Raw genomic sequence first — 72,089 nt, forward strand, 5'->3', positions numbered from 1 at the left:
TTCGCCATGACGTATCTTGGCGACCTTCACCACTTCCTCGGCATCTCCGTGATGCGCGACAGCTCGGGGCTATTCTTGTCGCAGCGTTAGTACACCGTCGACCTTCTCCGATAGGCTGGCATGTCTGAATGCCTTCCCACTGCCACGCCCGTGGACGTGCCAAACAAGTTGTCCACCAACACAGGTGCCCCAGTGGCTGACCCCTCCGAGTACCAGAGTCTCGCAGGCGCCCTCTAGTACCTCACTTTGACGTGTCCTGATTTGGCATATGTTGTTCAGCAGGTGTGCTTGTTCATGCATGATCCCCACGAGCCTCACCTTGCGCTGATTAAGCGCATTCTCTGGTACATCAAGGGCTCCCTCTCCGCCGGTCTTCACCTAGGCACTGGACCCATCGGCCAGCTCACCGCCTACTCCGACGCTGACTGGGCAGGTTGCCCGACACACGCCGCTCCACCTCCGGCTTCTGCGTCTTCCTCGGCGACAATATGGTGTCCTGGTCCTCCAAGCGCCAGACTACGGTGTCCCGCTCCAGTGCCAAGGCGGAGTACCGCGTTGTGGCCCATGTGGTGGCCGAGCTGCTGGCTGCGGCAACTCCTCCAGGAGTTGCACGTCTCAGTTCCCTTGGCGACGATCGTCTATTATGGTAATGTCAGCGCTGTATATATGACTGCCAACCACATCCATCATCGTCGTACCAAGCATATCAAGATCGACATCCACTTCGTCCATGAGAAGATTGCTCTGGGACAAGTTCACGTTCTCCATGTCCTCTCAGCACACCAGTTCGCAGACATCATGACCAAGGGTCTCCCCGTACAGTTGTTTTCAGATTTTCGGATCAGTCATTGCGTTCGTGATCCTCCCGCTACGACTGTGGACGGGTATTAGGCTTATTGTACAGCTAGCGTATTATACGCATTGTACATGTACATGGCCCTATATATATATGAAGGCACACCCTCACAATGGGTGTGTGGTGATTCTCCCCAAGCCTTTCCATCTTTCTACACCTCGGTTCTTGATCTTGGCTTCCGAATCTGTTTGACGGGCCGTGAGGATTATGCATCGTACTTTGACATGGTAGCATATTCTATGCAGACTTTGCAGTTTTGCATATATTGATCAAAGAGGATATCAGAATTACCTGAAGGGTCATCATATCTTCATCCAACTCAACAGCGATGCATTGTATCTCCCATATAGCTCCAGTTGCAGTCTACGAGGAGAGAAAAAAGTCAAAAACCAAACAGTGGAGCGAGATGACAAAATGACTCAACGCTAAGTGCCTAGACATGTTAGCAAGGTCTCTCCTTGTCAAATGTGTTCTTTTACAGAAACAACCTCTCAAATAGCGGAACCAACGGACTTCACTTTCAAAGACTTGCCCGGCCTGGATGGTTGGTAAGTAGCTCGATTCAGTGGACACAACAAACTCTCTGACTTACAACACGGAGTTCCTTAACTCAACAAGCTCTGACTTTATTGCCACGCAGAGTCACTAAGGGCGTGTTTGGTTTGAGGAATGAGGTGATCCATCATCTTCTCACTTTTTTATTTGGTTTATGGAATAGAATGAGTTGATCCATCATCACCTCATTCCTCATAAGCTAATAACTAGTATATGCATGAGGAATGAGTTGATTATTCCACCAAAATTCGTGGGATGAACTCATGATGCATCACCTCATGAAGCATGGGGTGACACGGATCAAATGATCAACCGCATCAGAGGCGGCAATCACACAGCCGCAGCATGGCAGTGGCACAAGGTGCAAAATGAGATCGACGCCATGGTGCAGGAGATTCACATCAAGGCCGTGGTCCAACACACACTTGTGTGGTCATACGCAATTCGCCTTCTAGCCTTTGCGGACGAGATCACCAAGCTACAATTGTCACCTGACAAGCTCTTTGTTGTGCTGCGTCTGCATAAGGTACTCAATGCTGAATTCTTTGCCTTATTGCAACAGGATCCCAAAGATTTTCGAAGCACAACATATAAGCTGAGGGAAGCTGCGTTTCAAATGCTTTGCGAGCTAAAAGTTTTGATTCAGAGGCGTGCTTCCAGGAGCATGCCAAAAGGTGGAGCTGTCGATGAAGTGACTCGGTATGTCATGAATTACATCAGGTCATTGTTGCATCACCATATCTCTGTCAGTGCTATCCTTGCTCAAATCGATGGTAAGGACACGAGCATGGACTCGATGGACCATATTGTGCAAAATCTGATTACCTGCTTAGAATCCATGCTCCTCAGAGCAGCTCAGGCCTATGACTCTGGAGATTTACAGTGCTTCTTCCTGATGAACAATCTTCATTTCATTGACAAACAAATGGAGAGTTTGCAGCTGAGTGAGCTATGAGGGCACTCATGGGTATATATGGAGACATATGTGGACTTGTCATGGGGACCTGTGGTTTCATGCCTAAGCACAAGGACAGGCATGCTTGGCTGTTGCTTCAGCCATTCTTCCAACAGTGCCAAGTTTTGCTGCCAGTTCGACACAACTTACTTTAACCAGAAGCACTGGAGAGGTGATGAGGCGAGCGGTGTGCAAAAGGGTTATCACAGCTTATCAGGTGCACTTTGAGAGATCCAGGAAGGTTCGGTGACAGCATGAGTGGCACACTCCTGAGGTGCTGGAGGCGCAGTTGATGGAGATTCTTGAAGGGTGCACCGGGTAGGAGCAGTAAACAGGTTACAAAGCATCTTTCCAGCACCTGTGATGTTAGAAACACTTTCTGTATGTTCTTCGCTTCCCATTTTGGCTCTTAAATGGCCTCTGCATGTAAATGAATACAATGATGCATCATGTAAGGACTAATTTATATATGAAAGGTATATGATCAGTTTATAAATGAAAGGTATATGATCTTTTGAGAATATGTTTAAAAGCCAAAACTTGGGTACTCCCAGCAAAAACATCTTAGTTTTTCATACTTTTGCAAATGCAAGAGCCTTGAACTCTCATTGTGTGTATAGAGTTCCAGTGAGAACACTCCCCTGTCGTCCCATTTGTTGGGAACAAAGAGTTACATTTATTTGGAACGAAAAAGAGTTACATTTACAGCACCCAACATTCAGTGCTTGAACAGAAAACTGAACTCTCGTCACTGTTATTGCTATTATATGTTTTCATGCATCAACTACTCTCTCAGTCCCAAAAAGAACATAATTCTCGTTTTTCAATGAGTCAAACAATTTTAAGTTATCCAAATTTATATAAAAAAGTAACTAACATTTATATACCGAATAAATATTATTCGATCAATCATAGAATTTATTTTTATAGTAAATCTATCTAGAGATATAAATGTTGATATCATTTTTTTTTTCATAAAGTTTGACTTGGTTCAAACATGTAATTATTGTAATCTTTTTGGGACACAGAGAGTACCTTTTTTGCAATAAAATCAGCCACATCAATTAACAAGTAAAATGGCAAGACACTGTTTCCCCTTCTAGAGAGTGGTCATGTAGATGCACGCGAAATCAGTAAGATAGGGTAAAGAGAAATTCACCGTGAAACTGTAATTTCCAGGAATCCAGTGTACCTTACAAAGCCGAATGCTTCATCAGGAATTCAGGACGTGGCCTGCAACCCTGCTTGAACGCGTACGCGCACTCGGGCACTCGGCCACTCAGGTGCGAGAGTGCGGCGGCGAGCACGCCGAGAACGCCAGCAGCCCGCTCCGTCGCCTCCAAGAGTAGCGTGCGCACGGTCACGCGCGCGGACATCGAAGGGAAAGGAACGGCGCGGCACAAGCCCCGCCACACGGCCAGGCCTCTCGCCCTCGTATGCGCTGGCAGCAGTCCGTGCCTCCGTGGTCAAGCGGCGGTGCCGACTAGCGACGGGACCCTCAGCGGCGAGCAGCCGCAGCCGGATTCGGGACCGGAGGCGGTTTGAGGTTTCCCTCCCCTGGCGGGCCATCCACACTTGGCCTGCGGATTCATTCGGCCCGCCTACTAACTGGATCGGAATCGGCCCGATCTATCTCCTAGTTGGATCGAGATTACTCTCCACAAGCCGTCCGGCCCACGGGGCCACGATTGGAATGGCCGTCCTCCCAGTTCCGTCGCCGGAGACGGAGAGCGGCGTCGTCCTCTTCTGGCCGTCCCACTCCGTCGTGCTTGCCGGCGTGCCCCCACGCCGAAGGCCACAGCCCGCAGCTAATGGGCTCCATCACTCTACTAGGGTTCTCGTAGCCGCCCCCGCTCCGCCTCCTCGTGCTGCCAGGCGCATCGCATCAACTAAGAGGAGATTCCAACGAAGTCCAGTCCACTAGCTCGGACTGCACTTCTCCATCTGCCGTTGCGTTCATCAGGTATCCATAGTGTTTTTTTTAAGAAGTATCCATAGTTAGTTAATTGGATGCAGTTGTGTTGTGCACTTCTCCATCTGTTAGAGCATCGCCATTACTACTATGGATGCAGTTGTTTTGTTCATTACGGTTTTCGTCTGGTACAGATGTATTTCTTCACCCCTCAAACAATTCATTGAGTTTGCTCTTCAGGTCCGGCTCCAAATCCTTGAGATCGCTTCTCTCCGAGTCTTCCAGGCCTTCCCAGTACGTGCGATATGCTTGGACAACATACTCTATGACGTGTATGCGAAGCTCGATGCGAAGAACCGGGCTAGGCACCTTCCATTGCATCTAGGATTTCCAGGTTTTGTTCAGAGCCGATTCAAAACTCTTGAGGGGACTGGGAGTGGAGTAGAAGATCTTGAGGAAGTTGTTCATGCGCCTTTTGGGAGGTGAAGTGCTTGTTGCAGTCTCCAAATGATGCACAACCTGTTTCCATGATGAGGACAGGTAATCCGTCTTGTACTGTTTGATGTGGTAGCAGCGCTTTTTGATCCACTCGGCTCCTACCATCAGGCGTACATCCGATTCTTCGACTTCTTGCAGTATGAAATGCGCATTGTTCATCAGAAAGAGAGACTGTAGTCCTGGTTCAGATGCATAGATGCTAGATTTTTCCTTGAGAACTGATTCCAGGTCAGCAATGAGCCCAGTCGCTAGACGACCTGTCATATTCACGCCTTCGATGGTCAACGGACCATTAGCCTGGCTTCTGCATAGAATCATATCAAGTGATCCAATGTGATTTACCAGTAATCTGATGTATTTCATGAGGTATCCAGTTATCGTGAGAATGCTGCCTTCCATTGGTACCTTCTTCGGGCTGTAAGTCTGAACCAACACCTTCAGCTCACGAATTATTTCCAGTGAAGAGTCCTTCAGTGCTGCAAAAACCCCCTCTGTCTCTTTCTTCACAAATTCTTCACCAAACACTCTTGAAAGAGTAGGGAAGGCATCATACAGTGCTATGTGCATGTACAATACATAGAAGACCTTATCAGGTGATTTCTTCACCTTAGCAACTTGGGAGGCAAGATTGAGCAGCAGACGAACCGGCTCCTTAGCTGCCTCTGAAACATTGTTGGTTGTGAAACATACTGCAAGCACGTCTATTCTGCTTAAGTAGCTGCAGCTGCAATGTGTTGAGAACCTTTGCAGTACGATTTTGCTTGGGCTGCATAAGGGCTGCGTTGAGGACTCTGACAATATATTCTAGTGCTGCAGGCCAGCTCTTAATTATCCTCCACTGTTCCCCTTCTAAACCCTTGCAGTCTACTCCGAGAACTGAGTCGGTACCTCCAGCAAACCGACACCTTGTCAAGACCTCGATGCACTTGGTGTGAAATGCCTGGTGCAGTTCTTGTGATTGGTCAGCCAGATTCGGGTGGCTAGCTGCTACCTCCTTGAAAGCACCAATTGACACATGTCCAAAGATGTCACTGAACCTGGTATCATCAAATACGGAGGCAGTGTTCTCCAGAGCAGTGTCATCTAGCCTTGTGATATCAAGTCCACTGCCTGTGCTACATGAGTCCCTGAAGAATGAAGACAAGATACTGCTGGTGTAGGTGCTGCCACTTGAGAGATGGTGGAAGCTTCCGAAAGAAGGTAAGTCGTATGTTCCAATCATATAGGCACTGTCATCCTCATCTCTGTGTTTGCACACAAAAACTATTTGAGAGACATTATTTGCGTGATTTTTTAAGATCCCCAAACATAGATAAACAACTAATATTTAGACAATTTGCTATTTTAACAAAACTAAAATTATTACCTACTAGAAATGAGGTTTCCGTTCTGTAGAAATAAAATGTTGCATGATGGATCAGCTTGTCTCTCCAAAGTTGTTGATAGTTTGCTCTTCAAACCATTTATTCTGCCTCATACATTTTAAATCACATGACATATCCAAAGAAAAGGGTATACACACTATAACATGCTACTTGTGTTGTTTTTCACTTTATGTTTGGACATTGACATTGTCGTTTCTAACATGTCTGTGGCCATTATTTTTTCTTAGCACTGGATATTAGCTCAACTAGTCGGTTGGGAGGTGTGGTCATGCACCGAACCACCTTAGGTTTGAGTCCTCTTCAAGTCGAATTTGGGTGCCTATCCTCTTCTTAATGATAACTGCTTATGTCCTATGTTGGTCACGTTTTATAATCATTGATTGAAGTATCTTTCATGACAATATACTAGTACCATCGTTATATGACAAACCTTAACAATTTTGCATGGAATTGGGGTCAAATTTTTGTAAAATTTGAAACGTGAGGGAGCATATGACAGAAATAGTTGTGATCAACATACCTATTTCTTACTGATCCCATGACGAGGATGGTAATCTGGTGCTGTTCAATGAGATCCAACAGCCCGGCTGCAACATCATCATTCTCAGCTATGAGTTTCTCTGCCTGAACCTGTATGAAAACTAGAATATTAATACCTGCCCCAGCAATACCACTAAAGGCTCATCATTCCGGATCCAGAATTATTAACCTTCTCATGTGTGCAGATCTTGATGTACATCTCTAAGTAAGTGTCAATATTTTCCCTCTCTTGTGTTCTGTATGCACTCACAACCTGTTCGCTGAGCATGCTTACAGGCATCAAAGCTCCAACTGAGATAAAAAAAAACAGCTAAATAAGAACAGGAAGGAGCCAATCACAGCCTTAGCGGCTAGTAGTAACACTTGACTGCCTGTTCTTTGGTGTTTTCAGGACATGGCTTACATCTTGTGGGGATCCTGGTGGCCTGGCGGTAGACATGGACAAGAACCAGCGTGAAGTTCCGTGGGACGTTGCGCAGTGCCCAGCGAAGGGAGAGCAAGCACTGCTGGACATCGCCCCCCATCGCCAGGTGAACCTTGTTCTTGTTGTCGTCTGCCACGGGCGTTTGCATCTGGGGCAGCGCCTGCTCCTGCTCTGCTTCCATGGTGGTGGATGGATGGATGGCCACCTGACCAGCGTGCTTCTGTTCTTGTCTTCCAATGATGACAGGCAAGGCAAAGGAGACCAGCTCTGGTCTGCCGATCTTGTTAGCTGCCATTGATTTTTGGGAAGCAGGGAAGGAACGCCCTGTTCGGCTTGTATGAAACGGCTGGCTGGGCTGGTTTTCAGCCGGCTGATCAGCCTAGCCGTTCGGCGGCCCAGTCCAGCCGAACGGCTGACCTAGAAGCCTACTGCCCGCGCCGTGTTCAGCTCCCCTCCCTCAGTCCCTTACCCGTCGCGCGGCAAAGGTCTGTGTGACAGAACCGCCCAATTTATACAAGATCAAGTACGGTTGTCCCCGCTAACACGTTGACACACCCATACTTTCACTCATATAAACCCGGTAGTCCGCTGAGTGTCCCGAAAGACCTCGGTAAATCAACATCACAACCAAGATCGCGTGATTAAGCAAATACACATCACATACACAGGGTTGCAGCGGAAATAATATTACAAATGGGTTCACAAATAAAAGTACCAGTTTGGGTTTCAAAACCGCTTAGTGAAAACAATATAGCTTTCAAATGATTACATTAATATAAGTTCCAAATATATTGCTAGCATAAGTGACATCATCCGACAAAAGCATATAGATGAGAAGTAAGTATAGAATCACCGAGCCCACCGGCGGTTAGCCACCATCTTCAACAGGTCGAGAACATCACCTGCAACAAGGTGGGATAAACCCTGAGTACTCGAATGTACTCAGCCAGACTTACCCGTCTTAAACAAAAATAAAGCGACACCAAGGATTATGCATGGCTTTCTTTAGTGGGCTAGCTTACTTGTTTGCGAAAAGCATAAGCTATAATGAAGAAACCATTTTAAGTACTTTGCATCATCTTTATTATGACCTATCCATCTAGGTAAGCATCTGTACTATAGCAATCACTTGATTAACCAATAACATCCAGTTACCAATTTAGATTTAGCATATCCCATACCATCCAGATAACCATCATTGTTCCATAATAATTACTACGATGCCGTAACTCGAGTCAAGTGCTCACTATCCAGGAGCGATGGCGATTCGAATCGATTTCTAACCAGCTGGTGATTTATTCCTTACACAAACCTCACTCACCCGCTAAAGTGAGATATTGATCACCGAGTCAACTATCCAGGAATCTCGAGTTTGCCAGGAACCACATGTACCCGGGGGCCGACCGACTGCACTTTGGTCTTATCATCTCGCTCCCGTGTCCTACCACACCTGCTCCGGCACAGTGCGCTGCGGGCAATCTACTCGGCCCGAATAATCTCACAGCTTCGCGGTCGGAAGGTACTTTATCCGGCCAGCTAAATGTAAGGCATGCATTCAACATGACTCGAGGGCCAACAACGGTCGGTCCTTAATCGACACCGACGGAAACTAACAGCACCCCAGAACCCTGTCTGGTTGCCTCCAACTTTTCCGTCCGGTCTCCAATTATCCATCACACATGGTTAATTCTAGGATATTATTCTTTTCATAGCTAAATTCTTCCAGTAACCACCTATAAATGTAGATGACCGGATATCACCGATCGCTACCGGTCTAAGCAAGGTTAAGCAGTTATTCGATCCCGACCTAATAGGGTAATAAGGTAATAAGGTAATAAGGTAAGCAAGGATAATACTAAATGCATCAACGGTTTCAATCAACTCCTACAACTTAACGCAACAATATATAACTCATATATAGAAAGAATTGCTTTTATAAAGTAGGAGACTTAGAATGCTCCGGGGCTTGCCTGGGATCCGACACAAGTCAGTTCAGTTAGCTTGCACCATCCTGGTGATATCACAAGTCCTAACACTTGCTTAGCCCTTCTACCTTCGGGATAGATCCATCAAACACTGTCTTCGGGTTTGGCTCCAACATCACGTCCTTCACGTGGTTCATCTAGCGTACCTAGATGAGATGCAATATGCAAGTGCATAAATATGAAGAATAGTACCATGAGACACATCACAAATTAGCAAGCAAGACAAGCATAGTTTACACTAACACACTTAAGTACTTTGCGATGCTTAACTTAAACATCACACAATCTATCATGCTAAGATGGCAAAGAAGACGACAACATCAAGCATGACACAAGTTTCCCAAGATCTCAAGTGCTCTAACTCAGTCATCATTCAAGGCATACGTCACGCTTAATAATATACAAGCAAGCACTATAATTGGAATCTGCCAATTTCTGGACATGCAAACAGCAGCTACAAGATTTAGCTATAACTGGAGTTACACAAATCCAAATGACTTACAAGAAGACATTATGGAAAGCTTATGAAATTTTCTACAATTCATCTTTAATCATCTTAGCATGATTCTCAAGTTAACTAAGTCAAATATATCCATTTACAGAAACTGGTCCACAATTGACAGAAAGCAGCCATTTCTGAAACCCAACTTTAAACAGCTGTAACTCTTAAACTACTTGGCCAAATAACACCAAATTTTAATAGAAGCTAGATACATGAATTATCTACAACTTTTGTATAAACAAGTTTCACAACAAAGCACATTATCATGAAGAACTTTGCTAAGTTCCCAGATCTGTCCATAAACCATATCGGCAAGAAAATAATTATTAACTTATGTTGCAAATACATAATTGGGCAAAACCAACTTTACCAACATTTCACACATGACTAAAGAACACCAGAAAACTTAGTTTCTATGACCAAATAAATTCTTTTACTGCATTTCTTAATTTATTTTAGATAACAAGGTGACTTAATGAACATATATCAAAAGTGCACAATAACTTCTACAAAAATTACAGTGGCTCATATATACTCTCAATAGTCTAATGTACAAATTTTACTCCATTTGAATATGTATAGCAACCTCTATGAAAAAGATAAGTTGCTAAAGCAAGAAATCATGTGAGAGTGAGATAAACCAATAACTCACTCATACTTCACCCAATACTCATGAAATTTTTACCACACATCAACTATCACATGAGTAGCATGCCACAAAAATTTCACTTCATTTGGAGCCCTAGATCTACAGTTATGAAAAATAACAAATTCAACTAGCATTACAACCTTACTGCACAAATCTATTTTTACCGCAAAATATTTAAACTAAAACATGCCATATTATAGATCCACTGCATAGACAATTTCACAAGGATTCCAAAAAGTCCTCATTTACTATTTTACGAATTTTCTACGATTTACTATGAATTTCCAAAGTTCCTGCAAAATAATTACAAACCAGTCCTTATGGCACTATTCACATGAGTCACAGGTTATGCACTTAGGCCCTCCCCTTTACTCGAATTCTTGCGCGACGTCCCTGGTTGGAAACCAGAGCAGAGGATGGCCGGGAACGGCGACTCTAGCCGGTGGGGCTCCTCCCCAGCGGCGAGCGGCGGTGCCACGGCCAAAGGGGGCCTGCGCTAACCCATAGAGGGGCACAGCACCGATGGAGAGGGCCCATAGACGGCCGGCCACAGAAGCCAGTGGCTCGAGCCCGCCGGAACTGGCGGCGACGGCGCTCCGGCGGCCGCGGTGACCGAAAAAGGGGCGCAGGAGGGGTGTCGTGATGCGACGGATGCGTAGCGACGCTCGGTGTAGGCGCAGGAGGGCTGTAGGCGAGGGAGCAGCGGTGGCACGGGAGCTCGGCGGCGGCGGCCATGGTGGGGCGAGCTCTGGCGCGAATGCACGGCACCGAGAGCGAGCGAGAGCGCAGAGGAAGGGCCGAGGGAGTGAGGGCGAGTCGCTCTGGTGCTCCATTACATCGAGTGAAGCGCGGGGCACGCGACAGAGAGCAACGGCGCATGGCGTCCACGTCCACAACACGCGTCGCTCACTGAGACAAAACTCCGAACAGGTGGCGGGCGACGGTGAGGGCGGCGTGGGGAGCCGACTTCGACCATCTCAGGTGCGAATTGGACATTGGGCCTAAAACGAAGTTTGAAGCCCGCGAACTGCTCTTCATTTTTCATTTAGAGACCAAGGTCATTAGAGCTCTTCAACAGCGGGTAATAAGGCCACAAACTGTCAGTGTCAGCGCCTTGATAACGGTCACATAAATTCACTTTCGGAGGTCAAAACTCGGTCAAACTCAGTGCAACTTTTTGCATGCTCTTCTCCATAATATAACCTTCAACTTTTATTTTTGGACCAACTCAAGTTGCTTAACGAATTTCGGAGAACGCGGAATGCCAACGTCGTTGCTTAGCGAAACTCCAGACTTAGAATATTTCTAAGTGCTGAAAACAACAGCAAATTTGATCTTGTGACCTCGATTTGACTTACTTTCAAGCTGATCTAGCTCTTAGTCCAAAAACAAAGTTTGTTCTACATGATATGGACTACAACTTTCATTTAATGTCCAACCTCAAAACTGGTATAGATCCTGGTGTTCTACTTTGACCAAAGTAGGATCACGATGAAGCTTAAATTATCCTTTTTGATCCATTGGAGCATTTTCTTAGCATTTGCCCAACGTGAACCTTTCATGACTTTTGTTGTAGAGTTCATCTAGAGTCATTTGGGCATGGTTGAAAGATTTGGTTGACATCTCATGTTCTCATTCACTTAATAGTGCAATTTAAGCACTTAGCAAAGTCATTCCAATAAGGATATAACTTATCATTTCATGTGACTTTTTGATTCCAAACTTCCTGAAACTTTTTCAGTGATCAATATAGATGGATATTGATGTGAGACACATGAAAGAAGCACCTTCAACATTACTTAGGTATATATATATGAAAAGGGCCAATATACAAGCAAAGGTGTAATATCCAAGTTTAGGTTGGGGCTCAATTCCATAGGTTGACCTTGACATCTTCATCATCACTTAATATGCCATGTTTGAGTTCAAACCCATTGCTTAACTGGTGGCAAACACCTGGGGTGTTACAGCCCCCCCCCCCTTAAAAGAATCGCGTCCCGAGATTTAGGACGAAAGACTTTTATGGAAGAGAGACATGCTACCAGTTTCCAATATCAGCCATAGCTTTAGGCTACCTAGCTTCAAGCATAAGAGAGGCTAATTTGGTCAAGACACTTTCTGATACTTGTCCTTTGTAGTAAGTTTTGTCTGAAGAATTTCCTTCGTTGGCCTTCATGAAGTATTGTTACTTTGGGAGGAATCCAAGATATCAATGTCCTATGTACTTCGTCCTCGATGTACGAAGAGCGATACAAACGTAGACTAAATACTTGCAGCATCTACTTCCCAAGTGGATATAGCACAGACCTTATGGACTTTGCACTAGACCGCAGTTGGTTGATGGATATTCCTTGCAACGGTGCTATATTTGCTCCCAAGGTTTGAAAAGCAGTTCTCTATTAAAGTGGCTTGAGCACAACTTCTCGTAAAGGATGTGATCATAAACGGGTAAACATCCTTTGAGGGTATGAGAAGGTAGTTAACCAATATCCAAACTGGTTGTAGCGGTGCAATCACTCAAATGTCAACTGATGGAAAGCTACATAATATTCCATGTGCGCAATGCTCTTTCTTTGATAACAATATTGTATGGTCTGAGTCTGCTGAGTGAGTGGTAAACATAGTAGCTGACTCTATCGGCTCAACATTCTCGATGATCATTCCTTAGGGAGCCTTTGGATCCAGGTTGCAACAGGGATCTGGGTGGAATCTGATGCAACCTCTTGGGTAAAAACACATATAAGGTACCAAAGGCATGTCAGCAATGGAGAACCATTGACGTAGAAGGATGTTAGCGAGGCTTGGAGGACAACACAAGTTGCAAGTAATCACAAAACTAGGGACTAGTTCACTACCAAGCAGGTTAAGTACAATTTGCCTTCGTGGTGCAGTTGCACAGCAAGTTGGGTTGACTTGCATCGTCGCAAAACCAGCTTTCTTACTACATTTGTCGTCGAGGCTTCCATTCTAAGGCCAATCAATATCTCAAAACCCATAATCCAAAAATCTACGGTTTGACACCCTTCCAATCTATTTTTGACTTGCAACGGCACAAGTTGACTTGTAGAACATCTTGACTGCTCAACTATTATCGATACGAGAGGACAAAGGTACGGCACAAACATGGGTGCAAGGAGTCTTCTCTAGGGCATGGAGGGTTGTCTAACAGCGATACACCTACAAGTTGTAATTTCTTGGCATGAATTACAAACACAACCGTCTAATGCAAAGGATGATAGCAGTCACAGCGAAATTGCAGATTCTGTACCCTTTTGTTTTCTATTCATATCTCACAAACTACTGCTCCAATATACACAAAATTTGGTGGGCTTGTAGATCCATGGGTCTTCTAACTACTCACCAAAAATCAACTCAAACGGACACCGTTTGACCATCCAAATAATTCCTCTACCAAAACTGTTGTGTTCTGAAATGGCAGCAACCGAGCCGACAAGGTATCTCTCAAATCCGATGTTTTACTCAGCCAATACTCAAACCAACTTAGGACATTGAAGGGTCCTAAGCAAAGAATGAGATCACCAAGTTTGGGGTCAATTCAACTTCGTTTGAGTCACTAATCGTCGGCTTGAAGATAACCGGTTTAGTGCACAAAATCTGGACAGATTTCGTGTCCTCCCTTTTCTTCGCTCCACACGTTGAGGTGTGTGTTTGGCACTCTCTAATCTTTCTCATAGTAGCAGCAGCTTTTCTCTAGCCAAGGATGGAGGCTATAGTCTTCCTGCCATGCTTCTTAGGTAACAATTTCCACCGTTGATCTAGATACCAACTTGACGATGCACAAGCATTGGACTTGTGGCTGTTTTCACAGGGCACAAAACATTATTCCACATGTAGGGCATTTCTACATTGACAAGGAACCATTCCTATATATCCTTCGGCACTTCATCCAATAGAGTCCGGGCATATGTGTAATTGTCACCTTGGGGCATAAAGATGCTGACTAAAATCAGGGACGTGCTTTCACTAGCTCCTACCTAGCCGATACAACGTCTTGTACTATATACGTGATTGTCAAAGATGGAATTGACTTGATAGCACATTTGGAGAAGAAGTAGCACTTGCATTGCGGGGCCAGGTTTAATGTTTCCTTGATCAACATTGTTCTGTGAGATCTGGCCTTCATAGTTACCAAATAGTCATTACCTAACTGAAGACTAACTTTCCTACTGGTAACAAATCAGTTGTCCCTCAACACTTAAAAAGGTTCCAAATCTTCACTCTTGATAATAAAAATTTTGGTCGAAGCCTACAGATGGTCGCCATTGAAGTCAGCAAAAAGGGGTCACACCAAAGAAGGTCGGTTCGTCTACGTCATCCTTATGCACCTAAAGATTGAGAACTTGGACAGGAATCTCATATATACCAGGTGACCTATTACAGCACATAATCTCCTGGTCCATTTATCATCCGACTGATAACTTGTTCAACCTTAAGTGTGGTGCACCTTTCTGATCCAATGAAAATGACATAAGTTGCTCACTAGATGATCGACGTCATTACAGGGACAGTCACGTCGAGTAGAGTCACTTGTCTACCCTCTTGCAGTCTGTTTATGTTCCTATTAGTGACCTGTTCTTCAAACGTTAACCGTTGGACTACTCCAGAAGGAAGTCCTATTGCATCTAGTTCGACATATAGATCTCTTGACATGATAAGGAGAGATAACCAAGGAAGAGCTCAAGTGAGAATAACATATCGGTGTAGTTCTGTAATGGATCATGACTAGAAACCTCGATACCAGCACGTGCCGAGCAGCACAGCCTTGTGTGTGCACCCACAGGAGGCTCTCGGTTTCGTCGCGGCACCATAGATCGCTAATTGTGGCACCATTACTGAACTAACAACCAAAGTGACATTTCCAGTGGCACCAATTAGATTATAAGAAACAAGCATTGTGCAAAAGAGGGATAGCAAACAAGGATAGTCACAAGGTTAGGAATCAACAAGGAGGCGATCTAAAGATCAAAACACATCGCAAGAGAACATAGCTTAATTGCCAAAGACAACTAAGTATGAGATTCTTGATTAAATTCCACGCACGCCTCGCGTCTACCAAGGTGATTACCAGATGAAAGATTATCATAAGATCTAGTCATGTTGAGCAACAACATGAGACCAAGACTGATAGACATCCCGAGACGTGGGAAGGTTGGAGACAAAATAAACAAGATTCAAGGGACAAAGCCAAGGCACTGACTAAGGATTTGGTTGATAAGGCAACGACATGATCTGCGAGGAAAAGGTTCCAAAGCAGGGTAGATAGCGATTAGCATTGCACCAGCTCATCAGTAGAAGAAGGAGCAATGAGATCTAACAAGGATTTTTGAGCAAGGTCCTCCCACACAGGAGCGGGACAACCACGATACATGCAAGCATTCAAGGGAATCAAGCTTGGGCCTAAGGTCAAGCAAAGGCATGGATAAAGGTCTTCGTAGTGCAATGTTCAAGGCTAGCAACCACATGTACAGGCTTAGGCTCCTAAGAGAAAACTTAATTGGAGACGACAACCATGAGATTACCAAAACTTGGACGCGGTTCTAGGATAGCGCTCTTCAACACTCGTATGCTTACCGAGGACAAAAGGGGTGATAACTATGGCACTAATTAGATAACAAGCATACATACCCACCACTTGGCTAAACTAGAGGACAATATAGGTTAAGCATGCAACCACAATTATTTCTAGCAAGGCTAAGCACACACTTTTCTCAAGCACTTCCTATTCAAGAAACATGGAACAATGCATTCTTGTTTAACTCCACACAAGGAAGATAGTGTAATACATCGATCATAAGTTACTTAGTACTTAGAACAAAGGAAGGGAAGCATATTTATGTACAAGCACAATCATGATGCATGTTCGTCCTATTCGTCCTCACAAAATTGCCAGCCTAAGGTGACAATCATGTTCTATGTCGGTGGTATAACACGTACTCTCTTGATATATAGCTAGTCGTCAGCTACATTCAATCTACGCATTCGTGGTTAGCGTACCTGCAGGCAAATTCATTGCAGCCCATCCCCACAAAGAGATAAATAAGCACACAATGAAAGCAGTAAACTAAGATACTCTTCATATATACATCCCCAGATGTATATACTTCGATATCCATAGCTACCCGATACATATACCCGCAATTAAGTACCTTCATATATACATGTGTATAACATTTAAATATTCTAGTAGCCACAACTAACTCTCCCCTAGACCGATAGTTGGACGGTCATGCTCTCACAACTCACACTTACCTGGACGTAGAGGCAATTGATCCATACATTACCATTCAAGCGAATGGCATCCATACAATAGCACGCCGTATGGACGACGAAAGAAAAATTGTAATAAAGTACATCCCTTAAAGTTAGTACTTAGATAGACACCTAATAGTCCTTAACTGGGCATAAAGGAAGATGTCGCTAGCATAGTTTTACAAATAAGTTTTGACAAATTTGCCTGTAGCTAAAGTTTTAGTTAAAATAGACTTTTTAAAACTAAAACTTGGCTTTTAAAACTATGTACCTGACAGTATTATGCTTAATCTCGCTCTGATACCAGCTGTGACAGAACCGCCCAATTTATACAAGATCAAGTACGGTTGTCCCCGCTAACACGTTGACACACCCATACTTTCACTCATATAAACCCGGTAGTCCGCCGAGTGTCCCGAAAGACCTCGGTAAATCAACATCACAACCAAGATCGCGTGATTAAGCAAATAACATCCAGTTACCAATTTAGATTTAGCATATCCCATACCATCCAGATAACCATCATTGTTCCATAATAATTACTACGATGCCGTAACTCGAGTCAAGTGCTCACTATCCAGGAGCGATGGCGATTCGAATCGATTCCTAACCAGCTGGTGATTTATTCCTTACACAAACCTCACTCACCTGCTAAAGTGAGATATTGATCACCGAGTCAACTATCCAGGAATCTCGAGTTTGCTAGGAACCACATGTACCCGGGGGCCGACCGACTGCACTTTGGTCTTATCATCTCGCCCCCGTGTCCTACCACACCTGCTCCGGCACAGTGCGCTACGGGCAATCTACTCGGCCCGAATAATCTCCCAGCTTCGCGGTCGGAAGGTACTTTATCCGGCCAGCTAAATGTAAGGCATGCGTTCAACATGACTCGAGGGCCAACAACGGTCGGTCCTTAATCGACACAGACGGAAACTAACAGCACCCCAGAACCCAGTCTGGTTGCCTCCAACTTTTCCGTCCGATCTCCAATTATCCATCACACATGGTTAATTCTAGAATATCATTCTTTTCATAGCTAAATTCTTCCAGTAACCACCTATAAATGTAGGTGACCGGATATCACCGATCGCTATCGGTCTAAGCAAGGCTAAGCAGTTATTCGATCCCGACCTAATAGGGTAATAAGGTAATAAGGTAATAAGGTAAGCAAGGATAATACTAAATGCATCAACGGTTTCAATCAACTCCTACAATTTAACGCAACAATATATAACTCATATATAGAAAGAATTGCTTTTATAAAGTAGGAGACTTAGAATGCTCCGGGGCTTGCCTGGGATCCGACACAAGTCAGTTCAGTTAGCTTGCACCATCCTGGTGATATCATAGGTCCTAACACTTGCTTAGCCCTTCCACCTTCGGGATAGATCCATCAAACACTGTCTTCGGGTTTGGCTCCAACATCACGTCCTTCACGTGGTTCATCTAGCGTACCTAGATGAGATGCAATATGCAAGTGCATAAATATGAAAAATAGTACCATGAGACACATCACAAATTAGCAAGCAAGACAAGCATAGTTTATACTAACACACTTAAGTACTTTGCGATGCTTAACTTAAACATCACACAATCTATCATGCTAAGATGGCAAAGAAGACGACAACATCAAGCATGACACAAGTTTCCCAAGATCTCAAGTGCTCTAACTCAGTCATCATTCAAGGCATACGTCACACTTAACAATATACAAGCAAGCACTATAATTGGAATCTGCCAATTTCTAGACATGCAAACAGCAGCTACAAGATTTAGCTATAACTGGAGTTACACAAATCCAAATGACTTGCAAGAAGACATTATGAAAAGCTTATGAAATTTTCTACAATTCATCTTTAATCATCTTAGCATGATTCTCAAGTTAACTAAGTCAAATATATCCAATTACAGAAACTGGTCCATAATTGACAGAAAGCAGCCATTTCTGAAACCCAACTTTAAACAGCTGTAACTCTTAAACTACTTGGCCAAATAACACCAAATTTTAATAGAAGCTAGATACATGAATTATCTACAACTTTTGTATAAACAAGTTTCACAACAAAGCACATTATCATGAAGAACTTTGCTAAGTTCACAGATCTGTCCATAAACCACATCGGCAAGAAAATAATTATTAACTTATGTTGCAAATACATAATTGGGCAAAACCAACTTTACCAACATTTCACACATGACTAAAGAACACCAGAAAACCTAGTTTCCATGACCAAATAAATTCTTTTACTGTATTTCTTAATTTATTTTAGATAACAAGGTGACTTAATGAACATATACCAAAAGTGCACAATAACTTCTACAAAAATTACAGTGGCTCACATATACTCTCAATAGTCTAATGTATAAATTTTACTCCATTTGAATATGTATAGCAACCTCTATGAAAAAGACAAGTTGCTAAAGCAAGAAATCATGTGAGAGTGAGATAAACCAATAACTCACTCATACTTCACCCAATACTCATGAAATTTTTACCACACATCAACTATCATATGAGTAGCATGCCACAAAAATTTCACTTCATTTGGAGCCCTAGATCTACAGTTATGAAAAATAACAAATTCAACTAGCATTACAACCTTACTGCACAAATCTATTTTTACCGCAAAATATTTAAACTAAAACATGCCATATTATAGATCCACTGCATAGACAATTTCACAAGGATTCCAAAAAGTCTCCATTTACTATTTTACGAATTTTCTACGATTTACTATGAATTTCCAAAGTTCCTGCAAAATAATTACAAACCAGTCCTTATGGTACTATTCACATGAGTCACAGGTTATGCACTTAGGCCCTCCCCTTTACTCGAATTCTTGCGCGATGTCCCTGGTCGGAAACTAGAGCAGAGGATGGCCGGGAACGGCGACTCTAGCCGGTGGGGCTCCTCCCCGGCGGCGAGCGGCGGTGCCACGGCCAAAGGGGGCCTGCGCTAACCCATAGAGGGGCACAGCACCGATGGAGAGGGCCCATAGACGGCCGTCCACAGAAGCCAGTGGCTCGAGCCCGTCGGAACTGGCGGCGACGGCGCTCCGGTGGCCGCGGTGACCGAAAAAGGGGCGCAGGAGGGGCGTCGTGATGCGACGGATGCGTTGCGACGCTCGGTGCAGGCGCAGGAGGGCTGTAGGCGAGGGAGCAGCGGTGGCACGGGAGCTCGGCGGCGGCGGCCATGGTGGGGCGAGCTCTGGCGCGAACGCATGGCTCCGAGAGCGAGCGAGAGCGCAGAGGAAGGGCCGAGGGAGTGAGGGCGAGTCGCTCTGGTGCTCCATTACATCGAGTGAAGCGTGGGGCACGCGGCAGAGAGCAACGGCGCATGGCGTCCACGTCCACAACACGCGTCACTCACTGAGACAAAACTCCGAACAGGTGGCGGGCGACGGTGAGGGCGGCGTGGGGAGCCGACTTCGGCCATCTCGGGTGTGAATTGAACATTGGGCCTAAAACGAAGTTTGAAGCCCGCGAACTGCTCTTCATTTTTCATTTAGAGACCAAGGTCATTAGAGCTCTTCAACAGCGGGTAATTAGGCCACAAACTGTCAGTGTCAGCGCCTTGATAACGGTCACGAAAATTCACTTTCGGAGGTCAAAACTCGGTCAAACTCAGTGTAACTTTTTGCATGCTCTTCTCCATAATATAACCTTCAACTTTTATTTTTGGACCAACTCAAGTTGCTTAACGAATTTCGGAGAACGCGGAATGCCAACGTCGTTGCTTAGCGAAACTCCAGACTTAGAATATTTCTAAGTGCTGAAAACAACAGCAAATTCGATCTTGTGACCTCGATTTGACTTACTTTCAAGCTGATCTAGCTCTTAGTCCAAAAACAAAGTTTGTTCTACATGATATGGACTACAACTTTCATTTAATGTCCAACCTCAAAACTGGTATAGATCCTGCTGTTCTACTTTGACCAAAGTAGGATCACGATGAAGCTTAAATTATCCTTTTTGATCCATTGGAGCATTTTCTTGGCATTTGCCCAACGTGAACCTTTCATGACTTTTGTTGTAGAGTTCATCTAGAGTCATTTGGGCATGGTTGCAAGATTTGGTTGACATCTCATGTTCTCATTCACTTAATAGTGCAATTTAAGCACTTAGCAAAGTCATTCCAATAAGGATATAACTTATCATTTCATGTGACTTTTTGATTCCAAACTTCCTGAAACTTTTCCAGTGATCAATATAGATGGATATTGATGTGAGACACATGAAAGAAGCACCTTCAACATTACTTAGGTATATATATATATGAAAAGGGCCAATATACAAGCAAAGGTGTAATATCCAAGTTTAGGTTGGGGTTCAATTCCATAGGTTGACCTTGACATCTTCATCATCACTTAATATGCCATGTTTGAGTTCAAACCCATTGCTTAACTGGTGGCAAACACCTGGGGTGTTACAGTCTGCGCTTGCTCGCCCCTCCTCTTTCCTCCGCGCGCGCCGCGGCAGTCGTCAGCTCCACTTCGTCGTGCCTGCCCCCGCAACTGTCAACGCCTCCATCCCCTCCCACCTCTCTCCGCCGTGGGTGGCCCCCTCGCCCTCGACAGCCTCTGCGACGAACGTGAGGTCCGCATCTCTCCCAGAACTCACCGCCATCGATGCTCGTCTGCCGGCAACAAGGTACCCCTGGATACGCCGCCGCCGTCCTCCCCCCTCCGGATCTGCCACCTCCGTCGCCCCCTCCGGTTCTGAGGCCGCCGTATTCCCCCCCTTCAGATCTATCGCCTCCGTCGTCCACCCCTCCGGCTCTGAGGTCGCCATCCCCCCCTCCGGATCTGCCGCCTCCGTCGTCCCTTCCCCCTCTGGCTCCAAGGACGTCGTCCCCCCCCTCCGGATCTTACCCCCACGTGCTCGGTTTGCAGGTATTTCCCGAGCGCCACCCACGGATCCGCATCTCACCTCGTCGGAATCGCCTACCGCTTCGTCGGATTCGAGGACACTAGGTTCATTCTCGTGCAAGTCCTCTGGAATATTATAACTTTTGTGTGAATTTTTAGGATCCATATTTATTTTTCTTATAGGAGTGTCTGCACATACACCTGTCGTTTCATTTCAGTTTCTTTCTTTGTCTATGTTCTTTATGGACGAGGCATTCGAGCGTAGACAGACCGTGCAAAAAGGCATGCATAAGACAAGACAGAATTCTAGTTGTATTGCTTGCCTATTATCTCTGCTCAAGTGCTAACAAATCCACATAACACCACCTTGGTTGGAACTTGGAAGAACAAAAACAACAGGGCTGCACAGCATCTTCCTGCAGTCCACATAGTGTAGTCAGAACTTCACTGGCTCCTCCAGTGCTCCATGCAAAATACTGCTAACAGGATCAACAAAAAAAAACTTATTTAAAGTAACTGTTTTTATACTACCACAAAAATATCTAGGACAACTATCACATAGCTAAGCCGAACATGATCCACTTCTGTGTCTTTGAATTTTTGGACCTAGAACTACTACTGCTTTTTCTTGTTGCTTCTATGTCTATGATTTTTTGGGCCTGCTTTTGTATCTACGATTCCCCATTGTGCACACTTATTTTCATTGACATTGTGGATGGAAGTCAATCTGCGAAACGAAAGGAAGTGCATGGACAACTTGCGTATGCCTCCTGATAACTTGCTGCATTTGCATGACATTTTACTTGGGTTTGGCATGAAGAGTACACGAGAGACCGGATCCCTAGAATGTTTAGGTATTTATGTGCGGACTTGTGCGCACAACCAGGCAACTAGAAGGAGCAGGGATAGATTCGAACGGTCTTTGGATACAGTTAGTAGGAAGATGAGTCATGTCGCCGAGGTTATGTGTAGGTGGGCACACTCCGTTCTTGTTCCAGCAGACAACACTTATACTGGAGTGAAATGACAACTTGGAACAATGCACCATTCTTTGATGGATGCATCGGGGCTTTGGATGGGACTCACGTCAAAGTTAAGGTGAACAAGGAGACCAAAATTGACCATATAAATAGGAAAGGAGATGTGTCTATGAATGTTTGTGCCATTGTCGACATGGATGTGCGCTTCACATATGTCGATGTGGGGATGACGGGTTTGGTGCATGACATGTCGGTTCTCAAAGAATGTTGGGAGGAACCAAACTTCCCGCATCCACCAACCGGTGAGTGAGTACTGCCAATGAATCATGTTTTACATTGTTTCTGTAGCTTGTGCAGTCCATAAAACCTAATTGTGCAATTGGTTTACGTGTTGCAGGCTGCTACTATCTGGTGGACGCTGGTTACGCACTGGAGTCAGGATACATGGGTCCTTTTAGAAATACAAGGTACCATCTGGATGATTTTAGGGGTGTACCTGTAGAGACTATGTCTCAACAGGAGAAATTTAATTTGACTCATTCTAGGCTACGCAATGTTGTAGAACGGTTATTTGGGGTTCTAAAAAACCGGTGGCAGATTCTTGATGGGGTACCGTACTACCATAGGACCAAGCAAAAGATGATTATAATTTCTTGCTTTGCACTCCACAATTACTTATTCATTAGGGAGCATGGATTAGGATCCGCAACCTACCCACCGTCTCCCTGAGTTCAGCTCAATGCTAGTAACAGTATGTCTGCGGTTAGGGAGTTCATATCTTTAGGACTGTGGGAACAATGATTGTGGAGAGGTGATGTACCCATTGATGGTTGGGTAAGTGGCTTTTGCATGGGAACTGCCTTCATGCTCATTCTTATGTGCCTAGAAAAGGGTACAAATTTTGTACAGATACCACTTAGGTCATTTGGTAGTGGAGGAGATTGGGTCTAAGGGGAGCAGCCGATGGCATAAAAGGAGAGGGTTCAAGTTTGTATGTGCATTTTCACCATTTGGGCTTCATCTGCTCACTGTGTAGTACCTTAAAGGAGGTACAACTTGTGTATTGTTGTTCCACGTAAGCACCCAATTAGATGTAGATGATTATTGTGATTTAAAAACAATTGTTTATGACCTGCTGTAATGGGCAAATGAGTAGGAGAAGTCTGATTTTGTGACACTTCTTCTACCAGTTAATTAAGTGGCTTCTAGGGGCTGCAAGTTTTGTAAATGTGCCCACCACTAATTCTCTATCAAGGAGGTAAGAGTTGCTTGTTTTGGATGCCTCATCCTGCTGTTGTAGTGACATGTGTGTAACTGTGTAGAAGAAGAGAGACCATGGGAAACTTCTTCTATCAGTTTGTTGCTCCAAGGGGCTACCGGTTTTTAAAATTGCCCACTGATTCAATTTCAATTGTAAGGAGTGCATATTTAAGTAGGGACTTGAGAACTGCTATAATGCTGGTGTTGTATTGAAATGTTTTTCATTGAACTGGGCCATTTGATATGAACATGTGATTGATGTAAGAGCTGTCCATGCCTATTGTTTGTTGCTGGGTGTTTGAATTGATTTGAATTATGTAAGGGGTTCCCATGCCTGATGGCTGGTGTTTTAGTTGGCGTCATTTTTTTATTTGAATTGCACCCTGGTACGTGTATGTGGCCCCACTTGTTTGATTGGTCTAGCTGATTCTAGTAACTGTAGCAGAATCAGCCAACAGCCGAAGAATAGCAGCCGAACGGAGCCTAAGGGCACGTACAACACCCGTCTCCAAAACGCGAATTATGCAAAACAGTCCTCAGCTTCGCTCAGAGACGCTCGCCCCGTCGCCTCGCGAGACGACGGCAAGGGCTCCTGCTCCTAGGTGGAATCGACGAGGGCAGCAGCGTTGTATGGCTTCGTTTCCACGAGTCGACCCTGCGCTCGGATACCGTGCAGGCGTTCGCGTGCTCTAGTTTTGGTGCTCGCAGGATTTCTTTGGTAGACGGTGACCGTGCTCTAGTTTTGGTGCTCGCGAGATCCAGCACCTTCCTTGCGCTGCCGCCACCGCTGCCCACTGCCGGAGATGCCAAGCCCGACGATCCTTAGCGCCACCGACGGTGCCCGAGCCTTCATCGCGAGATCCACAGCGCCGTCGTCGTGCCGCCGCCGCCCCTGCCGGAGATGCGAAGCCCGACGATCCCGAGGTTGGACGCAACCTCGCCAGTGCCGGTGGACACTGACATCGCGGCGAGCTCGGCCTCTGGCCCAAGCACTAGGACCTCTACGGCAAGAATACGTTCTTAATTCAGTAGCAAGAATAAGTTCTTAATTCAGTAGTCTGATGAAGGAAACCTTAGTATTGCGTAGACTCCATTGCCAACACTGATGAGTTCTTGAAGGAGGTAACTAATGATTCCTGTAGCAGTTGCCTGCGCTATAGAAAGAAAAAAAATTAGACAAAGATGTTTCAATTATATATAATATGATATATTGATGATTTAAAAAAAATTATAATAATGTTCATCTTATTTAAGCTTAATCCATTTTTATCAATTAGCAACACAATAGTGTATAAAATAGTGTTCACAATTCATCTAGGCCACATGCGTAGCATTAAATAGTGCGTAGAGTAAAACAGACAGCCTATTGTACGACCTGTCTTTTTAGCTGTCTTTATGTTGGATTCGAGGTCCATGGAGACGACCCGTGTCTATGGGTTGAACGTCTGATCTCGATGGCAGATTCCATGTAAGAAGGGAATGATTCCGTACCGAAAGAGACTAGCGGCAGTTCCAAATGCTAGGATAGTGCAACGGCAGTACGATGCAGAGGCCAATCCAAGCTCCGTGCAGTGCAGCAGGGTTTCTTGGCTGTGGATACCGAGAAAGTAGATTAACTGCTCCTGGTCACTAATCAGAAAGAAGAACATCGTAAGTAACTTCAATGTAAGTAACTTCAATGTTGACAAGCTCATTGCGACAAACTTTGTTGGGCCGTAACAGTCTCAGGCTTACTCTGGGCCATGTCTCTCTAACAATTATGTGATGCTACAACTTGATTGGACAAAGGTGTGTAAGAACATCCTTTAAAAAAAAAAGTGTGTAAGAACATTGCTATATACGCCGCGATTTCTAATTTATTGCCTAACCGAGTTCTCTAGGTGGCACACTGGAGTTTAACATTTCCGTCCTTCAAGATGCCTAACAGGAAAAGCCATGTGATGATGCCAAATGGCAGTCCAAAACGTGCCAACAAAACAGTTAGCTACCTGCAAAAACTATGCGACGTCCTTGGTCTGGATTCTGGCACCGTGGCATGCAACCGCTTGGGAATCATCGAGCAGATATCCTTGGTATTTTGTTTCTTGCAGCGTCAGGAAGCCAGGAAAACAGGATGTCATGCCTGCTGCTCTTGGCATGCAACCGCTTGGGAATCATCAGCGTTGGATGCAGGACGCCAAAGTACTTCTGCAAATAATGTATCGAATCAACAGTGTTGGAACCATCAGCAGTCGAGTACTCACCACTCCTTTCTCCGAATAATGTATGGCCTGAGACTAAGGCTGTGTTTGGTTTAACTTCGAAAACTACTTCTGATGTTAAAAAAGCAGAACGCCAATCAAAGAGAAGAGGTAGAACCGAAAACTGTTTTTTAAACAACTATTCTCGTGTAGTACATTTTTTATAGCACCTTGAATTCTACTTTTGGTTTTCTGATTTTCCAAATGGGTGAAATTAGATAGATGTTTAACCACTGTTTTAAGGGAGATGAGAAAGCGGTTAGGTTCCATAGTTATTTCACAGACAACTTTTAGCCTTTTCACAACACACAGCTCACAACTGCTTTTACATAACTCAAAACAGCTTTTGCACAGCTCATGGCTGAACCAAACAAACCCTAAGCACATATCTCTATTGTTCTGATGGGGAGGGGAGAGAGTGATTTCTTCTACAAATTTCAATGGAACACGACCCATATAGAAATAAGCACACCTGTCAAGAAACTGATTATGTCCAACATCCACATGGACGGGAATAGATGTATGCAAATTGGCCTGAAGGCCTACAATTCAGTTTTTTATTCACAGGACGGTAGGGATTTGTTCATCCTTTGAACACTCTTCTACTACGATCACTTCAGTGGGGGAGTGCACGCACACAGTTACACCACTCAAGTCTTACTGTGAAGTATCGTTGATACGACATCAACAAAAGGACTGCAGCTTCCATTCTTGGTCTTCAGAATTCAGATCTTGTTGATAGCAAGAATATGATTCATGTTCACCCTTCAAACAATTCACTGACTCTGCTCTTCAAATCCCCAGCACTTCCTATCGAAGGCTGGTTCAGAGTTTCCAAATACACCTGGTAGGCTTCAACAACATGCTCCGAGATGATTTCACGAAGCCTGAACCGGAGAACTGGACACGGCACCTTCCAGTGCATTTGAGAGTCGCAGGTTTCCTTGAAACAAGAATCAAAACGTGGTTTTGCTTTTGTGTGGAAGATACCAAGGAGGCCAGGTCTAAGTCTTTTATGAGGGGGACTTGCTGCAACTGTCAAATGATATGTGGCTTTTTCCCATGTCGAGGACATGTAATCCCTCATGTACATATCAAATTCATCCCTGCGCTGCTTAAGCCACTCAGCTCCGAGTATCAGCTGTATATCCGAATGCTCGACCTCCTGGATTACAAAATGAGCATTGTTCATCAAGAATATACACCGGAGTCCTTGTTGAGAAGCATATAACCTAGATTTTTCTTCAACAACATTGTTCAGGTCACTAATAAGCCCACGTACTAGATGACCTGTCAAGCTTACTCCCTCAAACAAGTCGTTGTTTTGACCACAGCCCAAAATGGGATCAAGCGAGCCAGCATGCTTTACCAGCAATTTGATGTATTTCATGACATACCTGGTTATCAGTAAGATGCTTCCGTCCTGCTCTACTTTCTGCGAGCTATAGTTCTGGATCAACACTTTAAAATCTCGAAGTATTCCCCTTGCTGAATCATTCAGTACTGTGACGACTCTGTCTACCTTACTCACAAAATCTGCAGGAAGCACTCTCCTGAGAGAGGGATCTGAATCAACAATTGCTTTGCGCATGTATAGTATACAAAATAGCTTCTCTGGTGTCTTCCTCGCCCCAGGAACATCTAATACAACATCAAGCAATCGGTTTATAAGTTTTTTTGCCACTATTGAGAGCCTGCCAGGTGTGAGCCCATTGCATTCACTGCTGTTGTGGCTATGTTGTTGCTGCGTGGTGTTGAGAACCCGAACAATAAGCTCAAATGCTGCAGGCCAGCCATTGATGGTCTTCCAGTATTCCTCCCCAAAATTCTCAGAGTTTGCTCCAAGGGTCAAATCGATGCCGCCAATCAATTGACATCCACTAGATATCTCAGAGTTCTTTGATTGAAATGCCTGGTGCCATCCTTGTGAGCATTCAGTCAAATTCGGGCGGTGGGCTAGCTCCCTCAAAGCATCAATTGACTCATGACCAAGGATAGCAATGAGCCTGCTATCATCAAATATGGAGCCAGCATTCTCCAGAGAAGGGTCATCCAGTTGTGAAGGGTCCAAACTATCAGGTGTGCTCCTTGAATGCCAGAAGACAGAAGATGGTGTGCTACATGAATCCCACAACAAAGGAGACGGGCTGCTGCCACTGCTGCATGAGAGGGAGAAGCGGCGACTGCTTATGGAAGAAGGTGTCCCTTTTGTTTCAAAAGCAAAGACACTTCCATCCTGCTGACTGCACAATAGAAGGCACCGTGTGAGAAATATTACACTATTAAGTCATCACACTAACAGGTAGCTATTACAAGGCCTTATAGAAATGATATACTTGAAATCCACCCATTGATACCTAATAGAAATGAGTCTGCCTTTATGCATAAACAAGATGTTGCAAGTCGGGTCAGTGCCTTTCTGCAAAGCTGCTGCTAGGTTTCTCTTCGATCTGTTTACCCTGTGGTGGACATGACATGCAGATGTCTCACTAAATAACCACAGCAAATAGAAAAGGCCTCAGCAGCTAGTAAAAACACATACCAACTTTTGCTGATACCAATGATGATCAGAGTCTTGATCTTGTGGTTTGCAATGAGTTCCAAAAGCCCCGCTGCCACATGGTCGTTCTCAGTCATCAGTATCTCTGCTGGAACCTACAAGAACTATAAGCTGTTACTATTCTATCATCCACCAGAGACCAGAGCATGCAATCCAAAAGCAACGATTCTTGATTCACCACTCACCTCTGCTCGAGTACAGATTTCCTCGTAGCTCTTTAAGGCTTGAAGAGCCTGACCCCTCTGCTCTTCCCTAAAGGCTCTCACAATGTCATCTTTAAGTATGCTTGCATGTACTGCGCCACCCACTGAAAGGAATTACGATAAAATGATATCATAACAGGAAATATATAGCATGTAACTTCTCTGCTAATGCATATGGAATGAAAGAGGCACAAAACCAGCATATTCATTTCTTACTGGTTGGGATTGGTATCATCATTGCTGGCCGGTGGATATGGACAAGGACTACTTTCTTCTGCGGCGGAACGAATCGCAGAGCCTGTTGAAGTCTGTGACCATCATCCATCGACACCACCAGGTGCACCTTCTCTTCTTCCCCACTTGCTTCTGCTGCTAAAACTGTCTGCAGCAGCTGCATCATCTTGCGCTCCATAACCGCAACCATATCTGCAGACCAGTTTGTGCTTTCAGCATCTAAATGAACGCATCTAAATGAACGCTGATGGTATGTATATATTAGAGAAGCTGTCATTTTCTCCTTGTTCAACTTCACTATTCCCGATATTATATTCGAATGATTCCACAGACGAATGATAGGGATGAAGTCTCTTTCAGGGTAGTATATAAGAAACAGAAGGGGAAGGTAACTCCAATGTAAGGTAGGAAACACAACAAAAACAAACAAGGCAGCAAAGACGTCCTCATTGTATATGATTTAAAAAGAACTTGTTTTCCTTTCAAAAAAAAAGAACCTGTTTTTTATTAAAAATAATAACAAGGATAAACTCAGCCTCGCCTCGCCCGGATGCCACACTGGCCGCCGCACACCATCGCGCTCGTGCAGCCCATCTCGCCGATGTAGATCCGAGCGCGCCTCGATAAAGAACCGGGGTGTGCGCAGCCTTGGTGCCTTCTCTGGTCACAGCCATGAACCAACCTTCGCAATCTGACCCATCTGTCCATTGTGGCGGCCACAAACCACTTGATCTGAGGCGGCAAGTTTGCTCTGGCTTCCAGCTGAATTGCGAAATCCTCCACTTGCAGCAAAACGTCCTGCTGGAACATAGGCATCCAGCGCCTTAACATCCTGACAATCCGTAGCATCACTCTCTCATCCCCATCCATACAGCACCCTGAGAACAGCTTATGCCTTTTACTGGCAACCCAGAGTCGAGCCACTGATTCAAAATCCCAGCCCATCTCCTGGCAAAGTAACTCTGCAACTGTGTTCCAGATATTTCTGGCCACACAACAATCAAAGAATAAGTGTGTTATTGATTCTTTTTCAGCACAAAAGATACCATCACCATCATCACAAAAATGACCAAACAGCTCCAACATCCAAGAACAAAGGGGTAGTAATAATAACAGGAGTAGAAATGGTTCTCATACGTGTATATAAGTCCTACGGTGCTTAACTTTCGCCCTTTTCGTTTGGGCTTGTTTGGCTTATAAGCCATGGCTGAAAGTACTGTTGACTGGTTTGGTGTGAGAGAAAAATACCGTTCGTTGGCTGATAAGCCATGGCTTATAAGTCAAATACGACCAAGCGAACAGGCTGTTTGTCTAGTAGTTTGTATAGCATATTAGCAGTGAAAAGCATAAATACTGTAAATTGGTACTGATTTTTCAAATCTAAATTAGTTTTTCCATGCTAGTTGTTGAGACTTGAGAGTAAGGAAGTTTGACCACCTAAATTCTAGAATGCCATACGAAGGGAAGGGGTATCTATTTGCATATAAAAGTAACTCCTTTAGCAAATTTCTCTGGTTAAACTGAAGCTACAACAGTTGATCATTTACAGGAACAGATGCAAGGACAAAAACAAAGGCACACCCTATAAAGGCTCTACTAGTACTGCATTCTCATTTCTTCTCTGATTTTTTGCAGAAATGAATGTGTCATTTCACCCTTCAAACAACTCATTGATTTTGCTCTTCCATTCCAGCTTAAAATATGCAGCATGTCCTTTTACAGACTTCTTCACCCTCTTCAAGTGTGCATGGTATGCTCCAGTAAGAAACGCTAGTATCTCTCCACGAAGCTCTTCGCGAAGAACTGGACTGGGTACTTTCCAGGACATCTGAGTCTGACAAGTTTTCATCGAATGACCAAGAAAAATTCTGCACAGGAGTCGGACTGCTATGCAGGAAACTGAAGACATTTGTCCTAAGACTTTTACTGGGTGACATGCTTTTTGCGGTCTCCAAATTGGATATAACTGGTCCCCATGATGCAGACAGGTAACCCTTCATGTGTTTCTTGAAACGGTCCTGGCGTTTTCCAATCCACCTGGATCCTACGATCAACCTTACATCTGACTGCTTGACTTCTTGGAGTATGAAACGTGTGTTGTTCATCAAGAACAAGACTGCAGTTCTTTAGAAGAAAATGATTCGGACTGTTTCTCAAGCACTGAATCCAGGTCGGCAATGAACTCAAACACTAGATGACCTGTTGGGTTTATTACCTCAACTGTCAATAGACCATCAGTGTGACCATGTCCTAGCATGGTATCAAGTGAACTCTTGTGGTTCATTAGTAACCTGATGTACCTCATGAGGTACGCAGCGAGTGACGTGATACCTCCATCCTGCTCCTGCACCGCTCTCTGTGAGCTGTAATTTTGAACCAAGCTTCTGAGTTCTTTAACTATTTCAGTTGCAGAGTCCTTCAGTTTTGCAAGAAGACCCTCTGCATCTCTGCTGATAGAATCAGTGTGGAATACATTCCAGAGAGCAGGGATGGCATCCGTGAGTGATGTGTACATGTTCAACACAAAGAAGAGCTTTTCTGGTGACTTCCTGACCTCATGAGTGCAGACAACAGAAGCAACAGTGAACAGACGACGCAAAGGTTTCTTCGCTGCTTCTAAAAGGTCGTCATGTGTAAATCCATCACATGCTTGACTCTGCTTGAGTCGCGTGTGCAATGTGTTGAGAATACTGACAATATACTCCAGCACTGCAGGCCAGCTGCTCATGCGTTTCCAGTGTGTTTTCCCCAAATGCTGGTGATCTACACCGAGAACTGAGTCGAAGCCACCAATGAACTCACACCTTGTGAAGATATCACAGTATTGCAAATGAAATGCTTGGTACAAGTGCCTCGAGTGCTCAGCAGGAATCTGCTGGCTAACCAGTTCCCTGAAAGTGTCAAGCCCCTCGAGGCCAACTGTAGCATTGAACCTGTGGTCGTTAAATATGTACATAGGATTGGTATCCAAAGATAGATCATGTAGCTTTTCTGCATCGAAGGTGTTGCCTGTGCTACGGGAGTTGAAGAACGAAGAGGATTTACTGGTGATGGTGTTGCTGCTGCGTGAAAAGTGGCAACCACCCAAAGATATGATTCGATTTTTCCTCTCTGTGAAGACATTAGCACGCTGATGCCTGCTAATAACAGCTGTGTAAGAGAAGTAGTAACAGTTCTTTACAGCAAAGCACGACAATTTTTTCCTTCAGTTTTAGATCTTAAAACAAGAAATTAACCATTGATCCTGTTTCTCTGCGCATCAAGGAAAGTGGGTTATATGTAACTTCATTTATGAGATTTCTGCACATCATGCTTTCAGGTCCTAAATATCAAAATATGGATCCCTGATCATGCGTCAGAATTAAGTGTATCTTGATAGTGCTCTAACCTCACAAAAGTGCTCTAACCTCACAAAAGACACCCTTGATTAGACAATTGTAGCGCATACCTGCTTGAGATAAGAATCCCGTCATGGAGATACAAAATGTTGCATGAAGGGTCAGCTTGCTTCTCCAAAGTGACTGCTGTCTTGCTCCTCCAGTCATGTCTTTTGTATCAAGGTCCAAAGGTCACATAAAATAAGTCAAAGCATCAAACAAAGGGGGTGAAGCTCTATAGTACCTACTAGTAAGTTGCAGATATTTCTCATATAGCACTAAAAAGTAGCATACCTGCTTTTAGCTCCCATGACGAGTGTGGTAATCTTTCGCCTTTTTACAAGCTCCAAAAGTGCAGGAGCAACATCATTATTGTCAATTATCAAGATCTTTGCTTGGACCTAAATGACATACTTGATATGAGAATATTTTTTGCACATACTGAAAACAAAGATTATCAACGACATCCAGATTCACGATTACCTAAAAATTTTGCAAGCGCTCTCTAAAGGAGCTCTCAATCTTGTTCCTCGCGTTTTTGCTGTAATTGCTAACAAATTCTTCTCTTAACATACTTGTCGGGAACCAATATTAGGGTACCCGAAGAGGAGGAGCTAATGACCGTGAACATTGATTCACCCGCGCGATCAAGAACGCGACTACAACGCTTGCCGGGTCACTCCTCGTCCGTCCACCGAGACCATGGGCCCCGCCTCAAGCTGACTCCCGAGGACTGGCTCCGCCTCGCCCGACGTCTAAGGACAGGCTCCGCCTCGCCCGACCCCTGAGGGCTGGCTCTGCCTCGCCCGACGTCTGAGTAAAGCATCATCAGCGGGCAGACGCCCAGCACAGCCCTATCAGGATCAGCGGACATGCACCCAGCATAGAGCTATCCCTGGCACCATCTGCCGTGTCAGCGGGGCTCGCTCAGAGGAAAAGGAAGACCCAGCATCTTTGAAGGACCTCCTTGGCCTCTAGTTTCTTTTTTCTCCCATCTGTAATCCCTGCTTCCCCTTGGTCTATAAAAGGAAAGGCAGGGCACCCCACTAAGGGGACCGATCAATTCAACACATCATGCCTCACATCACACATAGCTGAGCAACAACCAAGCTTTCAACATCCATTCGACCTTTTCATCAGAGACTTAGGACATGTCCCTCTCTCGCCCGTTTGTAATCCCTACTATGAACTTTTCAGTGCTAATAACACGAGCAGACGCCATCCGGATCAGACGCGCAATAACACAGATTTACTCGTTGGTGTTTATTCGAAACATCGACAGTTGGCGCGCCAGGTAGGGGGCCTTTGCGCGTTCCGACATTAACATTAGGCCACAGATGGCTAGCCACGGTATCAGTTGGGTCCCGGGCGCACACGTGCGCTTCGGGGACCTAGACTTCGTCATCACGGTGGGAGGAGAGTTGGTATTGGTTCATGCCGCCATCCAACCTCTCCCCTCCATCGACCTTGACTATGAGAGGCTTGAGCGCTAGCTCGGCATCTCCCTAGGACCCCAGCCGTCCAGGGAGGACCCGCGCCGCCTCACCTTCTCTGACACCAACGACATGGCACGGCTCATCGGAGGGGAACCCCTCCCTCCGTAACACCTCATACGGAGCACCCCGACAGTGCTTCTGTTCGGTCTCTGCAACGCTACGGCAACCGTTAGCCACCTTGTGGCACAACGCATGGTTCCACCTTCCATGAACGATGAATTCATGTCGGTGATCGAACACATCGCGGAATCTTTCCATGACCTCCTGGCAGAGGAGCTAGAGTCACCCTCTGGCTCTGACTTCAGCAGGGGAAGCCATCAGCCCTCTCATGAATGCTTCATGATGGGTACCCCCGAGGGGCACGTTGAAAGCGTCCATGAAGGGGAGGCTACCCCAACAAACGACCTCGATGTTGAGGCCGAGAGGGAGACAGCGGCCCTACCACGCATGCCGGTGGAGCAGCTGAAAGCTCGACACCGAGAGATCGAGGAAGCTCAACTCCAGCTCGAGCAGAAATGCGCGGAGCTCGATCAGGAGATAGAGCGCCGCAGAGACGATGGGCACGCACGCTCCATGGCCCACGACGTGAACTGGAGGATCATCACAGATGATGAAGCCCTCCCTCGCTTCACCCGGGCAAGCCAGAACATCATCACCATGGCGGCCTTGCTCCATGGCCTTCCAGAGGCCGCGACGCCCGAGGACCGTCAGGCCCACTGCGAGATTTGCACATTGCTCGAGCGTGCGGCGATGCAATAGGCAGAAAGCTCGTTGTCTCGATGATGTGAGCCCAATGCCAGCCAGCGCACGCCCTCTGAGCGCCCTGGCAGGGATGTGTCGGTGCACCAGGCACCATAGGGCAGCAGGCAGCGTGCCGCGGTCTCGGTGCATCAGCGTCTCGGCCGCAACCATGATGCATGCAACACCCTCGACACTCGTAGGCGTACTCACAATGACCTGGGAGAGGGAGCTAGCCGTGGCTATCACCCTTGCCATGGCAGATGCTACGACAGCAGTGAGGACCGAAGCCTGAGCCTCGGCCTGTCGGGTCCTCAGGCCTTCGGCCGACACATCCTCAATGCTGCCTTCCCGCCATGGTACCGGCCACTAACCAACATCCTGAAATACTCTGGGGAGACGAACTGTGGACTATGGCTCAAGGATTATCGGCTTGCCTACCAAGCCGGTGGTGTGGATAATGATGATTTCATTATCCACAACCTTCCACTGTTCTTAGCCGATTCGACACGAACATGGTTGGAACACTAGCTGTCCAACAGAATCCAGGGTTGGGCGGACCTGAAGGAGATCTTCGTGGGGAACTTCCAGGGCACATACAAGCACCCTGGGAACCCATGGGACCTCAAGAACTGCCGTCAGAAGGCCGGAGAAACCCTCTATGGGTACATCTAACGCTTCTCCTGGCAATGCAATGAGCTACCTAACATCGCCGACGCCAATGTTATAGGGGCCTTTCTATCTGGGACCACCTGCGAGTCTCTAGTTCACAAGCTGGGATGCAAGGGACCACGAACCACCAAGGAACTCCTTGACATCGCCACTAGCCATGCCTTGGGCGAAGAAGCGGTCGGAGCAATCTTCAATCGCCTCAATGGCAAGGCGAGGTGGGACGAGGACGCTGGCGAAGGCACCTCCAATCATTCAGCCAAAAAGAAGAATAAAAAGCAATGGCGTGAGGGCTCTCTCATGGCCGTCGCTAACCGCAGGGGTGGTCAGAAGCCCACGGAGGGCACTCTAAACCACTTCGAAAAACTACTCGAGGGGCCATGCCGAAACTATGCCTTCCCCATCAAGCATCTGTATAAGGACTACGCCCTCATGAAGCGGTTCTTGTCCAGAGGCTCCAACAAAGGGGAGCACGGGAAGGACGCTGACCATACTGCGGACGACGCCAAGGAGAAGGACAATGACTTTCCAACACCGGATGGCTACCTCATGATCTTCAGAGGATCAGAAGCCTACGACTCCAAGCACCACTAGAAGATCACACGCCGCGAGGTCTATGCGACCGAACCGACCATACCTGCCTTCCTCTAGTGGGCAGAGTCCACCATAACCTTCGATCGGGCCAACCACCCAGAGAGCGTCCCGCAACTGGGGAGATATCCGCTCGTGGTCGACCCGATCATCGGTACAAAGCGCCTCACCAAGGTACTGATGGACGGGGACAGTGGCCTCAACATTCTGTACGCCGAGACGCTCGACACCATGGGCATCGACCGAGCATGTGTCTGGCTGACCGGAGCGCCTTTCCATTGTGTTGTGCCTAGAAAGTAGGCCTTGCCACTTGGGTAGCTCGATCTGCCCATCACCTTCGGGGGTCCGTCCAACTATAGGACAGAGACCCTCACCTTTGAAGTGGTTGGGTTCCACGGAACCTACCACACCATCTTGGACGACCATGCTACGCAAAGTTCATGGCCGTCCCTAACTACACCTACCTCAAACTAAAGATGCCAGGCCCAAGCGGGATCATCACCGTCAGCACCTCCTTTCAGCGTGCCAACGAGTGCGAGGTTGAGTGCTGCGATCACGCCACATCAATTGTCGCCTCTGCAGAGCTCACGGCCCTCAGGAAGGAGGTTGCCAAAGAAGCACCTGACCCCAAGCGGTCGATCAGGTCCTTCGAGCCAGTGGAGGGCTCCAAGGAGGTCCTCGTAGACCCTGGGAGCATCGAGGGCAAAATGGTGCGCATTGGTACCACACTTTCCTCCGAATAGGAAAGCGCGCTCGTCGGCTTCCTCCGCGCTAACAGAGACATCTTTGCGTGGAAACCCTTGGATATGCCAGGCATTCTGAGGGAAATCACCGAGCATGCCTTGAAGATCCACCCAGGCTCCAAACTGGCGAAACAACGCCTGCGTTGCTTCGACGAGGGGAAACACAGGACCATCGGCGAGGAGATCGCAAAGCTTCTGGTGGCTGGATTCATCAAGGAAGTGTACCACCTAGAGTGGTTAGCCAATCCCATTCTTGTGCAAAAGAAGAGTGGGAAATGGAGGATGTGTGTTGACTACATAGGTCTCAACAAAGCATGCCCATAGGATCCATTTCCTTTGCCGCGCATAGACCAAATAGTTGACTCCACCTCGGGGTGCGAAACCCTCTGCTTTCTTGATGTGTACTCTGGGTACCATCAAATCACGATGAAAAAGTCCGACCAGCTCATGATATCTTTCATCACCCCCTTCGGATCGTTCTGCTACGTCACAATGCTGTTCGATATGAAGAACGTTGGGCCACATACCAACGTTGTATGCTCAAATGTTTCGGGGACCTCATCGGATGGACCATTGAGGCCTACATTGATGACATCATGGTCAAATCCAAACGGGCTGACCACCTCGTAACCGATCTTGAGCAGACCTTTGCAAAACTCCGAGCAAATAGCATCAAACTCAATCCCGAGAAGTGCGTTTTTGGGTCCCAAGGGGCATGCTTCTTGGTTTCATCGTCTCTGAGCATGGCATCGAAGCCAACCCGGAAAAGATCTCAGCCATCACAAGGATGGGCCCGATTCAGAATATAAAGGGGATGCAACGAGTTACGGGGTGCAGCGCGACTTCTAAAGGAGGCCGACTACTTTGAATGGACATCCGAGGCCCAGGAAGCACTTAACATGGTCAAACTGCTCCTGACGAAGGCCCCAATGCTGGTTCCTCCTGCCGATGAAGAACCCCTTCTACTCTACATTGCAGCCACCATGCAAGTGGTCAGCGCTGCCTTGGTAGTGGAGCAGGAAGAGGAGGTGAAAGGTCCTTGTGTGGTTTTGGTAATTGAGTGACAACCTAGGTAGACTTATTATGTTTATGTGAGATACACAGGTGATTAGTCCACAGGTACATATGTGTGAGCAACACATGCCATGAAGGTGAAAATGGCTTGGAGATGTTGCAAAGCTCACACATGTGATGATGAAGGAGCTCATTGCATATGAGACATGACATTGAGTCATGTGATCAAGATGGAGAAGATCAAGACAAGACTTGGCTTAATGGACCGGTTGCAAGCGTGAAGGGCAAGTCGGAGGCTTTGGAGCAATGGACCGCGTGGCAGTGAAGCTTGAGCAAGACTTGGCACCGATGGACGAAGGCAATGGTGAAAAGCAAGTGATGTCAAGATCGATGAACCAATATGATCACGTGATGATATGAAGTGGATCATATCATTGTTGATCATATTGGTGCATGTGTTGCATCAACATTGGAGGAGATGGAATGGAATGCGCAAGGCAAAGGTATAACCTAGGGCATTTCATTTCACCGGTCATAGGTGTGTAGAGAAGTTGATGACCGGGTTTAGGATAGATGGCCGTACTATCAAGAGGGGCAAACTTGTTTGCATATCGGTCATCTAGTGCCACTCGAGTGATCTAACTTTGCATCGTCGCTAGGATTGAGTGGCATGGCAAGTTGAGTGGCTAATCCTTTGAAAAATGATTGTGAAAATGCTAACACACATACACATAGTGGTGTACACTTGGTGGTGTTGGCACATTTATAAAGGAGATGAAGTTGGAGTTGATGTGGATCAACTCGGCGATGGAACGGAGGTGAGAAGGGTTTGAAACTCCACCGGCGGAGTGTTCGCCCATAGAGTGCGGACAGTCCGACGGTGCCATTGGCGCCCTATACAGAAAAGATAGGGTTTCACAGAGTGGACCGGACGCTGGAGTCCTGCGTACGGTCAATGGCGACAGACAGCGTGGAGGCAAAAGAAAGAGAGAAAGAAAGATAAAGAAGCTACAACAAAGAAAGCTCTCTCATACCATGTGCTACCAGTGTCATGAAGCGGGACACTTTGCAAGTGGTTGCCCTAACATTGAGAAGCTCAAGAAGATAAAAGAAGAAGATAGGCTCAAGCATGTGAAGTACTTCAAGTGCCGCACTTGGGGTCACCTTACCTCAATGTGCCCAACCAAGCAATTGGTGAAGCAACTAGAAGAGCCTCAACCAAAGCCACAAGTTGAGCAAAAGAAGACACCCCAAGAGCAAATCAAGATCAACCATGAAGATGGTGGTGAATTGATGATAAAGAAGAAGAAAACTAGAAGGGGTGGAAAAGCAAGAAAAAGAGCAAGGCATCCAATGCAAACTCAAGATGCCAAGATGATCAGCAAGAATGAAGATGAGAAGAAAGATTATGCTCACATCAAATGCTTCAAGTGTGGAAGTATGGGATACTTTGCCTTTAAGTGTCCTACCAAGCTTGAGAAGAAGGCTCAAGCAAAGAGAAAGTGCTACTCATGTCGGGAAAGGGGACACATGGCACATTCATGTCCCCTAGGTGACATTTCTAAGCCTATTTCAATTGTTGATAATAATGTGCTTAGAAAGGATGGTAATGGTACCTCTATGGTTGCTATTGCAAAACATCTCGCTACTCATACTAAGGTGTTGCCTAAGTATGTTGCTCCTAACTTGAGATGACCCAAACTTGTTTGGGTACCATCAAAAAGTGGATGATTGATTGTAGGTATCATCGGCATTGGAGACTTGATTTAATTGATTTCATATTGATCATCATATGTTGAGTCAAGATATGAAGCCTAGTGCACATCTAAACCCAATGCCAAGTAAAAATTGAGTGAAGTCCAAAGTGCTATCAACATACAAGTGCTATAATTTAAGTTGTTGGTAATTCATTGGATATATTTGAGGACTTGCAAATAATTGAGTTGAAGCTTGCTAGTTGGATGATCATAAGCTAACCAAGGTATATCTCTTGTTGATCATTTCATTTGGGTGCATATGAGTTGATTGAATTGGATAAATATGCAATGTTGCTTGCTATGAGATGATTGAACGGATAATTGATTAGTAGTCAAGTTTGGATTGATTTGTGTTGGATAAGTTCATAAGATAACATTTAGTAAGTGGATTGAATGGATTTATATCTTGTGAAAGTATTCAAACGAGTTAGTTTCAAGTTTGATTCATATTTGATGAAGTATAGCTCAAGTGATTGAAATCTGTCCTATAATTGAGAATCTGAGCTAGCTGTGATCTTAGCCATGTTTGAGTAATCAACACTTATTGGATTGGCATAAAAATTGGTGTACATGCTCTAGACTTATGATATAATATGCTGTACAATTTTTATGAGGATTGGATAAGAAATGCTTCGGTCTTGGAGTGGATCTTGTCAGCTATAGTGCAGCTGTTTTCAGCATGTAGCAGTGGTGGAAGAATTGAAATCTGGTAGCAATTTAGAAGTCAAATGAAGCTAAAATTTTTACAGCTGCTAGGTAACTTAGTATTACACACCTCCACCAAATTTAGTGGTATTTGGATTTGTACTTTGGGAGATATGCTTATTTCTTTGAAGGGTACAAAATCTATCAGAAAAGTAACAAATGTTGGATTGATCTAGAGTCACTTTGATTGAAAGGTCCTCAAGTTGGAAACATGTTTACAAGTGTTTGAGGTACCTAAGTTTGGTTTTGAGATGATCTAAAAGCATGACAAGCAAAGAGTACAAGGCTATTTGATTGTGGAGTGTACTTTGCACACATTCGGTACTCAAATTGAAAGATCAAGATCAAACTCAAGATGAAGTTGAAGTTTAAGTTCTAGTGACTATTGGAAATCATTTGGTAGAAAGAAAAGGACTTAAACAAGAAGAAAGAAAAGGACTTAAAGAAGGAATCAAGGTTACTCACCAAGTTAAGTCTATCACTTGGATCAATCAGTCAAGTCATTTCAAGTGAGTATCAAGAATAATTCTTGGAGAGAGGTCACTTCTCCCTAGTGTAGGGGCTTGCTGCCTATGTGTAGGTAAACCAAGTGTGATACTTGGAAGGCTAACATGGAAGTGGTGATCTGAGGAACATTTGAGATGCTTAGTTGAAGCAATCAAAAGGATTGATCAAAAAAAGCAAGCAACACCCAAAAGAGAGCTAGTCATGATATTTCCAGTGGTATTCTCAAATTGATGCTCTCATGCAAGCAAAGATCAAAAGATAAAGCAAGCCAACCACAATAAGAAAGTGCACTTGATCATAAGTGGTATTCATTTCATATGGGTGAAGAATGAAATTCAACATGGTATCTATTGGTCTTCACCAAGCTTATAATTGGACTTCACATTGCTATTGGAGTAATGAATTGGAATCTATGTGACTATCCTCTACTCCAACATAGCAAATGTATCATTATAATGTGCATGATCATTTCATCCCTTACTAGTATATGGTTAGTGCATATAGTACATGCTTCATAGGATCATGCATAACAAATGAAATGCTTAAATTCATAGCCTACCACTATTGTTTGAATGATTACTTGATCTAGTGGTTAGTACATGAATTTGTTCATGAGCTAGTGAACCCAAGTACTTGACTCAATTTGGATTGCTAACAAGTGACAAGTACAACATTGGCAACATAACCCTTGTAAGAGGTGTGAAGAAGCTTGTCATTGGTTCAAATCGGATTTGGAAGCTTAGGCAAATCAATTTAGTTCAAGTCAATCATAGAAGCTCATGATAGTGATAAGAGTACAAGCACAAGACAACAATGCAAATGGATATCTAGTTTCTTTGTTTCAAATGGTATCTAGACTCAAGTATTTTATCAAGAATCTACAAATGATGTCTAGATCAACTCACAAGTAATATCCTATAAGTGGTACTCATAAAGATAGCAAATGTTCAAGAAATGGTTTTTATTGATAAATCCAACAAGTGGTTCCATACTAGAAAATTCCTTCAAGTGATTTCATATCTACACATGGTATCAATCATCCAAGACGATGGTTCCACAAGTGATCCTCAACTTTAAGTGATCATCAAATGAAGAATGCATCCCTCACCTACAAGAGCTCAAGTGTATCAAATTGATGACCCATGCTATCACATAGGGGGAGGTGTCCCACAAATTGATCTCTAGAAGCCCTACACAAGATACAAGTGGTACAAGTTACAAGTGGTATCTACAAGTGGTGTCATTCCAACAATCAAGTGATGTCCATCAAAAATGCAAGATTCAAGCCTCAACCATCTACCCCAAATGCATACCTTTGCATCAATGAGAAGCACACCTTTTATGGAAATTGATGACAAAGGGGGAGAGATTGTACAAAGATATGAAAGCTTTGAGATTGATATTGTACAAGGGGGAGAGATAAGATATAAAAGCTCAAAGAAGTAGAGGTTGGACATGGACATGGACAAAGAGGGAGCAACATTGAAGAAAAGAGATGGATCAAAATTTCTTGGACAAGAGAAGCACACAAGTAGGGAGAGCAAGCTCATGAACTTTGATTGATTGCATTTGATATGTGCATATTCATGTGCTTGCTTGCATTGCATAAGCTTTCAAATTCAATATGCATGCTTGTGTGGTGTATGCTAGTTGTAGAACTTGAATGATGATTTGATAACTAGCATGTATAGGATGATAGCTAGACACTTGGTATGCTTTTCAAGTAATGCTAGTACCTTGCTTTTAATATTGATCTCACAAGGTATCTAGTGCTTTTATTTCCAAGTGATATCTAGCTAACCTTGGTGCTAAGGATGAACTTAAAGGTGCAACTCTGATTGGTATCACGCTTCAAAGGTTTACTCTATACACCTTAGCATCATTTGGTAGTAATTACTCTCCCACAATTCCAATCTATGCATATGTGTAAACTTCAAACTAAACACTCTAGCACATATGTAGGGGGAGCTAATACTACCATCTTGGATTTGTGGTACTTGTCCAAAATCATTTTCACATGGTAAAACTGCTTGGGCAAGCAACATGAATCCAAAAGAGCTTAATTTCCATATCTTTGTAGAGTTGTCATCAATTACCAAAAAGGGGGAGATTGAAAGGTCCTTGTGTGGTTTTAGTAATTGAGTGACAACCTAGGTGGACTAATTGTGTTTATGTGAGATACACAGGTGATTAGTCCACAGGTACATATGTGTGAGCAACATATGCCATGAAGGTGAAAATGGCTTGGAGATGTTGCAAAACTCACATATGTGATGATGAAGGAGCTCATTACACATGAGACATGACATTGAGTCATGTGATCAAGGTGGAGAAGATCAAGACAAGACTTGGCTTAATGGACCGGTTGCAAGCGTGAAGGGCAAGTCGGAGGCTTTGGAGCGATGGACCGCGTGGCGGTGAAGCTTGAGCAAGACTTGGCACTGATGGACAAAGGCAACGGTGAAAAGCAAGTGATGTCAAGATCGATGAACCAATATGATCACGTGATGATATGAAGTGGATCATATCATTGTTGATCATGTTGGTGCATGTGTTGCATCAACATTGGAGGAGATGTAATGGAATGCGCAAGGCAAAGGTATAACCTAGGGCATTTCATTTCACCGGTCATAGGTGTGTAGAGAAGTTGATGACCGGGTTTAGGATAGATGGCCGTACTATCAAGAGGGGCAAACTTGTTTGCATATCGGTCATCTAGTGCCACTCGAGTGATCTAACTTTGCATCGTCGCTAGGATTGAGTGGCATGGCAAGTTGTGTGGCTAATCCTTTGAAAAATGATTGTGAAAATGCTAACACACATACACATAGTGGTGTACACTTGGTGGTGTTGGCACATTTATAAAGGAGATGAAGTTGGAGTTGATGTGGATCAACTCGGCGATGGAACGGAGGTGAGAAGGGTTTGAAACTCCACCGGCGCCCAATACAGAAAAGATAGGGTTTCATAGAGTGGACCGGACGCTGGTCACGCAGTGACCGGACGCTGGAGTCCTGCATACGGTCAATGGCGACAGACAGCGTGGAGGCGTCGGTCATCGACCGGATGCTGGCGCTAGAAGTGACCGGATGCTGACTGTGTGCGTCCGGTCAGGGTGACATGTGGTGACACAGGCAGAGCAGAAAGGCCAGAGAGTGACCAAACGCTGGTGCTATGTCCGATCACGACCGACCGGACACTGGGGTTGCTGTGTCCGGTCAGTTCACGCTGATCCAATATGATCACATGATGACCGTTGAGATCGGGCGAATAGTATTTGAAGCAGGGGACACGTGGCATGCATCGCACGATCGGACGCTGAGGTCCAACGTTCAGTCGATTGGACCGGAGCGTCTGGTCGATTGGACCGGAGCGTCCGGTCATCCTGACTTTTGCCCAATGATGGGGTAACGGCTCTATTTGTTTGTGGGGTTATAAATAGAAACCATGGTCGGCCTTGGGCCTATAGCTGAGCACACTAGAGCCTTGGTGGCTTGTGTAGTAGTGCTTGGGAGCTCTCCATCTCACATATACTTGATAGTGATCATTTGATTGTGTGAGAGAGAAATTCTAGTGCGATTGCATCATGAGGTTGCATCGAGTGGCACTAGGTGATCGAGTTGCAAGCCGGTGGTGCTTGTTACTCTTGGAGGTTGCCACCTCCTAGACGGCTTGGTGGTGGTCTCCGTTGAAGCCCGTAAGAAGCTTGTGCGGTGCTCCGGAGAAGAGCTTTATGAGGGGCATTATGCTCGCCCCGCAGGAGCCACGAAGAGCAACTCTAGTTGAGCGTGTCATTGAGCTACCCTCACTTTTGGGGTAGGTTCTTGCGGTGCCCGACATGCGGGCTTGGCGGGTGATGCCAATTAGCCGCCGAACCACTAAGTGAGCGGTCGACACAACAGGGACGTAGCGTGTTGGCAAGCACGTGAACCTCGGGAGAAAAATCATAATGTCAACCTTGTTCTTCCCGTTGGTTTACATCCTCGTTACAGCTTGTAATTACTTTCATATACATTGTGCTTGTGTAGTTGCTCTTGTAACTAGTTAGCGTGTGTAGCTTACTAGTTACCTTCTTGCTTGTGTAGCATAGAAGTAGCTCCCTTGCGTGGCTAATTAGATTTGTGTAACCTTGTTAGTCACTTTGCTTAGTTTGTGTAGCTAAGTATTTGCGCTCTCTAATTTGGCATTGGTTGCCTTGTTATTGAGCATTGCTAGTGAGCTTAGTTGGCTTTGTACTTTTGCTTACTAACATGTAGAGGAGCTCCCTTGTTGCTTAAAGTACTAGTGGCATAGGTTTGTGTGACCTTGCTCCTAGAATTGGTTAGGTGAGCTCTAGCTAGCCTGACACCTTTGTTGCTTAATTAGTATCTTTGGAAGGTGCTAGAGAACATAGATAGAGGGGTGTAGTCTTAGCTAGACCGATAGTTCTAATTCCGCACTTGTTTCGGTTAGCCAACGCGATTAATTTTAGAGAGGACTATTCACCCCCTCTAGTCCACCATCTCAACCCTATAGGAGGGGCACGCCCTCGAAGTATAGTGCCCTATGTACTTCATCAGCGAGGTCCTATCTAACTCAAAGACCCGCTATCCCCAAATCCAGATGCTTCTGTATGCCGTCCTCATTACCAAGAGGAAGCTACGTCACTACTTTGAGTCACATCCAGTGACGGTCGTGATGTCCTTCCCCCTCGACGAGGTCATCCAAAACCAGGATGCCACTAGAAGAACCGCAAAATAGGCACTCGAGCTAATGAGTCAGGGCATTGTGTATGCCTCCCGGATAGCCATCAAGTCTCAGGTGTTAGCTGATTTCATCGCGGAATGGACCAAGGTCCAAATGCCTCCAGCGGTCGTCGATCAAGAGTACTGGATGATGTACTTCGATGGATCGCTGATGAAGAAGGGCGTCGACATGGGGTTGGTCTTTGTATCACCCCTCGGGGTATGCATGAGGTACATGGTTCATCTCCATTTCCCCTTGTCCAACAATGTGGCTGAATATGAGGCACTCATCAACGGCCTATGCATTGCCATCGTGTCGATGTTTCGAACAAACACCAACTAGTAAATTTATAATTGTTGTACGTTAGGCTCGGATGGTGTACTAAAGAACACAAGGTTTATACTGGTTCGGGCAGAATGTCCCTATGTCTAGTTTGCTGCTGCTCGTGTTATTAGTATCGAAAAAGGTTCATAGTAGGGGGTACAAATGGTCTAGAGAGGGACAGGTCCCAAGTCTCCGATGGAAAGGTCGAAAGGACGCCAAGAGCTCAGTTGCTGCTTGGCTGTGTGCTGTGTGTGGAATTGATCCGTCAAAAGTCAGTTCCCTTAGTGGGGCACCCTGCCCTCCCTTTTATAGACTAGGGGGGAGCAGGGGTTACGTATGGGAGAAAGAGGGAAAAACCAAAGGTAGAGAAGGTTCTTTGAGGGTGCTAGGTCTTCCTTTTCCCTTGAGCCCGTCCTGCTAACATGACAGACCACGCTAGGGAAAGCATGTTTCATTGATCTTGATAGGGCTGGGCTCTGACTTTGTCTCAATGAGTGGTCATGTCCCATCCTCCCCCGGCGGACGATGCGGTGTGTCAGGGCATCGAGCCATGACTCTACGAGGAGTAGACGGGGAAATGACTATACACCTCTTACTGTAGATGATGTGAGTTCCTCCTTAGATGGTAGTGGTTGTTGTATGCCTATGTTAGTATCCACGCCCGAGGACCGATGGCGGCGCCTACAACACTGTAGGACAAAAGTCGGCACCTACAATACTGTTCGAGCTCTGTTAGGTCGGAAAGGGCTTAAAGGGCCCATCCCATCGTATCCTGACGGTACCTTCCTGTAGGTGTGTAGGGCATAGTCCTCGGTACTGCGGTTGACTCGAATGTTCTGTCGTACACTATGCTTGTCCATTATGAAGGAGCAGGGTGTAGTCATTGGGCGAGGCAGAGCCCGCCCTCAGACGTCAGGCGGGGTAGAGCTAGCCCTCAGATGTCAGGCGAGGTGGAGCCAGCCCTCAGCCATTGGGCAAGGCGGAGCCAGCCCTTAGACATTGGGCGAGGTAGAGCCTGCCCTCAGCCATCGGGCGAGGTGGAGCCCACCCTCAGACATCGGGCGAGGTGGAGCCAGCCCTCAGCCATCGGGCGAGGTGGAGCCCGCCCTTGGATGTCGGGTGAGGCGGAGTCTAGGCCTCAGGGGCCGGGCGAGGCAGAACCAAGCTTCTGTTGTTCGGGCAAGAAGCGTAGTAGCATTCTTGTATGACCGGAAGCATCAATATTCAATGGTTATTAGTTCCACTTCATTGGGTACCCCGGTATTAGGTCCCTGACAGTAGCCCCTGGGTGATTCTATCCGAATCACCCAGGGTGATTTGACTTGCTAGAGGGTGCGCGCGAGCGCACCCGACAGGTGTAGCCCCCGAGCCCCTGGGTGATTCAGGCAGAATCGCCCAGGGGGTATTTTGTTTCGCCAGAGGGTGCGCGCGAGCGCACCCGATGGGTGTAGCCCCCGAGCCCCTAGGTGATTTGGGCAGAATCGCCCAGGGGGTATTTTCGTTTCGCCAGAGGGTGCGCGCGAGCGCACCTGTCGGGTGTAGCCCCCGAGCCCCCAGGTGATTCGGATAGAATCTCCTGGGGGTAGTTTCGGACCCTTCATGGGTATGCTGTGAGATTTGGTTTTTGTCAACTGGATAGTTTAAAGGGAACCCTGGTATTCTGTTCATGGGGATTTTGTCCAGGGTCAGCCCAGTTGGGACTCGATTGCGGATCGAGGCTCCCTTGATGCTCGTGCACCTGAGTTCTGGCCGTTCTTGGGCCCATACCTCATTGGGATGGTCGTCGAGACTGTTGGGCTAGCCCTTGAACTCCTGGGCCTAGGTGAGCTAGAGAAATGCTTTTTGACATGTATCCCCTTTGTGGGAAAAGAATCCTGGTTTGCTTGGGAAGGCAAAACGCTCAGCGCGATTTTGGTGAGAAAGGATAGGGATCGTGGGTGCATATCCCATGACGTGTCATGGTGGTGTATCGTGGCAGGCTCGGAGACCGAGGCAGGTGGTTGCCCTTCTCGCATCCATCACCCTTATAAAACCATGGGGTTTGCCCCCAGGGTTCCGTACTTCGCCTCCTCGCCTTCGCATCTACAACCTCCGCCGCCAATTGCCTGATCCTCCCACACCTGCATCGCAACCGCCGTCAAGCTCATAGCCGTCATTAAGCTCGCATCCACCCCCCTCCCAATCGTTTCAATGGAGCCATGGTGCAGATTTGACATCAACCCTCAGCGTCTAGAGGGCCTCATTCACCGTGGCCTCCTTCGCCCGCTTCCATGAGTGGGGATTCGGCATACCTGCTCACAAGTTCCTTCGAGGGCTATTGGATTACTACCAGGTGGAGTTGCAGCACCTTACTCCCAATGGGGTCTAGCACATCATGGTGTTCGTTGCCCTATGTGAGGGGTTCCTAGGGATTGCTCTCCACTTCGACCTGTGGCGGTATCTCTTTGCCGTCAACCTATCGAAGAAGTGGGTTGGGAAGCAAGAGCTAAGCGTGCCGATGGGATGTGCCAGCATTCATCTCCGCAACAACCAGGTGAATGAATACCCGTCAATGCGTCTATCAACCTCCAACAAGGGGTGGCATTCGCTTTGGTTTTACGTCAAGGACGATGTTGCCACCACCTTGCTAGTGTTCTCCGGGCGCATCATCGAAGAGGTCCTGGAGCCATGGAAGTGGGGTGTTTGGGACAAAGACAAGAAGAAGATCAAGGACCATCTCGCCGCCCTCCAAATTTTGAAGGAGAGGGGCGTGAAGGGATTGGGGATCATCAGCACCTATCATACACGGAGGGTGGCGCCGCTGATGAGCCACGCACTCCCCCTATACCCAATGGCACCCGAGGCGTCGCTCGAAGGGACGACGCTTGTTGACAAAGCACTCCCCCCACTGAAGTGGCGCAACACATCAAGGAGGTGATGGAGCCTTCGAAGGACAGCACCGGTGTTATCCTTGACTTCGTGTATCTGGCGTGAGGGCATCCTCCAATGTGGCCAGAACCGGGGTTCATCGATTTCGTAAGTTCTCTTTCCCCATGCCTCCTTTTTACTTGAATTCCTAGCCCCTTGATGCTGACCTCGGGATAGCAGGACCAGCCAAGGAGACTCATCTTCGGGGATAGCCCGGCTTCGCTGCCGAAGGACCGGATCTTGGCGATGGCGAATCGCACCGTGGCCGAGTGGGATAGGAGGACGAGGGAGCTCAAGAGGAAGAAGATGCTATGGAAGCAACAAGCATGGGAGCAAGGAGAGGAGATAGGCAATGATGATGATGACGAGGAGGAGTTTGATGAGGTAGTTACCGATGTGGAGTGGGATGTCCTGGAGGGTGAGGATATGCTGACAGGTACCCACTCATCCATGCAGGGACCCTTCCTGTTCCATGTGGGGGAAGTGAGTCCGTGAGGCCGACGGAGATGGGCCAAACCATCCGCCCATCCTTAGGACCGGTAGGAGCGGGCGAATCAGCCGCCGCGCCCGGGGTGTCAGTGGAGGGGGGCAGCTCTACTACCGCGCCCCATGAGCTAATAGGGGTGGGTGGATCTGCCACTGTGCGTAGGGTGCCGACAGAGAGGGGTGGCTCCGCCGCCGTGCCCTCGGAGGCAAGGGAGATGAGCCCCCCTGCCCAGGAGCAGGGGGTAGGCTCAAAATGGTCCCGCCCGGATGAGTTGGAGCAGGAAACTAGGGGTTCATCCCCAAAATGTTCCTACCACCCAACAGCGCTAGAGTAAGTCACCGATTCCCCTATTTTTCCTATTTTTTAGTTTTTCTGTTTGACCTTATGCCTTTTACCTCTTGTAGACTCTTGCGACGGGACTGTTCTTTGGCGCTGGCGCCCAAGAAGAGCATTGCTCTTCAGGCAGGAGGGACATCATCGCCTGATGTCACTCCTATTTCAGGCAGGAGCAGTGCCGATGTTGCGGTCTTGTCGGCCGATCAGACATCGCCAACGGCGGCGCCCATGCCCTCAACGGGTCAAGCGGGCACCGGGGCTGAAGAAGCGCCCTCAGGGGTCGCCGAGCAGATGACGGTGGAGGTGACTCCGCCGCCTACGTTGGAGCGAATGGAGCTACCACCCATGCTTGTGGCACCCTCTGTGGTGGGCGCGATGCCACAAGTCAAGGCCCTGGCATCGCAAGTGGAGGTGGCCACGACTGTGACAATCCCGGTGCAGCCGGACGTAGCCACGGTGGTGTCCGAGGGAGCGGCGCCATCCGTGCCACCGGTGGCCCAGGCGACGGCACCCGAGGCGGGCTGGACGGAGGAGGATGTGGCCATAGGGTCCCCAGGCACCATGACGGTGGTGGAGAGGATCAGCAGGGGGTCATCCTTGGCCCTGATGTCGGGGGGTAGCCGTTCGCCCGCGTGGGGTGAGCCGCCGCTCCAGTGGATGGCTCCTCAAGACCCCCATGTCGACTCTCTTCTCGCTCGATGATGCTGCCGAGAGCATGGAGCGGGAGAGTCTTGACATTGGGTTCTTGGCTATGATGGATGCCTTGAGCTAGGCTAGGGGCATCTTGCGTGATGTCATCGTTCCCACTGGCTAGGTATCCGCTTGATTTTCCCTCTCGCTTTTTTCTTTCTTCATGTATTTTCGTATTTTCGTATTTTTGATACTGGTCTTTTCTTCAGTCCCTTATTGCTCATAGCCAGGAGAAGTCCTGGTTCCTCCACAAGCAGAAGGTGGAATGGGACCGCCTCACCGAGGAGGCCCGGCTGCGTGGAGATGTGAGCGCCCAGCTTGTTGCCGCCCAACAGCGGGAAGCCGAGGCGCGTCGGGACACAGAGATCCATGGGATGTTCTAGGATTTGTTGGCGAGGGTGCAGTAGGACAAGGAGGTGGTCATCGGGGTCCGAAAGGAGTGGGACAAGCCACTCCAGAAGGACGCCGAGGCCAGTCAGCGAGCCGTTGAGCTCCTGGAAGAGCTAGAGAGGGAGCGGGACCTCAAGCTAGAAGCCGAGGAAAGGTCCGCGGCCCTACAACAGAGGGTGAATCAAGATGCTGAGGTGATTGCCTAGGTGTGTAGGGAACAAGATGAGCTATGCCAGACTGCAGAAAGACTCCACTCGGAGCATGGCACGGTCTGCGAGGAGCGTGACCAGGCCATCCAAGAGCGCGACGAGGCTCGTTAGGTGGCCAGCTCCCTCTAGGAGGATCTTGGAGCTGCGATGACCTGAAGGCTGGAGGTCGAGGAAATCTTTGCTGGGCTGGGCACAGAGCTTACCAAGGTGCGGGGGATTCTTCAGGCCGAGAGTGATGAGCATGATCTTCTGCACACCACTGTTGAGGTGGTTTTTGATGACCTAGGGGTGGCATGGCTGGAGGAAATCATCTCACTTGTGGCCCATGCCGTAGATATCACGGTGTGGGTGCACCAGCTTGAGAACACCTTTCACGCTGGGATCACCCAAGCTTTTGCGGGTGCTCGCTCTCATTATGATTAGGAAGTTAACTTGGAGGTAATGAGCCTTGGCTTCGCGCCTGGCTACGACAACTTTGAGCTGGATGAGATTGAGAAGGCGGTGACTCCCATTGCGCAGAACCTGGTGAACAGGATGAAAGACATAGTTCTCCCTCCGAGGAAGTAGTTAGTTGAATAAGTTTGATAAACATCTATCTGTAATATGTGGACAAGTGTTGGTACTTTTGTGTTCAAAAACAGATTCGTTAATTTCATTTCACAATTTTGTTTCATTCGTTTGAGCTTACTTTCTTCCCTTTTGCATTCGGGGAAAAAAGGTTTATGCGATCCGATCTTTCCATTCGTTAAGACTGTTGGGCCCGAGGTGTATAGGGGGGAAATTTCGATTATGCTGGTGAGCAAAGTTATCGTAGTCGTCGGGGCATGGGCTTTTTGCAGTCTTACCAGGCGTGCTCGTTTATCTGCTCCCACAATCCTTGCCGCCAGTCTCAATGCGAGGAAAAGGTCTGATGTAATGATTGCTTCAAAAAAAGGAGGTATTCATACCTTTATCAGCCCCTGAGTGAGATCCGACCCCTTGCGGTCGCTGGGGCCGGATGTTACTGGAGACCGAAGCAAGGGTAGCAAACTTACTGTATTCGCATGTACCCCTTACTTAGGTTTTTGGCGATCGTTCTGTGACCATGCGTTTGGTCTCATTGCTGGCCTGGCCTTCCCTAAGCCCCCGCGCATGGCGGGGATTCGGTCTAGGGTTGGCTTAATTTGTGACTGTCGCCCCGTTCGTGGTTTCCGCAACTAGAGGGGTTGAGGCGACGTCACTTGCCTCGATGGCTTGAGTGATGTGCTTGATGAGCTCGCTAATGGGGATGTTCGAACGGAATCCGATCCCGTTGCTTTGCGACAGGGTCAGCAAAGACCCTAGGTGGTGTTCCGTTGCTACTTGACCTACCTTCCAACAGATTACCCCTCAATGGAGATTCTATGGGCTTGGCTAGAGGCTAGATTGAAGTAGAAGGTTGAGATGACCCTATCCGCCTCAATACGGGTTGGGCAAAGGCTGCTGAGGCTCATCTACATTTTCTCCCCTAGCTCTTGTTTGACACGGGGCAACCTTGGATCCTTCGTGGGCTAGCCTTCAAACCTCGGTCTCTTGATCTCAGATCGAGCGGCTCGAGCCCCCGAGCCCCTTGGGGTCTGATAGGGGTCGGTCGTGTTTCATGCATGACCCTATCCTCGGTTTTCGCAACTAGAGGGGCTGAGTTGACGACACTTGCCTCGACGGCTCGAGTGTCGCGCTTAATGAGCTCGCTAATGGGTATGTTCGTGTGGAATCCGAGTCCATCATTCGCTAACGGGGTCGACAGAGCCTTCATGTGGCATTCCACTACTTGTTAACCCGCCTCCTGGTAGATGCTCGAGCCGTTCGATAGGCTCAGGTGGCCCGTTGGCCTCTCCTCGACAGAGATTCTGTGGGTTTGGCTTGAGGTTAGAATCGAACGAGAAAGGTCGAGATGTCCATGTCCGCTTCTGAGCGGGGTCAGGCAAGGCCGCTGGGGCTCATCTTGGTTTTTCTCCCCTGGCTCTGTTTGACGCGAGGCGGCCTCGAGCCCTTTGCGGGCCAGCCTTCGAACCTCGGTCATTTGCCGCTCATATCGAATGATGCGACTGTCACTTCATGACGCGACACGAAGCATTGAAATGCAGCGATTGCATATGCAACATTTTGGATGTATGGGTTTAATGTACGATTTAGTTGAAACAAAAGCGAGGGTCGGTAATGTTACCTTGGTGGTATGAGCGATGAGAAGCTCTTTCTAGACAAGTCCATGCGGGGTTTGGGTCCGATGTTTGCGACGAGGCCGACGTGACCTGCACGAGCATCACAATTTTTTGTTTCTATCTCTCGATGTTGATCCAAGCCATTCGATTAACTTAGGCGACCTGATAGCTTCTCCTTGAAGGAGATTTTGCAGGCGGACCTCTCCAAACCCTTCTGGAGAAGGCGGATGCTAACGCTTAAGGTACGGGGAACTGTGAATTCGATTATGCTGGTGAACAAAAACACCCACACACCATGTCTCCGGTCTTAAATGTAAGGAGGGGTTGGGCGAAGAGGATGTCTAGACAAGTAGACACTCTTGACAGCCCCCGAGCAATGTTCGTGCCCCTGCCGTTGCTGGGGTCGGAAGCTCGGTATTGAAATTAACACGCAAAGTAAGTAAACAACGGTGCTTATCTTTCAATAGCCGTTCGTTCATCATTTTACTTGGGCCGTTCGATTGACCTAGGAGGCCCATTGGGCCCCCCTTGATGGGGGTTCCATCGTCGGGTCATTCCATGATTCTACCTGGGGAAGCGAAGAGTCACCTGCATGCGGGTGCGCCCTGATTCCCGCGCCTGATGCGCGGTAGTGGTGGGCCATGCCCAGGCAATCATCCTATTTGACCAGGTGATGTCTCGTCGACCAGAGCGCGTCCCGTTAGTCCAGGCGTGTCCCCTCGGATTCCCGTCAGCATCGATTTCCCATCTGCATTGAATAGGGGAAGGAAGAGAGTTTTTTGTCCCAACCTTTCGCCTTTCCTCAGCTATTGTACATCTTCCTTAAATAGGGAGGGGGAGAGGAGTTCTCGTTCCATTCCTTCGCCTGTTTCTGAGCCGCTACCTCTCCTCCTTTCTCCTTCTCGCCGAGCGTGTTCGTATGTCGCGGTGATTCCTAAGTGAGAGAGGGTAATACGAGGGAGAGGAGAACTCACAGATCCATTCATGAATCTGGAGTGCGATGTCGAGCTGGAGGTCATTTGATGTTGATGAGATGTGCTGGCCACCTTTGTCGAGAAGGGGCCACTGCTGCTGAAGGAGGAGGCGCTGAGCGTCGTTGGCTTTGCCGTCGTCCACGAGGCCTTCGTCGAAATGCACTCGTATGAGAAGCTCTTTCAGTGGATCTTCTCTAGGTGAGTATCATTGGTGGGGAAGCCGCCTAGGACTACGTCAATGGGATGCTTCGCCTTTGCGGCCACCTAGATCAGCTAGTTCATGAAGCTCGATGAGATGTTAGAGACATCCATCAGCCATGATGGCCTTTCCTTGGTGAAAAGCGCCCCCCATCCAGACGCCGTTGTCAGGGTTGCGGCTGATCACGATGGCATAGTCCCTAGATGCCTCGGTGGAGGTGCCACAGCCGCTAATGTGGTGCTCGATGTTGTAGACGACGGCACCCTCGAGGGTCCCGCGGAGTGGTAGGACATCGCCGATGGAGAGCGTGGCACGGTGACCATAGTAGTACTCATAGTAGAACTGGTCAGAAACTATAATCGAATAAGTTGTGGGGGAGCCCCTGAGTGAACAGTCTTTTGTATTTATGAATACATCAGTCCTTTTTGTGATGAAATCACTTTGTAAGCGATGAATTTGTGCAAAAAATGAACAAGTTCTTAACTTTTGTTATCGCAAACAACTTTTCAGCTTTTCTCCCTCTTTTTGTAAAAGAGGTTTGGTGCCTTCCGACCCTTCCCATAGTTAAGGTCGCAAAAAAACTCAGAGTGCGGGCGAGTCAATTCTAATCACGCTAGTGAGCAAGGAGGCCGTAGCTACTGGGGCGTGGGTTTCCTGTAGTCCTACCAGTTATACTCAGATTTTGTTCTCAAAATTCTAGCCTTTAGGACTTACCATGAGAAAAGAGGGAAAACACATAGAATATTTGCACGATAACACCGAGAGTGTTTGTGAGATAAACGTACTTATATCAGCCCCCCAGTGAGGTCCGACCCCTCGCACTTTGTAGGGGTCGAATGTCACTAAAGATTAGGGATTTTTTATGACCAAAACTGACAAGAGAAGGTATGCGTTTATTTAAGGGTAAAAACGACATAGCTGCTCAATGTTCCAGGCGTTGGTGAAGACCTCGCCGTCGATGGTTTTCAACTTGTAGGCGCCTGGCCGAAGTACTTCCACGATGACGTATGGTCCCTCCTAGGGTGGGGAGAGCTTGTGGCAGTCCTTGTTGCTCTGCACGAGGCAGAGAACCAGGTCCCCGACGTTGAAGGCTCGGTCCCGCACCCATCGGCTGTGGTACCATCGCAGCGCCTGCTGGTACTTGGCTGAACGGAGGAGGGCAATGTCATGGGCTTCGTCTAGCTAGTCCATGGTGTCTTTGTGGGATGCCTTGGCTCCCTATTCATCGTACGCTCTGATCCTTGGCGCTCCATAGTCGAGGTCGGTTGGGAGGACGGCCTCAGAACCGTAGACCATGAAGAAAGGCGTGTAGCCGGTGGCTCGGCTGGGAGTTGTCCTTAGGCTCTAGAGCACTGCTGGGAGCTCGGCGACCTAGTGCACGCTGAACTTGTTCAACCAGTTGAAGATCCTGGGCTCGAGGCCCTATAGGAGCATGCCATTTGCACGCTCGACCTGCCCATTCGTTCGGGGGTGCGCGACGGCGGCCCAATCGACCCGGATGTGTTGTTCATCGTAGAATCAAAGGAATTTCTTGACGGTGAACTGTGTGCCGTTGTCCATGATGATGGAGTTCGGTACTCCAAAGTGATGGATGATGTCGAGGAAGAACAACATGGCTTGCTCGGACTTGATCACGAAGATTGGCCAAGCTTCGATCCATTTTGTGAACTTGTCTATGGTGACAAGCAAGTGGGTGAAGCCCCTGGTGCCTTTTTGAGAGGTTCAACCAGATCGAGCCCCCAGACCATGAAGGGCCACATGATGGGGATCATCTGGAGTGCATGGGCCAGGAGGTGAGTTTGCCGAGCGTAGTACTAGCACCCTTCGTAGGTGCGTATTATCTGGTCAGCGTTGGCTACTATAGTGGGCCAGTAGAAGCCATGTCGTAATGCGTTCCCAACCAAGGTTCTAGGTGCGGCGTGGTGACCGCAGACCCCTCCATGGATATCGCTTAGTATAAGCTTCCCCTGTTCGACGAGGATAAAGAGCTGTAGGATTCTAGTGTGGCTTCGTTTGTAGAGTTCGTCCTCTACAAGAATGAAGGACTTGACACGACGTGTGAAACATCAAGCTTCCGTCTTGTCCGTTGGTAGCATGTCACAGAGGAGGTAGTCGAGGTAGAGTGTTCTCTAGTCATCTAGAGGGTCAGGCTCTGTCGCTGGATCCTCTTCAAGCTCCATGACCTTGGGGCCCGACGGAGCCATCGGTTGGCTAGCCCCTGGGGCTAGATCGGATGGACCATCATCGGCCTGCTCTGACCCTTCGTAGCATACCGAGGGCTTATGTTGGTCGCTGGCGAAGACACCCGTTGGCACCGGCTCTCGATCGGACGCCACTTTTGCAAGCGCATCGGCCGCTTTGTTGAGGCGCCTTAGGATGTGATTGAGCTCGAGGCTGTCGAATTTGTCCTCTAGACGTCGAACTTCTTGGTAGTATGCAGCCATCTTGGCATTGTGGCAGCTTGACTCCTTCATGACTTGGTTGACGATCAGCTGGGAGTCACCCCAGATGTCGAGGCGTCGAATGCCCAACTCGATGGTGATTCGTAGGCCATTGATGAGCGCTTCATACCTCATGCGGACCCCGAGGGGTGATACGAAGACTAGCCCCATGTAGGCACCCTTCTTCATCAGTGACCCATCGAAGTACATCATCTAGTACTCTTGATCGACGACCACCGGTGGTGTTTGGACCTCAGTCCATTCCATGATGAAGTCAGCCAACACCTGGGACTTGATCACCGTTCGGGAGGCGTACGTGATGCCTTGATCCATCAACTCGAGTGCCCACTTCATGGTCCTTCCCATGGCGTCCAGGCTCTAGATGACCTCATCGAGGGGGAACGATGTCATGACCATCATGGGGTGTGACTCAAAGTAGTGGCGTAGCTTCCTCTTAGTGATGAGGATGGTGTATAGGAGCTTCTGGATTTGGGAGTAGCAGGCCTTAGAGTCGGATAGCACCTCACTGATGAAGTACACAGGGCGCTGCACCTTGAGGGCATGCCCCTCTTCCTCCCGCTCTACCACCAGGGTGGCGCTGACCACCTATGTGGTGGCCACTATGTATAGCAGGAGGGATTCTCTGTCGCTTGGAGGAACTAGGATCGGGGGCCTTGTTAGAAGCAGCTTGACCATGTCAAGTGCCTCCTGGGCCTCGGATGTCCACTCGAAGCGGTCAACTTTCTTCAAGAGTCGATAAAGGGGGAGACCTCATTTGCCGAGGTGTGAGATGAATCGACTGAGGGTGGTGATGCACCCTGTGATTCGCTGAACCCCCTTTATATTTTGAATCGGTCCCATCCTTGTGATGACTGAGATCTTCTTCGGGTTGGCTTTGATGCCACGCTCGGAGACGATGAAGTCGAGCAGCATGCCCCTCGGGACCCCAAAAACACATTTCTCGGGATTGAGTTTGACGCCATTTGCTTGGAGTTTTGCAAAGGTTTGCTCAAGATCGGCAACAAGATGGTCAGCCTGCTTGGACTTAACCATGATGTCATTAACATAGGCCTCAACGGTCCGCCCGATGAGGTCCTCGAAGCATTTGAGCATACAATGCTGGTATGTAGCCCCAGCGTTCTTCAGACCGAATGGCATTGAGACATAGTAGAATGATCTAAAGGGGTGATGAAAGATGTCGTGAGCTGGTCGGACTCTTTCATCGCGATTTGATGGTAGCTGGAGTACGCATCAAGGAAGCAGAGGGTTTTGCACCCCAAGGTAGAGTCGACTATTTGGTCTATGCGTGGCAAAGGGAATGGATCCTTTGGGCACGCCTTGTTGAGGCCCGTATAGTCAACACACATCCTCCATTTCCCGCTCTTCTTTCGTTCAAGAATGGGATTAGCTAACCACTCTGGGTGATGTACTTCCCTGATGAATCTAGCTGCCGAGAGTTTATCTATCTCTTCGCCGATGGCCCTGTGTTTCTCCTCACCATAGTGATGCAGGCGTTGCTTCACTGGCCTAGAGCCTAGATGGATCTTCAAGGTATGCTCGACGACCTCCCTCAGAATGCCTGGCATATCTAATGGTTTCCACACAAAGATGTCTTTGTTGCCGTGGAGGAAGTCAACAAGTGCGCTTACCTATTCGGAGGAAAGTGTGGTACCAATGCGTACCATTTTACCCTCAGAGCTACTAGGATCTATGAGGACCCCCTTGGAGCCCTCTGCTGATTTGAACGATCCGGTCGACTTCTTCACATCGGGCGCTTCTTCGGCGACCTCCTCCTTAAGGGCGGTGAGTTCCTCGGAGGCGACGATTGCCGTGGCGTGGCCACAACACTCGACCTCGCACTCATAGGCTCGCTGGAAGGAGGTGCCGATGGTGATGACCCCGTGGGGGCCCGACATCTTCAGCTTGAGGTATGTATAGTTGGGGACGGCTATGAACTTTGCGTAGCATGGATGTCCTAGGATGGCATGGAAGGTTTCAGGAACCCAACCACCTCAAAGGTGAGGGTCTCAGTCCTGTAATTGAACTGATCCCCAAAGGTAACGGGCAAATCGATTTGCTCGAGTGGCATGGCCTGCTTCCTGGGCACGATGCCATGGAAAGGCGCTCAGGTTAGGCGGAGGCGCGTCTGGTCGACGCCCATCATGTTGAGTGTCTTGGCATACATGATGTTGAGGCCACTGCCTCCGTCCATTAGTACTTTGGTGAGTCGCTTTGGGCCGACGATTGGGTCGACCACAAGTGGATATCTTCTTGGGTATGGGACGGTATCCGGATGGTCGGTCTGATCGAAGGTTATGGTGGACTCCGACCATCGGAGGAAGGGAGGTGTGGCCGGTTGGGCTGTGCAGACTTGGCAGCGTGCGACCTTCTAACGATGTTTGGAGTCGTAGGCCGCTGATCCTCCGAAGATCATGAGGCAGTTGTCTGGTGTTGGAAAGCCATCGTCCTTCTCCTCGGCGTTGTCCGTAGTGGGGGTAGGTTCTTTCCCCTGCTCCCCTTTGTTGGAGCCTCCGGACATGAACCGCCGCATGAGGCTACAGTCCTTGAGCAGATGCTTAACGAAAAATGCGTGGTTCGAGCATGGCCCCTCGAGCATTTTTTCGAAGTGGTTTGGAGTGCCCTCCATGGGCTTCTGACCACCCTTACGGTCAGCAGCGGCTATGAGTGAGTCCTCATGCCGTTGCTTCTTATTCTTCCTTTTGGCGGAACGATTGGAGGTGCCTTCACCGGCACCCTCGTCCCGCCTTGCCTTGCCCTTGAGGCGATCGAAGATCGCTCTAACCACCTCTTCTCCTGAGGCATGGTTGGTGGTGATGTCCAGGAGTTTCTTGGTGGTTTGTGGGCCCTTGCGTCCCAGCTTATGAACCAAGGACTCGTAGGTCGTCCCGGACAGGAAGGCTCCTATCACGTCGGCATCAGCGATGTTAGGGAGCTCATTGCACTGTCAGGAGAAGCGCTAGATGTACCCATGGAGGGTCTCACTGGCCTTCTAATGGTAGTTCTTGAGGTCCCATGGGTTCCTAGGGTGCTTGTACGTGCCCTAGAATTTTTCCCCAAAGATCTCCTTCAGATCTGCCCAACTCTTGATTGCGTTGGACGACAGGTGTTCCAACCATGCTCGTGCTGAATCGGCCAAGAACAGTGGAAGGTTGCGGATAATGAAGTCATCATTATCCGCACCACCGGCTTGACAGGCGAGCCGATAGTCTTTAAGCCAAAGTCTGAGGTTTGTCTCCCTAGAGTACTTAAGGATATTGGTAGGTGGTTGATACCTTGGTGGGAATACAGCATTGAGGATGTGCCGGCTGAAGGCCTGAGGCCCTGGTAGGCTAGGGCTCAGGCTCCGGTCCTCACCGCTATCATAGTGTCCACTACAATGAGGATGATAGCCGCGGTGGGCTCCTTCCCTTAGGTCGCTATAGGTGCATCTGCGGGCATTGAGGGTGTTGCGTGCGTTGCAGTTGTGGCCGAGATGTTGGTGTATCAGGATCGCAGCACGCTGCCTGCTGCCTTGTGGTTCCTGGTGGACTGATGCATCCCTGGCAGGATGCACCGAGGGTGTGCGTTGGCTGGTGTTGAGCTCGCGTCGCCAAGACAACAAGCTTTTTGCCTGCTACATCGCCAGACGCTCGAACAGCATGCGAATTTCATGGTGGGCCCAACAATCCTCGGGCGTTGTGGCCTCTGGAAGGCCATGGAGCAAGGCTGTTGTGGCGGCTATGTTCTGGCTTGCCCGAGTGAAGTGAGGAAGGGTTTCATCGTCGGTGATGATCCTTCGATTCACATCATGGGCCACGGCGCGTGCGTGCCCACCGTCTCCGCGGCGTTTGATCTCCCGATCGACCTCCACGTATTCCCTCACAAGCATGAGTCTAGCTTCATTGATCTCCCACTTTCAGGCTCTTAGCTGTTCCACCCCTATATGAGGTGGAGTCCTAGTCCCCCCTTCGGTTCCATCGCCAGGGTTGCCTGCTGGGGTAGCCTTCTCTGTGGAGACGCTTTCGACATGTCCCTCAGGGGTTTCCACCATGAAACATTCCTAGGAGGGATGATGGCTCCCCCTGCTCAAGTTAGAGACAGAATCCGGCCCTGGCCCCTCCGCGAGGAGGCCATGGAGGGATTCCATGACGCTTTCGATCATCCCCATGAACTCATTGTTCGCGGGGGACAGGATCGTGCGCTGTGCCACAAGGTGGCTAACGGTCACCGCGGCGTTGTGAAGACCAAACGAAAGCGCTATTGGGGCGCTCTGTGCGGAGTGTTCCGGAGAGAGGGTGAGGCGGCGTGGGTCCTCCCTAGATGGCTGGGGTCCAAGGGAGACGTCGGGCTGGCGCTCAAGCCTCCCGTAGTTGAAGCTGATGGCGGGGAGAGACTGGATGGCGGCGTGGGTGAAAGGTCCTTGTGTGGTTTTGGTAATTGAGTGATAACCCTAGGTGAACTAATTGTGTTTATATGAGATACACAAGTGATTAGTCCATAAGTACATATGTGTGAGCAACATATGCCGTGAAGGTGAAAATGGTTTGGAGATGTTGCAAAGCTCACACATGTGATGATGAAGGAGCTTATTGCACATGAGACATGACATTGAGTCATGTAATCAAGGTGGAGAAGATCAAGACAAGACTTGGCTTGATGGACCGGTTGCAAGCGTGAAGGGCAAGTCGGAGGCTTTGGAGCGATGGACCGCGTGGCGGTGAAGCTTGAGCAAGACTTGGCGCCGATGGACAAAGGCAACGGTGAAAAGCAAGTGAAGTCAAGATCGATGAACCAATATGATCACGTGATGATATGAAGTGGATTATATCATTATTGATCATGTTGGTGCATGTGTTGCATCGACATTGGAGGAGATGGAATGAAATGCGCAAGGCAAAGGTATAACCTAGGGCATTTCATTTCATCGGTCATAGGTGTGTAGAGAAGTTGATGACCGGGTTTAGGATAGATGGCCGTACTATCAAGAGGGGCAAACTTGTTTGTATATCGGCCATCTAGTGCCACTCGAGTAATCTAACTTTGCATCATCGCTAGGATCGAGTGGCGTGGCAAGTTGAGTGACTAATCCTTTGGAAAATGTTTGTGAAAAGCTAACACACATACACATGGTGGTGCACACTTGGTGGTGTTGGCACATTTGCAAAGGAGAAGAAGTTAGAGTTGTTGTGAATCAACTTAGAGAAGAGAAAAAGGTTTTTCGGTGTACTCCAAACTATAGGATGGTCCTTGGATTAGAATACTGCTTTGATCCATTGTGATTTGGATCAAGTATGCATGTGGGATGTGTAGCCCTCTGAGTAAGCTTTCCAAAATGTCCAAGATCATCGAAATCGGAGTTCGGAGCTAAGAGTTATAGCCGTTTTAGCGTTGAAAGGTCTGTGACTGGACGCTGGCGCGAAAAACGACCGGACGCTGGGTTCCAGCGTCCGGTCAGCACCTGCGCGTCCGGTCCCAGCGTCCGATCAGTGTTTTTAGCGTGTCCAGAAGCGACCGGACGCTGGGAGAGTCTGGTCAGTGATGACCGGATGCGTTCGGTCACTGAAAAACGTCGCTGGAACCTCTCTGTAAGTGACCGGACGCTGGGTTTCAGCGTCCGGTCAGTACGCGCTTTGCCCAGTGAAGGGGTAACGGCTATTTTAGCCCTTGGGGCTATAAAAAGAGTGTGTGGCCGGCCTTGGGCTGCTTGCTGAGCACCCTCACGCCTATGTGACTTGTGTAGGAGTGCTTGGATGCCCTCTAACTCACATGTGCTTGCAAGAGTGTGAATCAATTGCGAGTGAGTGTGATTCTAGTGCGTTGCATTGTGAGATTGCATCGAGTGGCACTAGGTGATCGAGTTGCAAGCCGGTGCTGCTTGTTACTCTTGGAGGTTGCCACCTCCTAGACGGCTTGGTGGTGGTCTCCGTCGAAGCCCGCAAGAAGCTTGTGCGGTGCTCCAGAGAAGAGCTTTGTAAGGGGCATTGTGCTCGCCCAATGGGAGCCATGAAGAGCAACTCTAGTTGAGCGTGTCATTGAGCTACCCTCACTTTCGGGGTAGGTTCTTGCAGTGCCCGACGCGCGGGCTTAGCGGGTGATGCCAATTAGCCGCCGAACCTCCAAGTGAGCGGTCGACACAATGGGGACGTAGCGTGTTGGCAAGCACGTGAACCTTAGGAGAAAATCACCGTGTCAACCTTGTTCTTCCCGTTGGTTTGCAATCCCCTTACACAAGCTTGTGATTACTTTTACATTGTGCGTGTGTAGTTGCTCTTGTAATTAGTTAGCTTGTGTAGCTCACTAGTTACCTTCTTGCTTGTGTAGCATAGAAGTAGCTCCCTTGCGTGGCTAATTTGGTTTGTGTAACCTTGTTAGTCACTTTGCTTAGTTTGTGTAGCTAAGTATTTACGCTCTCTAATTTGGCATTGGTTGTCTTGTTATTGAGCATTGCTAGTGAGCTTAGTTGGCTTTGTGCTTTTGCTTATTAGCATGTGTAGGAGCTCCCTCATTGCTTGAAATACTAGTGGCATAGGTTTGTGTGACATTGCTCATAGAATTGGTTAGGTGAGCTCTAGCTAGCCCGGCACCTTTGTTGCTTAATTAGGATCTTTGCAAGGTGCTAGAGAACATAGATAGAGGGGTGTAGTCTTGGCTAGACCGATAGTTTTAATTCCGCACTTGTTTCGGTTAGCCGACGCGATTAAGTTTTAGAAATGACTATTCACCCCCCCTCTAGTCGTCATCTCGACCCTACAAGTGGTATCAGAGCTAGGTCTCTCATTTGTGGTCTTTACCGACCCGAGAGGATGGCGAACTTTGGGCTAGAAGTTGTTTGTGACTCACACATTTTTGATGGCACACACTATGCACGGTGGAAACGTCATATGCTTGATCATTTCCGTGATTGGGTCCCAAGGCATGGTGGATCATTGTTGTTGATTTTTCTCATGATGCTTTGAATAAGGGCAACCTAACCCAAGCACAAGAGGATTGCTTACAACTTGATCATCGTGCTCTTTATTATCTAATGTGTGCTTTACATGATGATGTTTTTAGACGTGTGTGGGACTTGGAAAGTGCTCATGATATGTGGATGGCACTCCAAGCCTTCTATGGTGACTCCTCCATAAGTGATGATGGGAAATTCAAGAAGGAGGATGATCACAAGGTGGAGGCACATGAGTGTGTTGAGCATAACCACAATTTGGTGATCGTGGAAGATTGCTCCACCTCATGGTCAAGTGATGATGATGATGATCGATCCACTACAAGTTCACTTGACAAGGTTGATGATGATGACACAAGTGTTGCACATAAATATTCTACCTCAAGCACACTTGGTGGTGATCTTGATGATGTTGGTTCATGCTCAAGCCATAATGATGATGCTACTACAAGCTCTCCAACTACACCACATTGTTTCATGTCACAAGGTGACACCAAGGTATCAAATGCTAATGTGGTTAATCATGTTGATTCATATGATGAGCTTGTTAGTAGACTTGCTAGCATAACCATGTCTTTAGAAAATGAGAAAGCTAAAACATTGAAATTGGAAAATGAAAACTCATTTCTAAAGAACTCTTATGATGAACATAAGAAATTACTTGATGTTCTAAAATTGAATCATGAGACACTACTTGCATCTCATGAAGAATTATTAGAACAACATGCTTCTTTCATTAAAGTATTTACAAAGAAACTTAAAAATAATGAGAGCTCATCACATGGATCAAATGAAAAATTGCAAAATGTTGCTAACCCTTGTGATGTAGGCATGAAGCATGTATCCACCTCTTGTGATGATTTATTAGATATGCCATGCTCTTCACATATAGATACTTGTTCTACCTCTATGTCTTGTGAGACTAACCTTTTGAAGGAGAACAATGAGCTCAATGAACAAGTGAAGAAATTGAGCAACAAGCTAGAGAGGTGCTACAACTCAAAATTCACCTTTGAGCATATGTTGAAGACTCAAAGAAACTATGGTGACAAGTGCGGCCTTGGCTTCAAGAAGAAGATGACAAAGGGCAAAATAAAGAGAGAGAAAAAGATGAAGAAGATACAACAAAGAAAGCTCTCTCATACCATGTGCTATAGGTGTCATGAAGCGGGACACCTTGCAAATGGTCGCCCTAACATTGAGAAGCTCAAGAAGATAAAAGAAGAAGAGAGGCTCAAGCATGTGAAGTGCTTCAAGTGCTGCACTTGGGGTCACCTTACCTCAATGTGCCTAACCAAGCAATTGGTGAAGCAACTAGAAGAGCCTCAACCAAAGCCACAAGTTGAGCAAGAAAAGACACCTCAAGTTCAAATCAAGATCAACCATGAAGATGGTGGTGACTTGATGATGAAGAAGAAGAAAACAAGAAGGGGTGGAAAAACAAGGCATCCAATGCAAACTCAAGATGCCAAGATGATGAGCAAGAATGAAGATGAGAAGAAAGATTATGCTCATATCAAGTGCTTCAAGTGTGGAAGTACGGGACACTTTGCCTCTAAGTGTCCTACCAAGCTTGAGAAGAAGGCCCAAGCAATCCATGAGAGGCAAGGCAATGAGAAGCACCACATGAGCAAGGAAGAGAAGGTTCAATCAAAGAGAAAGTGCTACTCATGCCGGGAAAGGGGACACATGGCACATTCATGTCCCCTAGGTAATACTCCTAAGCCTATTTCAATTGATGATGATTCTATGCTTAGGAAGAATGATAGTAGTACCTCTATAGTTGCTATTGTAAAACATCCCGCTACTCATACTAAGGCTTTGCCTAAGTATGTCGCTCCTAACTTGAGAGGACCCAAAATTGTTTGAGTACCATCAAAAAGTGGATGATTGATTGTAGGTACCATTGGCATTGGAGACTTGATTCGATTGACTTCATATTGATCATCATATGTTGAGTCAAGTTATGAAGCCTAGTGCACATCCAAACCCAATGCCATGATAATTGAGTGAAGTCCAAATGTGCTACAACATACAAGTGCCATATTCAAGTTGTTAGTGATTCATTGGATTATTTGATGGCTTGCAAATATTTGAGTTGAAGCTTGCTAGTTAAATGATCATGAGCTAACCAAGAGTCACTTTGATTGAAAGGTCCTCAAGTTGGAAACATGTTTATAAGTAATTGAGGCACCTAAGTTTGGTTTTGAGATGATCTAGAAGCATGACAAGAAAGGAGTACAATGGCATTTGATTGTGGAGTGTACTTTGCACACTTTTTGTACTCAAATTGGAAGATCAAAATCAAACTCAAGATGGAGATGAAGTTTAAGTTCTAAGTGATGATTGAAGATCATTTGGAAGAAAGAAAAGGACTTAAACAATTAGAAAGAAAAGGACTTAAAGAAGGAATCAAGGTTACTCATCAAGATAAGTCTATCACTTAGATCAATCAATCAAGCTATTTCAAGTGAGTATAAAGAATGGTTCTTTGGAGAGAGGTCACTTCTCCCTAGTGTAGGGGCTTGCCGCCTATGTATAGGTAAACCAAGTGTAGTACTTGGAAGGTTAACATGGAAGTGGTGATCCAAGAGACATTTGAGATGTTTAGTTGAAACAATCAAAAGGATTGACCAAGAAAAGCAAGCAACACCCAAAAGAGAGCTAGTCATGATATTTCAAGTGGTATTCCAAATAGTTCTCTCATGCAAGCAAAGATCAAAAGATGAAGCAAGCCAACCACAATAAGAAAGTGCACTTGATCATAAGTGGTATTCATTTTATATGGGTGAAGAGTGGAATTCAAAATGGTGTCTATTGGTCTTCACCAAACTTATAACTGGACTTTACATTGCTATTGGAGTAATGAATTAGAATCTATGTGACTATCTCCTACTCCAACATAGCAAATGTACCATTGTAATGTGCATGATCATTTCATCCCTTACTGGTATGCGGTTAGTGCATATAGTACATGTTTCATAGGATCATGCATAACAAATGAAATGTTTAAATTCATAGCCTACCACTATTGCTTGAATGATAAATTGATCTAGTGGTTAGTATATGAATTTGTTCATGAGCTAATAAACCCAATTACTTGACTTAATTTGGATTGCTAACAAGTGACAAGTACAACATTGGTAAGATAACCCTTGCAAAAGGTGTGAAGAAGCTTGTCATTGGTTCAAACCAGACTTGGAAGCTTAAGAAAATCAATTTAGTTCAAGTCAACTATAGAAGCTCATGATAGTGATAAGAGTACAAGCACAAGACAACAATGCAAATGGATATCTAGTTTGTTTGTTACAAGTGGTATCTAGACTCAAGTATTTCATCAAGAATCTACAAGTGATGTCTAGATCAACTTACAAGTAATATCCTATAAATGGTACTCATGAAGATAGCAAATGTTCAAGAAATGGTTTTTATTGATAAATCCAACAAGTGGTTCCATACTAGAAGATTCTTTCAAGTGGTATCACATCTACACATGGTATCAATCATGCAAGACGATGGTTCCACAAGTGATCCTCAACTTTAAGTGATCATCAAATGAAAATGCATCCCTCACCTACAAGAGCTCAAGAGTATCAAATGGATGACTCATGCTATCACATAGGAGGAGGTGTCACACAAATTGATATCAAGATCAAAGATCCTATGTGTGGTATCTCAATAAGCCCTACACAAGATACAAGTGGTACAAGTTACAAGTGGTGTCATTCCAACAATCAAGTGATGTCCATAAAAATGCAAGATTCAAGTCTCAACCATCTACCCCAAATGTATACCTTTGCATCAATGAGAAGCACACCTTTTATGGAAATTGGTGACAAAGGGGGAGAGATTGTACAAAGATATGAAAAGCCTTGAGATTGAGATTGTATAAGGGGGAGAGATAAGATATGAAAGCTTTGGGAGAGATTGAAACAAAGAAGTAGAGGTTGGACATGGACATGGACAAAGAGGGAGCAACATTGAAGAAAAGAGATGGATCAAAATTCTTGGACAAGAGAAGCACACAAGTAGGGGGAGCAGGCTCATGAACTTTGATTGATTGCATTTGATATGTGCATATTCATGTGCTTGCTTGCATTGCATAAGCTTTCAAATTCAACATGCATGCTTGTGTGGTGTATGCTAGTTGTAGAACTTGAATGATGATTTGATAACTAGCATGCATAAGATGATAGCTAGACACTTGGTATGCTTTACAAGTGATGCTAGTACCTTGCTTTTAATGTTGATCTCATGAGGTATCTAGTGATTTTATTTCCAAGTGATATCTAGCTAACCATGGTGCTAAGGATGAACTTAAAGGTGCAACTCCGATTGGTATCACGCTTCAAAGGTTTACTTTATACACCTTAGCATCATTTAGTAGTAATTACTCTCCCACAATTTCAATCTATGCATATGTGCGAGCTTCAAAACAAACACTCTAGCACACATGTAGGGGGAGCTAATACTACCATTTTAGGTTTGTGGTACTTGTCCAAAATCATTTACACATGGTAAAATTACTTGGGCAAGCAACATGAATCCAACAGGGCTTAATTTCCATATCTTTGTAGAGTTGTCATCAATTGCCAAAAAGGGAGAGATTGAAAGGTCCTTGTGTGGTTTTGGTAATTGAGTGACAACCCTAGGTGGACTAATTGTGTTTATGTGAGATACACAAGTGATTAGTCCATAAGTACATATGTGTGAGCAACATATGCCGTGAAGGTGAAAATGGTTTGGAGATGTTGCAAAGCTCACACATGTGATGATGAAGGAGCTTATTGCACATGAGACATGACATTGAGTCATGTGATCAAGGTAGAGAAGATCAAGACAAGACTTGGCTTGATGGACCGGTTGCAAGCGTGAAGGGCAAGTCGGAGGCTTTGGAGCGATGGACCGCGTGGCGGTGAAGCTTGAGCAAGACTTGGCGCCGATGGACGAAGGCAACGGTGAAAAGCAAGTGAAGTCAAGATCGATGAACCAATATGATCATGTGATGATATGAAGTGGATCATATCATTGTTGATCATGTTGGTGCATGTGTTGCATCGACATTGGAGATGGAATGAAATGCGCAAGGCAAAGGTATAACCTAGGGCATTTCATTTCACTGGTCATAGGTGTGTAGAGAAGTTGATGACCGGGTTTAGGATAGATGGCCGTACTATCAAGAGGGGCAAACTTATTTGCATATCGGTCATCTAGTGCCACTCGAGTGATCTAACTTTGCATCATCGCTAGGATCGAGTGGTGTGGCAAGTTGAGTGACTAATCCTTTGGAAAATGTTTGTGAAAAGCTAACACACATACACATGGTGGTGCACACTTGGTGGTGTTGGCACATTTACAAAGGAGAAGAAGTTAGAGTTGTTGTGAATCAACTTAGAGAAGAGAAAAAGGTTTTTCGGTGTACTCTAAACTATAGGATGGTCCTTGGATTGGAATACTGCTTTGATCCATTGTGATTTGGATCAAGTATGCATGTGGGATGTGTAGCTCTCTGAGTAAGCTTTCCAAAATGTCCAAGATCATCGAAATCGGAGTTCGGAGCTAAGAGTTATAGCCGTTTTAGCGTTGAAAGGTCTGTGACCGGACGCTGGCGCGAAAAACGACCGGACGCTGGGTTCCAGCGTCCGGTCAGCACCTGCGCGTCTGGTCCCAGCATCCGATCAGTGTTTTTATTGTGTCCAGAAGCGACCGAATGCTGGGAGAGTCCGGTCAGTGATGACCGGACGCGTTCGGTCGCTGAAAAATATCGCTGGAACCTCTCTGTAAGTGACCGGACGCTGGGTTTCAACGTCCGGTCGTTATGACCTGCGCGTCCGGTCAGTACGCGCTTTGCCCAGTGAAGGGGTAACGGCTATTTTAGCCCTTGGGGCTATAAAAGGAGTGTGTGGACGGCCTTGGGCTGCTTGCTGAGCACCCTCACGCCTATGTGGCTTGTGTAGGAGTGCTTGGATGCCCTCTAACTCACTTGTGCTTGCAAGAGCGTGAATCGATTGCGAGTGAGTGTGATTCTAGTGCGTTGCATTGTGAGATTGCATCGAGTGGCACTAGGTGATCGAGTTGCAAGCCGGTGGTGCTTGTTACTCTTGGAGGTTGCCACCTCCTAGACGGCTTGGTGGTGGTCTCCGTCGAAGCCCGCAAGAAGCTTGTGCGGTGCTCCGGAGAAGAGCTTTGTGAGGGGCATTGTGCTCGCCCAACGGGAGCCGTGAAGAGCAACTCTAGTTGAGCGTGTCATTGAGCTACCCTCACTTTTGGGGTAGGTTCTTGCGGTGCCTGACATGCGAGCTTGGCAGGTGATGCCAATTAGCCGCCGAACCTCCAAGTGAGCGGTCGACACAACGGGGACGTAGCGTGTTGGCAAGCACGTGAACCTCAGGAGAAAATCACCGTGTCAACCTTGTTCTTCCCGTTGGTTTGCAATCCCCTTACACAAGCTTGTGATTACTTTTACATTGTGCTTGTGTAGTTGCTCTTGTAATTAGTTAGCTTGTGTAGCTCACTAGTTACCTTCTTGCTTGTGTAGCATAGAAGTAGCTCTCTTGCGTGGCTAATTTAGTTTGGTAACCTTGTTATTCACTTTGCTTAGTTTGTGTAGCTAAGTATTTGCGCTCTCTAATTTGGCATTGGTTGTCTTGTTATTGAGCATTGCTAGTGAGCTTAGTTGGCTTTGTGCTTTTGCTTATTAGCATGTGTAGGAGCTCCCTCATTGCTTGAAATACTAGTGGCATAGGTTTGTGTGACCTTGCTCATAGAATTGGTTAGGTGAGCTCTAGCTAGCCCGGCACCTTTGTTGCTTAATTAGGATCTTTGCAAGGTGCTAGAGAACATAGATAGAGGGGTGTAGTCTTGGCTAGACCGATAGTTTTAATTCCGCACTTGTTTCGGTTAGCCGACGCGATTAAGTTTTAGAAATGACTATTCACCCCCTCTAGTCGCCATCTCAACCCTACAGTGGGCCAATGCCAACTCTCCTCCCACCGTGACGATGAAGTCTAGGTCACCAAAACACATGTGTGCACCCGAGATCCAGCTGATTCTGTGGCTAGCCATCCGAGGCTTGATTTGGAACGCGCAAAGGCACCTATCTGGTGCGCCAACTGTCGGTGTTTCGAACAAACACCAACTAGTAAATTTATAATTGTTGCGCGTTAGGCTCGGATGGTGTACTAAAGGACACAAGGTTTATACTGGTTCGAGCAGAATGTCCCTACATCCAATTTGCTGCTGCTCGTGTTATTAGTACCAAAAAAGGTTTGTAGTAGGGGGTACAAACAATCGAGAGAGGGACAGGTCCCAAGTCTCTGATGGAAAGGTCAAAAGGACGCCAAGAGCTCAGTTGCTGCTTGGCTATGTGCTGTGTGTGGAATTGATCCGTCAAAAGTCGGTCCCCTTAGTGGGGCGCCCTGCCCTCCCTTTTATAGACTAAGGGGGGAGCAGGGGTTACATATGGGAGAAATAGGAAAAAAACCAATGGTAGAGAAGGTCCTTCGAGGGTGCTGGGTCTTCCTTTTCCATTGAGCCTGTCCTGCTGACATGGCAGACCATGCCAGGGATAGCATGTTTCGTTGATCTTGATAGGGCTAGGCTCTGACTTCATCTCAGCGAGTGGTCATGTCCCATCCTCCCCAAACGGACGGTGCAGTGTGTCAGGGCGCTGAGCCATGACTCTACGGGGAGTAGACGGGGAAATGACTATACGCCTGTTACTGTAGATGATGTGAGTTCCTCCTTGGATGGTAGTGGTTGTCGTATGCCTGTGTCAGTATCCACGCCTGAGGGCCGATGGCGGCGCCTACAACACTATTCAGGCTCTGTTAGGTCAGAAAGTGCTTAAAGGACCCGTCCCATCGTATCATGATGGTACCTTCCTGCAGGCGTGCAGGGCATGGTCCTCGGTACTATGGTTGACTCGAATGTCCTATCGTACCCTGTGCTCATCTCTATGAAGGAGCAGGGTGCAGTCGTCGGGCGAGGCAGAGCCCACCCTCGAACGTCGGGCGGGGCAGAGCTAGCCCTTAGACATCGGGTGAGGCAAAGCCAGCCCTTAGCTGTTGGGCAAGGCAGAGCTAGCCCTCAGACGTTGGGCGAGGTGGAGCCTGCCCTCAGCCGTCGAGCGAGACAAAGCCCGCCCTTAGACGTCAGGCGAGGCAGAGCTAGCCCTCAGCCATCGGGTGAGGCGGAGCATGCCCTCAGCCGTCGGGCGAGGCGGAGCCTACCCTCGGACATCGAGCGAGGCAGAGTCTAGCCCTCGAGGGTCAGGCGAGGTAGAACCAAGCTTCCATCGTTCAGGCAAGAAGCGTAGTAGCGTTCTTGTCTGACCGGAAGCATCAACGTTCGATGGTTATTAGTTTCACCTCATTGGGTACCCCGGAATTAGGTCTCCAACACATCGAGTTGGGCATCCGATGGCTCGACGTTCGAGGAGATTCCCAACTGGTCGTCAACCAAGTCATGAATGAGTCAAGCTACCACAACACCAAGATGGCTGCATACTACTGAGAAGTTCGCCGGTTGGAGGATAAGTTCGACAGCCTCGAGCTCAATCACATCCTGAGGCGCCTCAACAAGGTGGCCGACGCACTTGCAAAAGTAGCATCCAGCCGAGAGCCGGTGCCAATGGGCGTCTTCGCCAGCAACCAGCACAAGCCCTTGGTTCGCTACGAGGGGTTCAAACAAGCTGGTGATGGTCCACCCATTCTAGGCTCGGGGGCTGACCAACTGTTGGCTCCATTCAGCTCCAAAGTCATGGAGCTTGAAGAGGACCCAGCGACGGAGCCCGACCCTCTGCTCAAC

The 72,089-nt window shown here is 47.1% G+C and overlaps 2 protein-coding genes, 1 long non-coding RNA gene and 1 pseudogene across 3 annotated transcripts; 1 reads left to right on the top strand and 3 right to left on the bottom strand.

Moving 5' to 3' along the window:
* The first annotated feature begins 1,715 nt into the window (after positions 1-1,715).
* LOC136461278 (exocyst complex component EXO70A1-like) lies at positions 1,716-2,688 on the top strand (annotated as a pseudogene).
* A 1,971-nt stretch (positions 2,689-4,659) lies between these two features.
* LOC136461279 (exocyst complex component EXO70B2-like) lies at positions 4,660-6,701 on the bottom strand. Its single transcript, XM_066460638.1, has 3 exons — positions 6,682-6,701; positions 5,467-6,020; positions 4,660-5,333 (listed from the first exon to the last, which is right to left on the bottom strand). The coding sequence occupies exons 1-3, from the start codon at positions 6,699-6,701 to the stop codon at positions 4,660-4,662; spliced, it is 1,248 nt and encodes a 415-aa protein (XP_066316735.1).
* Positions 6,702-24,491: 17,790 nt separating this feature from the next.
* LOC136461280 (exocyst complex component EXO70A3-like) lies at positions 24,492-28,233 on the bottom strand. The gene is made up of 4 exons (XM_066460639.1): positions 28,196-28,233; positions 26,667-28,125; positions 24,740-24,791; positions 24,492-24,643 (listed from the first exon to the last, which is right to left on the bottom strand). Exons 1-4 carry the CDS (start codon positions 28,231-28,233, stop codon positions 24,492-24,494), a joined length of 1,701 nt encoding a protein of 566 aa, XP_066316736.1.
* A 6-nt stretch (positions 28,234-28,239) lies between these two features.
* LOC136459710 (uncharacterized) lies at positions 28,240-28,701 on the bottom strand. The gene is made up of 3 exons (XR_010760253.1): positions 28,628-28,701; positions 28,425-28,537; positions 28,240-28,341 (listed from the first exon to the last, which is right to left on the bottom strand). It is a non-coding gene; the product is annotated as an uncharacterized lncRNA (long non-coding RNA).
* Positions 28,702-72,089: the final 43,388 nt, after the last annotated feature.

The sequence above is a fragment of the Miscanthus floridulus genome, chromosome 6 (assembly GCF_019320115.1).
Source record: "Miscanthus floridulus cultivar M001 chromosome 6, ASM1932011v1, whole genome shotgun sequence".
NCBI lineage: Eukaryota > Viridiplantae > Streptophyta > Magnoliopsida > Poales > Poaceae > Miscanthus > Miscanthus floridulus.

What these genes read in the sequence shown, in the direction of transcription:
- LOC136461279 (XM_066460638.1), bottom strand. Translation starts at nt 6,701, where the DNA reads ATGGGATCAGTAAGAAATAG. An exon ending in ATGGGATCAGTAAGAAATAG is followed by an intron (nt 6,021 to 6,681) that starts GTATGTTGATCA and finishes GTGCAAACACAG; the next exon opens with AGATGAGGATGACAGTGCCT. An exon ending in GCAGAATAGACGTGCTTGCA is followed by an intron (nt 5,334 to 5,466) that starts GTATGTTTCACA and finishes ACATGCACATAG; the next exon opens with CACTGTATGATGCCTTCCCT.
- LOC136461280 (XM_066460639.1), bottom strand. Translation starts at nt 28,233, where the DNA reads ATGGGTGGATTTCAAGTATATCATTTCTATAAGGCCTT. An exon ending in TATCATTTCTATAAGGCCTT is followed by an intron (nt 28,126 to 28,195) that starts GTAATAGCTACC and finishes TCTATTGTGCAG; the next exon opens with TCAGCAGGATGGAAGTGTCT. An exon ending in CTGGGGATTTGAAGAGCAGA is followed by an intron (nt 24,792 to 26,666) that starts GTCAGTGAATTG and finishes TCTATAGCGCAG; the next exon opens with GCAACTGCTACAGGAATCAT.